This window comes from Humulus lupulus, chromosome 1 (assembly GCF_963169125.1).
Source record: "Humulus lupulus chromosome 1, drHumLupu1.1, whole genome shotgun sequence".
Classification (NCBI taxonomy): domain Eukaryota; kingdom Viridiplantae; phylum Streptophyta; class Magnoliopsida; order Rosales; family Cannabaceae; genus Humulus; species Humulus lupulus.
In genome coordinates this window covers 6,148,068-6,220,156 of record NC_084793.1, presented here as the reverse complement: position 1 = coordinate 6,220,156, position 72,089 = coordinate 6,148,068, and the positions used below count along the sequence as shown (strand labels likewise).

The window sequence follows — 72,089 nt, the reverse complement described above, 5'->3', positions numbered from 1 at the left end:
TAAACATATATACATTTTTTGACCATGTATTTTATCTCATTACCTGTTTAGACCCTGTGTTTTAACAAATTACTTTTTGGATCCTATGTTTTGTAAAATGATTAAAATAGAAACTTAAACTCAATTTTGATGAAGAAAAAATTGAATATAACAACACTGTTTTTAAGTAGAATGATTTTATTTTTGTTATGAATTGTTAGTTTAGTAAATTATTTATGATTTTAGTTGAGAAAACATTAACCAAAATCAGGTTTAGAGTTCTATTTTAATCATTTTACAAAATATAGAGTCCAAAAAATAATTTGTCAAAACACAGGGTCCAAACAGGTAATGTGAAAAAACACAGGTCCAAAAAGATATAAACCCTACAAATAATAATTAAAGTAACATGCCATAAATATAACCATTCCCATTAATAAGTGAAAATTTATTAAACATACACTTATTCATCCATTGAGGTACATTTCAATGGACTACTGTTAAAATATCTATATTCATATATATATTGTTCGAACTTTTGAACACTACAGAAATGTAGGGTAGTGTTGGCACCAAAATTGTCACCAAAAGTTTTGAATAGTGAAAGATTACTAACTACAAAGAAACAAAGGCTTTTGCTTGATGGAATAATAGGCACAATTTTTGTTTAAGATACATACAACCGAACCAGATTCTATATCTAAAGTACAAGTATATCAATGGGTTTGGGACGATGCAAGTGTTTTTGAACAAATAACCTGATTCTGTCTCTGGCTTTGTCTAACTCCTGCGTTTTGACATTTAGCCATGGACTTTCCTTTAAACATGGATGTCGAACATCAATGGTTACCTTCTCAAGCGACACCGCAATATCAACCAAACGCAGCCAAAGCTCGGCCATATGGATATTTCGATGGTCAGAGAAGCCATACAACTCCACCTCCTTAACACTTTCATGAGTAAACAACACTGCCTCCCTTAATTTCCTTATCTGGTCTTCGTTTGACAACAACTATCACATGTGTAACAAATTCATACCATAATTGTTAGCAAGATTCTTGCTCAGGCAATATCAGCACATACTAAAATATTATCATTATCTCTATTACCTGATCATTTCTGTCGTACAAGTCTTGATCAGTACACTTGAACATCATCTGTCACAAGACTATGATCAGTTGGCTTGACTAAAAGGACTATTTAGGACAGAACAGATACATATGTTATGATGTTAAGAACCATAAAGTATTATGTTATTATAACAAAACATAATGTTTAGTAATTCAAGCGTTTGCTTAAGCAACAAGTAAGAACATGCACTGACCTTCATTGAAAACCTATGCAAGAGAGGAGCAGCCTTTATCATCAAACAAGGCCAAAGAATACACTGATCACAGTAAGCCATTATCGACAGTTCCAATTGCTCGAGATTACTTAATGCAGGAACTTGAGTCTCAAAAGCTCTGGCCACACGATTGAAGTTATAGACCTAAATAACATTGAAGAAGACAACAGAGTGAGAGAGTGAGAGATATAGCAAAGTGAAAGTACCAAGTAGTTGTGAGTAACTATAATACTAACCGAAGAAGACATGTCCAACTTGAGTATCTTCAACATAGAAAAGTACCCAAAAAGCTCTTTAGATTGATTAGCTAATGAAATAGTATTATTCCCTCCAAAATAAACTTCAGATAGATGAGGAACTTTCTTGAATGGCATGTCAATCAATGGTCCATCATAACCAAATGAAACAAGCTTTGGTGTTGAGATGTTGATGAGTTTTATGAGAGGACACTCTAAAATCTTTAAGCTCTTCAAGTTGAGAACTGGGTCAGATTCAGAAACTTTCACTTTGACCAGAGAGTTGGAACCCTTGATGCATAAATTCACAAGATTGGGACTTTTGGCTAAGAAATACTCAACAACTTCGTCATTGACATTGACAAAACTCAGATTAAGATCAGTCAAGGAAGAGAAAGCTTCACTGTTCAGCTTTTGCCCCATTCTATTGGACAGAGTTGAAATGCTTAAACAATAAGGGTTTCTCAACATTCCTCCCCATCTACCTGGAAACCCTAAATTTAACTTTTTTACCTCCTTCACAGCTGCGAATCCCACCCAGTTGTTAATATCAATGGAGAAACTATTATCGAGATCGAAACAAATTTTCAATTCGTCTAGCTTCGAAGACATATGCCTCGCCATAACTCGATTCACCCAATTCGCGTACCTTGGTCTTTCAAAGCTTCGTTCTTTCCTTAGCCACCTCATGTCCTCCATTGTCGTGCTCGCATCGAATTCCATTGTTCCAGAAATTAGGGTCCATTGATTCTTCCATCGCCGAGAGAGGACGCTCGTTCTTGCTGCGTCTCGTAGTGACAAGCAATTTATAATCAGCACCAGAATATCATCCGGTAATTTACTGATTCGATCGTCGTGATCGTGGTAATCATCCATTGTTGCTCTTTTGCCCTAATTAGATGATCTCGTTTTAGAATTTTCTTTCTTAGTTTCTTGGGAAACAAACAATCAATACAGATGAAAAAAAAAATGTAAAATTAAACAAAAATGTTACCTTTAAGAGGCTACGTTTCTTGAGAGGAAGCATTACTTTTTCCCTACCATTAATTTTTTTTTTTAATGTAAAAACATGAGTGAAATCGAACAAGTAGAACTAGAACAAAACAGTACTATAAAAGTAAAGCATTTCATTTGTTTTTAATCTTGTTGTCGTGTTATTAGGATTATTATTTTCATGTTGTTTTTTTAATTAATAATTAATTGATTAATTATCTGTTTTTGTTTTTGACTTTTCTTTTAAGGGATTTTTTGTTGACTTTGACTGATAATATCACACACGCACACAAAAAAGCATTACTTTCTAATCTCAGAACATTCTTTGTAAGATTACGCATCTCTTTTAAAAATAATTAGATACAAATTTGTAGAATAATTATATAAATAAATAAATAATAAGATACAAGGCTTCATTGTCTCTTCTATGTAATAATTAATTGTGTAGGTAAATAATTTTTTTTATTTTTAACTGTGTTTTATTTTTTTTAATGTTAACCTTAATATAATATTTTTATATTTAACATAATATTCTTATATATTTAATGGTAGTTTGTAAATTATTAAACTTAAATAAAATAAAATAAATAATTAAAAAAAATTAAAATACTATATTTTTGAAATATTTTATAATGATAATTATTTTAAAATAATAAATAATTAAATAAATTAAAATATGATATTTTTGAGATATTTTACAATAATAATTATTTAAAAATAATAAATAATTAAAGAAATTAAAATATGATATTTTTGAAATATTTTATTATTTAAAAATAATAAAATCATATTTTTTATTACTTAAATAAAAATTAATTAAACTTAAACTCACTAGAATAATATCATATTAAACATGTAATATAATCTAGTGTGAATTAGCAACAAATTATTTTAAAAAAAAAACTAGCAAAAAACTCAAATTTAAAATCCTCTTATAATATTTAATATTACATTAAACATATAATATATAATCTATTCTTGTCACTCCCAAATTCAAAAACTAGAACAAACATAAACTTAAACAAAAATAAATAAATTATTTAATTAAAATATGTTATTTATATGTCATTAATATAAATTTAATAAAAATAATTAATAAATTCTATAAATAAAACTAAGCAAATGTGCATATTGCATATTGCTTGTATCTAGTAATTAAAATAAGGGTTTATACTTTTTTGGACCCTGTGTTTTATCAAATTATCTGTCTAGACCCTGTGTTTTGTCCAATTATCTGTTTGGACCCGATGTTTTGCAAATGACTTTTTAGACCATGTGTTTTGTAAAATTGTTCAAATAGAACCCTAAACTCGATTTTGGTCTAAGTTTTTTTTAACTAAAATTAAAAATAATTCATCAAACTAACAATTTAAAACATAAACAAAATCATTTTGTCTAATAACTGTGTTATTTTGTCTAATAACTGTGTTATTATATTCAATTTTTTATTCATCAAAATTGAGTTTAGAAATCTATTTGAATTATTTTACAAAATACAGGGTCAAAAAAAGTATAAACCTTAAAACAAACAAAATGAGTACACACAACCATTTTGACAATCTACAATTTCACAATTAAATACACCGTAAAATTTAACAAGTTAATTTTCTTTTTTTTGAAAGAAAATTGCTTAATGTTGGAGAGATTGTAATATTTCTCTTAAATTTTAATGTTTAAAAATTCATTTTAGTTAAAAAAATTAAAAATTAATGAAGCAATGTGATGATTCGTGAATAAGTGCCAAGATAGATCATGAAGTAATGTGATTTTTCATGAAGCAATTTGCTGCTTCATAAATAAGTATCAAAACATCTATAAATACTTCAGAAATTACACATTTCACATCTTGGGAGTAATTTGTTATACAAAAAGTAGAGGAGACTTTGAGAAGTGAAAGGAAATAAAACCTAAAAGGAAAGTGTTCATACAAGCATCTAACCCAAATTCTTTGTTTTCATTTTTTCTTGTCTCCCACACCAAATATTTATCTTGCAGTCTTTTAGGTTTCAATTTCATCATTGAAATTCTGTTTATTTTTAAGATTACCAACTGAATTTAATAAACAATTAATTAACAAAATTATTTAATCAGATAGGTATTCTGATGTATCAGGAAAAATTGTTGATGAATCAGAATATTCGAACATAAAATAAAACTAAAAGTAAGGACACAATAAGGTTTTTACGTGATTCGGAAAACCCAGCCCACGTGGCCACTCTCAAAGATAAAATCAATTTGTAAAGTCACAAGAATACAATAAGCAATTGACTTACACAAGATTAGACTCCATCTAAATCATTGTCGCAACCTTGAACTATTCCACTTTAATAATCTGATTTTGATAAACACCAAGAGCATGAAATCCCTTATAATCTTGATGAGTGCTTGCTTCCTCCGAAAGTGAGACTTATGGAAATCTTCTCCCAAAAATTGTATGTCACATTCACAAGCTTTATGACATGTTTAAGAATAAACAACACAAAGCCAAACAAACAAATAGATAGTTGAACAAATACTACTCTTTACATAAAAAAGAACTTTTCAATATATGAAATATTAGAATGGGGAAGAGTCAAGATTAGTTGCCGCTTAGGTCTGATATTTATAGAGTTTAAAAAACCCTAAGGCAAGTCAATCTCATTTTTTATCTCAATCAGATCAAATCAGAGAGTTTTCAAAAATAACTCTCAATTACATTCACTGCAGAGAAATTCAGATGTAATAGAAGATCATTCTGTATCATCATAAATGAACGAACTGGACTTAATTCTAAACCAAGTTCATTTCAAATTTGAACTTTCTTGGGCACAAATATATATCAAGACAATAAAATTAAATCAATTGAGACCAAGAAATCTGATAAGTATTCAATTATGTATTAAACATACTATTATAGACATATTTACCATATATAAATAGGGAAACTTGTGTATAGATAATTCGTTTAATATACAATTCATACTTTCCCAAATAAGCACAATACATCAATTATACCATATATATACTTTTGAAAATAAGCATATAATTGGAAAAATATATGGCTTAATAAGTTAGCAAATCTTAGGACTTTACAATCATATTCGTCGAAGTTGGAAATTTCACTTTGGTGAGACAATTTTCACTTGTTGGAAGGTAAAATTGTTCTTTTTACTCACTATTTTGAAGATTGCTTATATGTTGGATCCAAATCTTCCTCTATTTCCCAAACCAACCGACAAAGACAATGATGATCTCAGCGCAAAAAGGTAAAAAAAAGGCAAGAGGATAAGTTATGTGTCGTAGATACATTCTCAATAATCTATCTAATCGTATTTATGATCTCTACAACACCAAGGATTCTTCGATAGAGATTTGGAATGCTTTAGAGTAAAAATACAAAACGGAGAAAGAAAGTATGGATAAATTCCCTATTGTGAACTTTTTAGAGTTTGCCATGGTAGATGCAAAGTTTGTTCTTTATCAAATGCATGAATTGCAAGTTATTGTTACTTAACTTAAAGAATAAAAGTTGAGATCTCTAAAGCATTCCTAGTAGGGGTTGTCATTACAAAATTACCACAAAGTTGGAATGGCTATTGGAAGAAGCTCATGTTGGTATTAAATGTGTAAATCAGAGTGTGCGGCAATGGTAATGGAAATGTAAATTGGCATGATCACTGAAACGAACATGACAACGACTAATTCCTCTGATTGGTGTCTCGATTCCAATGCTGCAATCCATGTTTATAATGATAAGAACTTGTTCTTGTAATGCCCCAAATTTCCTAATAAGGTTTAGGACCTTGATTAGGAGGCCGGGATGACCATAATTGATTTATTATGCTATTAAATGATTATATGCATGTTTATGTGAATTATATTATTGTATAATGATAAATGCATGCATATGAGGCATTTTGGTAATTTGGCCCGTTGAGGGCGTGATTGTGTATTCTCATGCATGTGGGTGAATTATAAATAATACTACATTATATGTGAATTGGTTCGAGCCATTCGGCACAAGACGATCATGGAATGCAAGTTTTCGGTCTAGTCATAACGAGGTTAGTTTCGGGGCTCAGGGTGAGTCTCGGGGTAATTTGGTGATTAGAACGTTGCCGAAAATTAAAGGGTAAGGGATATGAATTATTGGTATTTGAGAATAATGAGAATAACGAGAATTGGAGGGTGTTAATTATAATTAACGAAATAGGCAGAAAATGACGATTTTACCCTTGGGAGTCTTTAGAAGCCTTTATTTGACCTAGGGGAAAAATAGTCTTTTCACCCCTAAGATACATATCAACTCATGGAATGTAGAATGTTAGAGAAAAAATAGAGCATCCTTATCATCCTCATCTCTTTCTCTCTCGTACCTATTCTTCTCTCATTCTTCCTTCCAATTTTTGAGAGCGAATTTGAGGATCCAAGCTAGGAGAGCAAGGCTTGAGGGCTTAGGACCTTATTTCACTGAAGAGGACTCAAATCCAACTTGAGGTAAGATTTCATCCATGAACTTAAGCTTTACCCTATTTTTCTTATGGTTTTCAGTCAAAGGAATTTGAGGTGTTAATTGTGAGAATTCATGGAAGTTTTGTGTAAGATGGCTTGGGTTTTGATGAGGGTGTGATGTAGATGAAGTTTAGGGATATAATTGGATGTTTGGGTGATGTTTGGGATTGGTTTGGAGGGTTTCAGGGAAAATCGCAAGGGGAGAAGACCAGAATTTTCTCTGGTCTGCTGATGGCGCCCCAACGCCATTCCTGGCGCCCCAACGCTAGGCAGGGCAGGTTTTGGGCTTCTTTGACTTTGGGGTAGCGCCCCAACGCTAGTGCATTTTCTAGCAAGCCTATTTTAGGGCTCGTGATGACTTTTAAGGCTCGGGGGTTGGTTCCTTTACCCCGTTTCGGTGGATTGAGAGTCCCGAGAGTGCGGGATGAGTCCCGGGAGTGAGGTTTTAGATTATAAACTTTTTCATGATTTATTTTATTGATGGGATTTCATATTTAGTTATGACTAGGTGACCGCTAAAGGATTAAAGGATTGATCGTTCTCAAGGGTCGTTCTTTTACTAATTCTTGCTCGAACCCAAGGTAAGAAAACTGCACCCTATGTATATGACATGCATGATTATTCTTGATGCATGTTGGATGTCTAAATGTGACATGCACGGTTATTCTTGATGCATGTTGGATGTTTAAATGTGACATGCATGGTTATTGTTGAGGCATGTCAAGTGATTAAATGTGATGCATGTGTTGCATGAGAAATATGTGATTAGGGCATGCTATGAATATTGAATATGAGATTGTTCAGAGCTTGAGTGTAACGCCCTGGATAGTCAAGACCGCTACACTGTGTACTTATAAAGGTGCAGGACTTGCTAATCAAGTCATTAATTTAGAAAACGTATCACAAAACATGTATGAGCTATGGTTAAAAAGGTTTTGGTCTCCAAAGTTTCATTTTATATAATTAAACAGTTTTATACATGGGATCCCAAAAAGTAACAAAGTTTAAAAAGTTGGTTTATAGAATTCCCAAAATACAGACAACCATCAGCCATACTAAGGCAAAATAGACATTTCTGGTTCTCGCGTCCCTGCCTAAACCCCAATCGTGGCGGCTGAGCAGCTGGTCATGTACATTCAGCATGCAGAGCTCACCAAGTCAGGATTGATCAAGCTTGCCCTTGCCTTTACCTGCACCACGTAGCACCTGTGAGCCAAGGCCCAGCAAGAAAACATAACGTGCAACACAAACAACAATAACAGAAAGTCAATTCTTTAAGCATGATCAACCATTAAATAATCCACATTAACCCTTCAACATATACTCAGAATCAAGGATGCAACTAATCACAGATAACATTCAGGTCTCATAATAATCAGGTCACACAATATAGTCAGGGCCGACAACTTAGGCCGCACCCTCTGTTTACCCCACTGACTCCGGCCCGCTTAAACCGAGCTCAGTGCATAATAAGCTGTCCTCGGTTACCAGTGGCCAAGCCGCACCCTGTGCGCTAGTGTAACCCTTGGCATTCTTAGGCCGTTGGTTCACTGTTTACATGGATTAATACCATCCTTTCAAGTATACATATTAGGGAACCCTTAGTCCCATTACAGATATACAACCAGGTGCAGTTTTCTTACCTTTAATTTCTACGTTCACTGATTACGAGCGACGTCCCTCGAGCACGATCTGTTCCCGAGCCCTAGCTTAATCACCTAGTCACAACCAATGTAATAGATTCCATTAATATTCAAACAAAGGTTTCCGGGTACAAAACTAGCTTCCGGGACATCGAATTCCACCAAGCACGGTGGCAAACTCGATCCCGAGCACCCTAGACTAGATTCCCGTGCTTAAAATCCCTAAATGTTCAAGAACTCCCCTAAGGGCTGCGGCCCTTGAAGCCTAGCCGTGGCCCGCCCCTAAAACAGAGCCAAGCCCCCTCCCAGAGAGCAGACACGCGCCGCGACCCTGCCCTTGGGCGCCGCGGCGCTTCCCTTTGGCCGAGCCTCCTTGGCTCCTTTGCATCCCAGGGCCGCAGTGCTCTAGAACAGAGTCGCGGCCCTTCCCTTCGTGCCCAGAAAAACCACCATTTCTAGCATCCTAACTCCATCCAAAACCATTCCAAAGCATCCTAATTCAAAACCCATTAATCACACGACTTTTAACATGATTCCAACAACATATCCCAACATAAATCTAGCCTAGAAACCTACTAAAACTCCATTTTGATTCTCTGAAACCCAACAACTCTAAACACCAAAACCAGTCATGGAAACACTATAATTCAGCCATTAAACCTTAAATTCGAGCTTACCTCAGCTGCAGAACCACTCCTCCAAGAGATTTCTGGGCTAACTTCCAAAGTTTTAGCTTCAATCTAATCTTCAAATCCAAAAACCCAAAACCTCTTAGAACACACTCAAAAACACAGAGTTTCAACCACAGAAAATGGGATTCAATGCTTACCTCAACCTTGATTAAGCTCCTTTGACAACCCTTGAGCTAATCCTCTAAATCTCAGCTTTAGTCTTCAGAATTCCAGCCTCAATTCAATGTTCTATTGTTGTTTGTTGTTTTTTTTCCCTTTTAGAGAGAAAGAGAGAAGGAAGGAGAGGGTCGGTCTATTTTATGTTCCACTATTTTCTAAAATTTTCTTAAGTCTATTCTTAAGCAATAAAGCTAATCCCAAAGCTCGGGGTACCGGAAACGTCCCCGAGGGCAAAATGGTAAAATTCCCCAATATTCCCGCCTAAGCTTCCTATCCTCACATATATCTCCATATATTTATTTCCATAACCCAATAGTCTAAATAACCACCCGATACCTAAAATACTCCTGACTTATCCAAGGTCAAATACTAAGTCCTATTTTTCCTTTCGGCAACACCAACATAGAATTTATCATCTCTAGATAAGTCCTATTTTTCCTTTCAGCAACACCAAAACTAAAGATCCAAGTCTAGTTCCAGTTGGCCTGGTGACGAGGGCGCGAGCCAAAAGCCTCAGTTTAGGAGCTTGATGAGTCTTATTGTATTTTGTCATCTTATATTTTTATTTAGTCTTTGTTTATTTTGTGAAAAAGTCAAACACTTGACTTGTGTGAGTCCAAGAGTCCTTTTTGTCTTTAATTTTCGGTTTTTATTAGGAAGACAAAGGGTTGTCTTTAAATTTCAGTTTTCATTAGGAAGACAAAGGGTTGTCTTTATTTTTCGGTTTCATTAGGAAGACAAAAGGCTTGTCTTTAATATTTCGGTTTTTAGGAAGACAAAGGGGCTTGTATTGATGTAATTTTCGGCTATATAAGGCCTTGAAAACATTTGGAAAAATCAGATTATGTTGAATGAAATTGTGAGTTTATTTCTTCTTGAGTTCTTGAAGAAACTTTTGAACTTATCAAGGAGATTCCTTGTGGCGTTCATCCTGACTTATCAAACGGATTCCATCCCCGTTTGTGGCGTCTTCCTCATACCAAGGTTCGTGCTTGGCTAAGCATTGGGTCGCGGTTCCATTCCAATCTCGTGTGTTCTTGGTGGCTGTTCCATATTTGGTGTCGGGTTTCATCACAATGATGGTGTGGTTCGTATCAGTTGGTATCAGAGATTAGGATCATCCGGTTTGGCCTATCCTTTTTTTTTTATTTCTTTCATTTGTGTTTCTATTCTATTCGTATTTCAATTTTAGGGTTTCTGAAATCAAAAAAAAAAAAATTCTATCTATTCGTGTTCTTGATTTTCTTAGTCTTCGTTCTTGTTTTCTTTCTAAAAATCCGAAACCATTATAGTTAATCTCTTTATTCCAGATTGTTTCTTTGTTCAAATCGTGTTCTTATTTCCTTGTTTACATTATTTCTTTGTGAAATCCCTTGAAAATCCGAAACTAGTTGATATTGCTAAGTCCGAATCTGTTTTTTCTTCAAGTTCGAATCTATTTGTTGTCAAATCCATTTGTTTTCCCTTGTTTCAATTGTTTTTGTGTTGTGAAATCCGAAAGTACTCTAGAGCCACAAATTAGTATTGTTGATTTCAATTCATTTGTTTTCCCTTGTTTCAAGTGTTTCTTGATGAAATCTGAAATTACTCTAGTGCCACGGATTGATTGTGTTATTTTCTTTACTAGTTGAGAAATATGAGATTGTTTTGGTGCCACGGGTTGTTTGGATCTCTAATATTGGTTCTTTGTTATTGGGCGTGTACCACAGATTCAGATTTTATTGGGAGTATTGGTTTTCACAGATTGGTTTTCATGCTATAGGGAGTGTTCTTGAATCACATAATAGTTTGTTCTTGAATCTGTTTTAGTAACTCTTTGGTATTCATTTTTTTTTCTTTTCCCTTTTCAGAAATTCGTATCTGGTTTCTCAAATTTGAGAGGTAAAAAAAAAAAAAAAAAAAAAGGAAAGGAAAAGGGAAGGGAAGGGCGAGTCCCTTTTGCCAAATTTTTTGTTCTATTCTTGTTCCCCATAGTCTAGAGTCCCTTTTGCCAAAACCCCACACAAGTGTTCCAAAAAATCACCAATTTTCGCCACTTTTTCATCAGTTTTCGTTTGATTTGTTTGGTAGAATTGGCTGCTTGAACCTCAATATCACCGTTTCATTAGTTTTCAAAGAGCTTAAAGAAGAATACGAGTGGAAAAAGGCAGAGGTATGAGCCTATTTGAGGGTAAAAGCCATCATTGAGTGCAAACACACTACAACAAAATAGGCATTTAATGGCTATATGGGGGAGACATTGTAGACATTTGATGTCTCCCCCCAGGGGAGACGTTGTTGCAGGGGCCATCTAAAGTGGCCCTATGACGTCTCCCATGGGGAGACTTTGTAGACTTTCAACGTCTCCCCATGGAAGACGTCATAGGGTGTACGTGTACAACATATGACGTCTCCCATGGGGAGACGTTGAAAGTCTACAAAGTCTCCCCATGGGAGACGTCATAGGTACCTACAACGTCTCCCATGGGGAGACTTTGTAGACTTTCAACGTCTCCCCGTGGGAGACGTCATATGTTTTTGTATTTTTTTTTTTAAAATTAAATAATTATTTTCAGTATATTAATTAATAGAATTAAATATATTAATTTTTTTTTTGAAATAGAATTAAATATATTAATTTAAAAATCTAAATTATATACAAATTTAAATTTTGAATTTTCATTAATAAAACCGAAATGTGTATATCTAATATGTTTTTGCTAGCTAAATATACAAAATTGTAATATTTGTTGTTAAACATACAAAATTAACAAATATTACACTAGCTAGCTAAACATATAATAAGAAAGAAAAAGTAAAACTAAATGACAAAAACCTAATATGTTGGACGATGACTTTGAATTATCGGTAGCATATGGTTCGCCCAGTGTTGTCGCATTTCATTAATCTGTGCTTGTGTATATGGCGTAGTGTTTAGCTACAAAAAATACAAATTAAAATATATTAGTTAATCAATTATTTGATTATATATAATTTAATAATAAATAAATTGTTAATTTTGTATAAATTTATATACATATCTCTTTCTTCAAGTAACGTCCAGGTCGTGAATGTTCAATGTAATCCTTGAACATTCTCATCACATAATATCCACATGCCACATTCTCTGGTTGGTGCGGACACTAATATTTAAATAAAATATCAAGCAATTAATATAAAAAATATCAGTAAAATTCAAGTATAATTAAAGTCATAGTTACTTACTTTCGGTTGCACAATTTCTATATTATTTGGAATCTCGGGAGGTTTTGGTAGACTGGTCAGAAAAAGGTTGAAAGCATTGACTATTATTGCCACAATTTCTTCACGGTTTTCCAGTTCTGAGTTCACCGGATCACAACAACAAACGTAATATGCATATGGGGCCAATATAATCAACATCCAATGATCACTGCACAAGAAAAACAATATTTGGTATAAGTCTCCAACGCAAATGTTATAAGGACTAAGTATTTGGCAGTAACAAATTTTTGAACTTACCCATGGTTCCAGGGGACAATCATAAGTTGCTCACTTGATCTTAATTGACGACAGCGCTTGAACAGACCTTGAACACGCTCTTCAAATGAACTTCCTTTAGTGGCTACAACATTAGGATTGACAAATAAAAACTTATTTTGGCGCCCTTGTTCTACCAAAAAATTGTATAACAACCTATTAAAAAAAGAGTAGTAGTCAAAAATATAATTTAGGAAATTTGTTGTTAAAATAAATCAAATAAGAAATGTTAAGTAAAAAAATTGTGAGATACCTCATGTAGCAAACGACAACTCCTTGTCCAATCTTTTCCATTCGAATAAATTGAAGTATGTCCTCTTTGCATATGTAAAGACTTGAAATATCCTGACCGAATACATCCTCATCTATGCCTGGATTGACACAGTCATCGTCATTCCAGCGAGATATAATATTGTATATATGTTCCAAAGGACTGGTGTCTTGTGTCAGAGGATCACTCAAACGTTGTATTCTTTCTCGGGGTCGTTGTGTTGAAGGAGCAATTGGTCGTTCTGATATGTTATTACTTCTAGAACAAGTCTGTAAAATAATATTAATAATTAGAAAATTTACAAACAAATTGAAATATATAATAACAAATATGATTATATAAACATGATACATCACCTGTTCATGTATATCATCAGATACGATGACCAATTCCTTAGGCCATGATATAGGATGCCCAATAGCCTGAATGACTATGTACATATGCTGATCAAGTTTTGCATAAGGAAGAGGTGTCGCCGGCTTAATAGCGTCAGTAATCACCACTTGGTAGTTGTTACCCAACTCTTTGTCAATGAGCTTGCCTGATGCAACAATATTGGATAGAGAACCAATGGCTAACTGACAACTAGGTACCTGCACATTACAATAAGTAGCATTATGTATATATGTGTGTATGCATGTACATACATAGTCATTTTCAACTATCAAATTGAAATTACCTCAGTCACAAATGGTACTGGTGGTTCAGGCTGATAGTAAGATGGTGCTGGTGGGTCGGGCACATAGCAAGATCGCCCTGGAGGGTCGGGCACATAGTAAGATGGTGCTTGTGGGTCGGGCACACAGTAAGATGGTCCCGGTGGGGTTGGAACTACTGGTGGGACTCCAATATTGGATCCTGAACCACTCTGTTGGGCCATGAAAGATCTCAACATTTCCTCTTGTTTACGAAAACGTTCTTCTAGACGCGCTTCTTGTTGACGATGTCGTTCTTCTTGTTGACGAAGTCTTTCCTCAAACTCATTTCTCATAGCGCTAGCCGAAACCGTGTCTTTCGATTTCCCTTTCATTTTGGTAGGTTTCGGAGTATCCCAAAATAATGCAGGGGACACACTGAAACCTTTAGCCCGAACACGCCCTCGTGGCTCGGGGGTGCCCAATGCCCTCGCCAACACATCATCAGGGCCTTGGGGTTCCCATTGACCCTCCTCAATGAGTTTTCGATAATGAGCCTGTATAATAAAAGTAATTTATATAAGTTAGTTATATTAAAATAAATAGATTATATAAGTTCAATATATATATAAAAACTTACAATGTTTTTTTGAACCTCAGCTGCCTCTCCAATAAGTTCTCCTTCTTTATTCTTCGGTCGACCCATCGTCCATAAATCAGCTCTATCAATATCAGATAATTGTTGCCCAGTTTGTTGTTGAAGCATCTCTTCCACACGCACGTAACCTCCTCTAGATAGGTTGTGGTTGTATTTGTTCATTCTTCGATATTCTTGCATTTGTAACCTCTTATCTTTCCACTCTGGTGTTAATCTTGAGTTGACAAATTCTAACCATTGCTCATCTGTAATGATCTCCTCAAATCCAAATGGTTTCCTAGGGGGAAACTCATCTGGTCTTTTCTCTAAAGCATTAAAGATGTGCTTCCTTGTCGTGTCAGTCTTCCATTGTCTGAACATCTTTGCTGCGTCTTTCATTGTCTGCTTTTTTTAGCTATATTCCAACTGAAAAGTTTTCTGCAAGTTTGAAATAATAATCATATTAAATCACACATTTTAAAATCTTTAAGTAAAATAGAAGTAATTAAATCATACCTTCATTAAATCCCATATATGAGTTTTGTTCTCCACTGGAACTTCGTTCCAGGAGTTACAGGTGATGGGCACAATAGTCCTCACCATAGAACCCAACGCTGAAGATCGATTACTTCTTGCAGTACCTATTACTTGACCATACTCATTGAACTTTACAGGTATAAGATTTCCTTCACTTCTATTCTTAATCAATTTATTCATCCATGTGCGTCCTCGCACATTTTTATCATCTGTAATCTCTGCCTCAGTATCAGGATTTTGTTGAGGATTTTCCTCCTCATCACTATCACCAAAAGGATCTGACATCTGTGAAACATAAAAATCAATATGATAAGTTATATATATAGAAAAAAATGACAAACAAAAACATATCATAAACAAACCAAAATCATTTTTGCAATAATGACAAACATAATTATATTATACCTCACATCAGGTTATCAATCCATAAACCTTCACCATTATCACGTAAACAAACACCATCATCATCAATTTCATCATTACATATTGGTGAAGTGAATATGATTGATTCTTCTTCAATAGGTATATCATGCAAATCACCATCTTTGGTATTCCATTCTTTTGTTGGCGTTGTAAGCACAATTGACCATTGGTTGTCTGAATGATCATTCACATAAAACACTTGTTTTGCTTGTGCAGCCATTATAAATCTGTCAGATTTGTGCCCCAGTCGATTTAGGTTTACCAATGTGAAACCAAAATCTTCATATATTATGCCACTGTCACTCTTCACCCAATCACAAAAGAAAACAAGTATGCGAGTTGTGATATAATCTAACTCCCAAATTTCTTTAATTACTCCATAGAAAGTCATATCACTTTGAACAGGATTTTTGTCTTTCGCATTGGATATTTGCATAGTTATAGCGACAAGACTAACACCACTATTTTGTGTGGTTCTATTGGTATCACGCTCCCTAGTATTGAATTGTGTACCATCGATTACATATGAAGAAAACTTGATGACTCTATGAGAAGGGCCTCGAGAGATCCACTTAACAATGTCTGACACATTATTTGATGTGTTTTTCAATTCATTGACAACCTATTAAAAATAAAACTAGTCAAACAACATACATTACTATATAATAAAAATAAAATCAAAAAATCAACATAATATACCTTATTTTCTATCCAACTATTAAATGTACGATAATGTTCGTCTTGTAACCATTTGGAGTTCCTTGACTTTGATGGAAATTTTGTCTTGATCCAGTTAAAATGTTCCCTTCAAAATTACATATGCTGTTAGTGAACTAATTGTGAAAGTTATCACATATTTACATTGCATATGCATTATATCTATGAAGATAAACTTACTCGATATAAGGCTGAATTTCATTAATATTTTGCAATACTAGACGATGTGCTTCATCTAGTTCATCCTGACTCACTGCGCAAACAACACTACCCCGACGACTCTGAATCTCAGCATTATTAACTTCATTTACCCCAATCCTCTGTACACCAGCCATGTATTCGGAACAAAATTCAACTGCCTCTTCAGCAATATAACATTCCACAATGCACCCTTCTGGGCGACTTCTATTTCTGACATACCCCTTAAGAATCTTCATATATCGTTCAAATGGATACATCCATCTTAAATAAACGGGACCACAATATCTCAATTCTCTAACCAAGTGAACTGTGAGATGAATCATTATATCAAAAAAGGAAGGTGGGAAGTATTTCTCCAGCTCACACAAGACCTCAGCAATTTCATCATGTAACTTAGGTAACTTAATAGGATCAATCACCTTACAACACAATGACTTGAAAAATAAACATAACCTTGTGATAATCTCTCGAACTTTTTGAGGTAAGACAGAACGAATTGCCACTGGTAGCAAGCGTTGCATTAGAATATGACAATCATGAGATTTCATACCACTCAGAGTACAACTTTTCATGTCTACCAATGACCTTATATTTGATGAATAGTCATCTGGAACTTTTACATTAAATAGACAGGAACAAACTTCCTTCCTTTCATCTTTAGTGAGGGTGTAAGCAGCAGGAGGCAAGTATGTTCGTCTCTTATCTATTTTCGAAGTTAATCCTTTACGTATACCCATTGCAGCCAAGTCTTGTCTAGCCTTAATTCCGTCCTTAGTTTTCCCAGGAATATTCAACAAAGTTCCAATCAAACTATCACATACATTTTTCTCTTTGTGCATAATATCTAAATTATGGCGTACAAGTAAGAATTGCCAATATTCAAGCTCGAAAAAAATAGATTTATTTTTATAACAACTTTTGGGCTCTTCCACAACCTTAGCCTTCCCACGACCCTTCCGCTTTGTAGGTGTACGAACTTTAGGCTTACCTAACTTAAACATGATTTTAGACATCTTCTCAAGTACTTCACTCCCATTTAAAGGTTGAGGAGCCTCCTCAAACTCTTGTTTGCCGTTGAATGCCTTTTTCCAAGTTCGATATTTATGCGTACTAATCAAGAACTTCCTATGACCCATATAACATACTTTTCGGGAGTGCTTTAAGTATTCAGAACATGTTTTTTCTTCACAAACGGGACAAGCCTTATATCCTTTCACACTAAACCCGGATAAATTTCCATAAGCAGGAAAGTCATTGATAGTCCACAACAATACAGCTCTAAGATTAAATTCTTCTTGCCTGTACGCATCATAAACCTTAACCCCTTCATCCCACAAAGTTTTCAAATCATCGATAAGAGGCGACAAATATACGTCGATGTCATTGCCAGGTTGTTTAGGTCCCAATATCAACAATGTCAACAAGGTAAATTTTCTCTTCATGCACAACCATGGGGGTAGATTGTAAATGACAAGCATAACAGGCCAACAACTATACTTACTACTAAGAGAAGTGTGTGGATTAATCCCGTCAATCGAAAGACCCAGACGAATATTACGAGATTCATTTCCAAAACAAGGCCACTTCAAATCAACCCTCTTCCAAGCTAGGGTGTCAGCTGGATGCCTTAATTTACCATCATTTATTCTCTCATTAGCATGCCACGATAAATCTTTAGCATGTTCAGCATTTCTAAACAACCGGATGAAACGAGGAATAGGAGGAAGGTACCACAAGACCTTGGCGGGTACTCCTTCCTTGACATCCTCACCATTTCTTTTCTTTTGCCATCGTGACTCACCACAAGTAGGACACATTTTTGCATCTGCAAAGTCATTCCGATATAACATGCAATCATTAGGACATGCATGAATTTTTTCATATTGCATGCCTAATGAGCATAATGTTTTCTTTGCTTCATAAAATGAAGTTGGCATTTCATTACACTCCGGCAACAAATCATTCAAAAAACAAAGTAGATCAGTCATTCCTTTATCACTCCAACCGTGTTTAGCTTTCAAATTGTACAACCTAAGGAGTGCGGATAACTTTGTAAATTTTTTACAACCGGGGTAAATCGGTTTCTCAGCATCACTAAGTAGTGTCTCAAACTTATCTGGGTCTACTCCGGATCCATAATGTGCGTCATCAATCATATCATCTAATGCATCGCAATTCTCCTCTACTATATTCCTCCTTACTTCATTGGGTCTACTTGGTGGAGTTGGCGCGACATGCATTCTCTCCCCATGCATATACCAAACCATGTAACTTTTGTCGATTCCATTGAAAAATAAGTGTTGTTTGATCTTACTAAGATCCATTTTCCTTACATTTCCACACTTAATACATGGGCAACGAGTAAATTTTAGGTCTTTCACATTCTCCGAACAAAATCTTAAGAATAAATCGACCCCGTTTTTATATTCCACGGATAACCTATTCGCTGACATCCATTTTCTATCCATATCTTCTCCTATGTCTATGAAAAATTAAACAATAAAAACTACATAAGCACATGGTCGAGTGTATGAAAAATTGGGCAGCATTTCTTCTATATTTGCAACCTAGCCATCAGTCAATCTTATCAAATCCAATCAAATAAGCACAACACGATTCAAATATAATATTAGAATACATAATTCTAGACAAAATCGGACAGCATTTCCCCTATAATATTGATTTAACCATCTGTTAACAACAAGTCAAACAATTCAAACAGCACACAATAAGTTTCTTCCTTATAGCTCCACAGCACACAAACAAATTTTCCAGAACCTACTTCACTAAAACACACAGTTCTCAACCTTCTGTTATCACCGCAACACACAATTTTAATCTCAGAACCTACTTCACTATGGATGAATATTTAAGATATTCAAACTCTTCTAACAAAAATTTAATAATACTAAAACGAGAGATAAGATAATGTACGTACCTCTTGCAATTAATAGTCCTAGCTAGAAAATTTACTTCACTTTGCAATGCACTTTGCTATTAAATTCACAACCAAAAAAATTGAATTAATTAATAAATAAGAAATTACTAAACAAATATCACTAAATAATTGGATTAACAATAACTTATTCTTGCAATTTTAGAAACTTAAAAACCTCAAATGTGTTATTGAAATAGAAATTTTGAGGCAAAAATCTCTCTAGTTAAAACCACAACCTACAAAATTAAATTAATTAATAAATAGAATATTACTAAATAAATAAAAAAACATAATATATATAATCAACCTACTTCAATGTTAATAAAATATTTAAAATATATTTATACAAATATATATAATTTTTTAATTAAATAATAATATAAATTAAAAAAATCATAAACATAAATATTTGAATTACTTATATCTATACATGCAATTTAGTATGTAAATTAAAATTAAATTATTTTCCTTATTTTAGATATATATATATATATTAATACTTAATCAACCTAAAAAATTAATTAAAAAATCTACAATTTTCGGATTAAATAGTAAAAAAAAATTAAAAAACAGTAAATAATGTGGTATAATATCAATATCACAATTCTTAATGTCAAATTTTCACTAAAATTATTTTTCAAACTTTAAATAAATATTTCTAATATCCTAAAATTACCCAAAACCGCACTATTCACAAATACCCTAAAATCCCATCATTAACCCACTATATTTAAAGAAAATAAATAAAAAACATTATTCTTACTATTATACAGTAATTAAATCTTAAAAACATACCTAAAAGTAATTTTTGTTGATGAAAATCAACCAAAAACGGAAGCCAAAATCGCCCAAAATCGCCTTGAAATCGCCTCTTTCCGCCTCTGGTTCGTGTGCTCGGGGAAGAAGAAGAGTGAGGAGGTTATATAAAAGGGAAGCCTCCAACGTCTCCCCTGGGAAGACGTGCACACTTCCAACGTCTCCCCTGGGAAGACGTGCCACATCGGACGTCTTCCCAGGGGAGACGTTGGAAGTGTGCACGTCTTCCCAGGGGAGACGTTAGAAGCCTAAAATTGTCAGATTTATATATATTTAATTATTTTATTTCGATTTTTAATTAATTATAAATAACGTCTCCCACTACTTTTAATGACTTACACACTTAGTCATAAGCAATAAATTTTGATGACTTGCACACTTAGACTTTAAATATCCCTGATTAATTTTAATGTCTTACAAATTGGTGTAAGTCATCATAGATAGTCATTAAAAGTGAAAATTGTTGTAGTGACACGAGTGTACTTGAGTGACCATTTTTCTTTGAGTGAAACACGTGAGAGAGTGCAGTGAGGTCCTTTCTATAATTGTCTAACCTTATTGTTTTGCAGATTCTCCATCATGTCACAAAATACAGAAAGAAATGCAGGCAATGACGCTGCACCACCTACAGTTCCAAATCTACAAATTGAAGCTTTAATGGGGGAGATGAGGAGGATGTTGAGGGAGGAGTGTGAGCAAATACATGAGCGGTTGGATAGGGTAGAAGAGGGGGCACAACGGAGACCAAGGAGGGGTAGGGTACACCAAAGGGAGGATGAGAATGAGGGGGATTTAGAAGGGGTAGTTTCTGATGATGAGTTTGATAGGATGTCGGCGGGTAACCATAGGAGGTATGGTGGGAATAGAGAAGATAGGAACCAGGTAGATAATTATTTGGGGAATATCAAAATGAGAATACCAGCATTTCAGGGGAAGAGTGATCCTGAAGCATACCTTGAGTGGGAGAAGAAAATGGAGCTAGTTTTTGATTGTCACAACTACTCCGACATGAAGAAGGTAAAACTTGCTGCCATTGAGTTTACTGATTATGCTATTGTTTGGTGGGATCAGTTGTGCATCAACAGGAGGCGGAGTGGAGATCGCCCTATTGACACATGGGAGGCCATGAAGAGGGTGATGAGGCGACGGTTTGTACCATCTCATTATTATCGAGATCTATACCTTAAGTTGCAGGGTCTTCGTCAAGGTTCCAAGAGTGTTGATGAGTATTACAAGGAGATGGAGATGGCTATGATTAGAGCCAATGTGGAAGAGGATCGAGAGGCAACAATGGCAAGGTTTTTGAATGGGTTGAACCGAGAGATTGCTAATCCAATTGAGCTACACCATTATGTGGAATTGGAAGATTTGGTGCATATGGCAATCAAAGTTGAGAGGCAGCTCAAGAGGGGTAGTACAAGTGCAACACCTTGGCGGTCGAACTATCCAAAGAAGGAAGAAGACCAACCTACTTCATCCTTTACACCAAAACCAGCCACGACCCCTCAAGGTAAAACAGCCCCTACTTCATCCCGTTCTAGTGAGATAAAGTGTTTCAAATGTCAGGGGCGAGGACACATAGCTAGCCAATGTCCAAACAAGAGAGTTATGGTGATTCGAGAAAGTGGCGAGCTCGATTCTGAAGATGAAGATCTTGCTGACATGCCACCATTGGAAGATGTTTCTATCGATGATGAGGAGTTTGGGGCAGAATCTGGTGAGATGCTTGCACTAGTCACACGACGAGCCTTAAATTTGCAAGCAAAAGAAGAGGAAGAAGAGGTGCAGCGAGAGAACATCTTTCACACTCGTTGTCATGTGAAAGGCAAGGTATGTAGTGTGATTATTGATGGAGGTAGTTGTACTAGCGTTGCTAGTTCTTCCATGGTTGAGAAGCTAGGGCTCTCAACGCTTAGACATCCTTGTCCATACAAGTTGCAGTGGTTGAATGATAGTGGTGAAGTGAGGGTTACAAAACAGGTGCTGGTATCATTTCGAATTGGCAAGTATGAGGATGAGGTATTGTGCGATGTGGTTCCCATGCAAGCTGGACACCTCCTTCTAGGAAGGCCTTGGATATTTGATCGGCGAGTCCAGCATGATGGCTTCACCAACAAGTACTCATTCACGTTCCGTCAACGAACAATCACTCTAGCTCCATTGACGCCAAAGCAAGTATATGAAGACCAAGTGAGGTTGCAAAAATTGAGTGATAAAAAAAAATTGAGTGAGCAAAAGAAGGAGAGTGAAAAGATGAATGAGAGTGAAAAAAAAGAGAGACAAAGAGAGAAAAGGGTCGAATCAAGTGAGAGAGAAAAGAAAGAGAAGAGTTCGATCAATGAGGGAAAATTAGACAGAAAACAGAATAATTTTTATGCAAAAAAAAGTGAGGTTAAGGAGGCTCTTTTAAACACTAACCAACTTGATGCTCACAAAGGTCGTCACAAGCAGGTTTTTGACCCCGGTGACAAAGACATTCCAAATTGCTACCTCGAGGAGATGGTCCCTTTCAAGTGTTAGAAAGGATCAATGACAATGCCTACAGACTCGATTTACCAGGTGAGTATACTGTTAGTGCTACTTTTAATGTTTCTGATTTGAGTTCTTTTGATGTAGGTGAAGATTTGAGGACAAATCCTTCTCAAGAGGGGGGGATGATGAGGACACCAAAACTAAAGATCCAAGTCTAGTTCCAGTTGGCCTGGTGACGAGGGCACGAGCCAAAAGCCTCAGTTTAGGAGCTTGATGAGTCTTATTGTATTTTGTCATCTTATATTTTTATTTAGTCTTTGTTTATTTTGTGAAAAAGTCAAACACTTGACTTGTGTGAGTCCAAGAGTCCTTTTTGTCTTTAATTTTCGGTTTTTATTAGGAAGACAAAGGGTTGTCTTTAAATTTCAGTTTTCATTAGGAAGACAAAGGGTTGTCTTTATTTTTCGGTTTCATTAGGAAGACAAAAAGCTTGTCTTTAATATTTCGGTTTTTAGGAAGACAAAGGGGCTTGTATTGATGTAATTTTCGGCTATATAAGGCCTTGAAAACATTTGGAAAAATCAGATTATGTTGAATGAAATTGTGAGTTTATTTTTTCTTGAGTTCTTGAAGAAACTTTTGAACTTATCAAGGAGATTCCTTGTGGCGTTCATCCTGACTTATCAAACGGATTCCATCCCCGTTTGTGGCGTCTTCCTCATACCAAGGTTCGTGCTTGGCTAAGCATTGGGTCGCGGTTCCATTCCAATCTCGTGTGTTCTTGGTGGCTATTCCATATTTGGTGTCGGGTTTCATCACAATGTTGGTGTGGTTCGTATCAATTGTGTTGTGGTATATAAGGTGCAGTGCACTCATGAATTATACCATTTTCTTCACAAAATGTATTGAATTCATTATAGAAGTACTCTCCTCCTCTATCACTTCTTAGCACCTTAATCTTTTTATTTAGTTGATTTTCAACTTCTAATTTGTACAATTTAAAAGCATCAAAAGTTTCATCTTTATGCTTTAAAAGAAACACATAGGTATATCTACTCAAATCATCTATAAAAGTAAAAAAATACATTTTACCATCTCTAGTTAAAACACCATTTAATTCACAAAGATCACTATGGATTAAATCTAGTAAATTAGATGATCTTTCTACACTAGGAAATGGTTTCTTAATCATTTTTGCCTTTACACATGTTTCACATTTACCATAGTTTTTAATATTGCATGCAATCATACTACATTTTACTACTCTTTTCATGGTAGAAAAACCTATATGTGATAGTCTAAGATGCCACAAAAATAAAGAATCATACTCAACAATATAGGCGGAATTAGCATTTTTATTGATAACATTGAAAGTTACATCATTGGTGCACAATTTAACTATACTCTCACAAGAGTACCCCTTTCCCAAAAATGCATTTGATTTGGTAAATATAAGTTTACCGGACTCAAAAATGGCTTTAATGCCGGGTTTGCCAAGCAAATCACCACTTACCAAGTTTCTACTCATTTCGGGAACATAAAGTACATCCACTAATGTAACTTTCTTGTCGGAGGTGAAGTAGACTTCAATAGTACCTTTGCCAAGTACCTTGGATTTGCCCTCATTGCCCATTTGTATCTCATGGTTGCCATTTGACTCTTCAAAGGTCTTGAACAATGATTTGTCATAGGTGACATGGACGGTGGCACATGTATCATACCACCACCCTTTCACCTTGCCTTGGACCGCATTCACCTCACTAAGGGTAGCAACTATGTTTTCCTCTTGAGTTGCGTTCACCTTAGGTCCTTGTTGGTCTTTTCTATGCCTACACTCTCTAGCATAGTGACCATTTTTCCCACACACAAAGCAAGGGCCTTTCTCGCCCTTAAACTTGTTTGGGTTGGTTTTTGGACCTGTTGACTGCGTTTTTAGCCAACGACGTGAGAACGTCAATAACGACAAGCCTTCAAGAGAAATAAAAACGACAACAGACGGTATAAACAAGAAAAGTAAATAACACAGGAGATTTTTATAGTGGTTCAGCCCCGATTGTCGGTAATAGCCTAATCCACTTAGAGTTGTGATTTATAGACCTATACTCAAGATCAGATGGACTGAGCCAACTGAGTTTCTTCAGTACAGATTGTGAAAAATACAAGAATTCTCTCTTATTTCAGCACTTTCTCTCTCTAGAATAGGCAGACCCAATTTTCTCTCTCTAGAAAGAAGAAGCAGAAGGAAGCCCCTCTCTCATCCCATAAACTCTCTATTTATAGGCCTGGAATCCTCAACTGATAGGGATATTTTATTAGATTTATTACATTTAAACATTCAAAATTCGAAATGTAACAAACCCCCAATTTGTGGGAAGAATGAGAGATTCCTGCGTATGTTGTTGGAGTTGTGTCTGACTTAGTCTCCTCTTGCTAGTTGGTCCACCTCCTACTCACTACCCATGCAAGTGCTGGTTGAACATGCATGGTGGTAGGACATGTTTTTGTGGGTTGAACGTGCATGGTGGTAGGACATGCACTTCTCTCCTCTAACATGGCACTCTCCTCTAGCATGCCATGTTCCTCCTTGAACCAATCTTCTTGGCTTCTCCTCGGACCAAGGTGGTCCGAGGCAACCTCCTTGGCACCTCACCTTGGACAACATTGAGGCAACCTCCTCCATAACATCTCACCTTGGACAAGGTCAAGGCATTCTCCTTTAGCATCTCCCAAACATATCCGATCGAACATTGTATAGGCTCTCCTTATCAAAATCTAAGTCTCCTTCCTCTTGCATGAGACTCCTCCTCCTTAGCCACTTACCTTGGACACGTTCGAGCCAACACTTGGGAAACCTTGGGAGGCTTGCCTCCCACACATCCTTGGGGTCTCCTAGGACCATTCCCCTTAACTCTCCTAGAATGCATTCCCCTTAGTCTTCTAGGATGCATCTTCCTATTTTTTGGGTATAACATTTGCCCCCCAAGTTTATTATACGATTTCCCTCGTATGATAAACTTTTCTTCTAGCAAAATATTCTTGAGATCATTCAAAAGCTTCTATCCGGTTGATAACTTTCCCGTAAACTCCCATGATAGAACTTGTCTTGAACTTGCCTTGTGATTTCTTCAAACTCTATTTTCTTGATGTAATGAAAACATAAGCTCCCTTTGTATATGTTGCAAAATCATCATGGTATAGAGATAGGTCGTTGAATATCCTCGATTTGGTTGCGCTAGGATCATCATAAGCTCCCTTTTTTTAGCAATTTGGTCTGATCGAACCATGGGTGAGCTTCTTGTCTTCTCCTCCAAGGCAATTTCTTGGCTTCTCAGACTAGGGTGGTTCGAGCCAATCTCCTTGAAGCTCACCTTGGATAGGTCCGAGCCACGCACTAGGCTCCTTCAACTATGTCCGATCGGAGCTTTCATGACATGGTCCGATCAAAACTTTCATGGCCTTTCCTCGAACCAAAGTCCAAGCCAGTGACTTGGCTTCTCCTCGGACATGGTCCGATCGAAGCTTGTGTGGCCTCTCCTTGGCCAAAATCTAAGTCCAATCTCTTGGCATGCATGGGACTTCTCCTCGAACTTGGTCTGAGCCAACTGTCTAAGAACGCATGCATGGTCTCCTCGGACATGGTCCGATCGGATACAGCCTGACCAAGGAAACGTCCAGCCTTGCCTCCACGCGAGCCCATCGTGAAGTCCCCCAGGATGTCCGATCGGACGTAGCACGCCCGAGGAGAGGATACGCGCCCACGGTCCGAGTATCCAGCGCCTGGTGCCTCCGAAGCTTCTAGCTAGCAGCAACGCTTTATGTCCGATCGGGCATGGGCGTCTAAGTGGGTTCAAAGTCTGCTGCCAAGTAAGTCGGGCACTTCAATGCAAAGATAGGTAAGTGTGGTTCGATCGGACTGCACAATTGCCTAAAGTTTTCAATGCCCGATCGGAAGTGATCACTCGCCTCGTTCAAAGAAATGCACGCCTCAAGCCTTAACCACAGCCCACCATCTCCGATCGGACACTTCTTGGCTCATCGGATGCATGGGCTGCTTGGACTAACACAGCCGCTCGGACGAGTGGACTAGGCTCCTCCAATTATGTCCGATCGGATGCATATACTCTTAGACACAAGGCAGGCATGCACTCTTGAGTTTATCTTTTTGGGCATGCATGGGACCTCTCCTTGGACTTGGTCCGAGCCAACCATTTTTGGAAGCTCACCAAGCTAAGGTCCAAGCCAATCTCTTGGCACCTATGCATGGTATCCTCGGACATAGTCCGATCGGAGATATTCAACATGGTCCGATCGGAGATATTCAACATGGCTTTCATGACCTTTCCTTGAACCAAGGTCCAAGCCAATGACTTGGCTTCTCCTCGGACATGGCCCGAGCCAAGCATTTGGCTCCTCCATCAAGGTCCGATCGGGTATTTTGTGGCCTCTCCTTGGCCAAGATCCATCTACTTGGACGCAGCTGGGCTCCTCGGACCAGACGCATCTCCTCGGACGAATGCCCCCCACTCCGATCGGATATAATGTAGCTTCCAACCACTCAAGCGTGTTTCTCCTCCTCAGATGCAGCACCTTAGGCACCAATATTTCTGGGCCTAGATCCTTGGACGTAGGCAAGATGCTCCTTGGATCAATATGCATCTGATCGGCCATCTCAAGGTATGCTTGGACACCACATTTTTTATGCATTTGCTTGGGTACTCTTAGGTACTTTTAGGAAAAACCATCAAAGCACCTTGTTCGACCCTCCCAAAATTATTTTGAGAGATTGATTTCTCTCAATCAATCTTGGTGAAAACTTGACTTCTCCTCTCAAAGACAACTTTTCACTATGTGGCATTTATTTTGCACGTATTTGTTTGATTCACTCCAGGGAAGTTGATCGATGATACATGCTTAGCCAACCAGGGAAGTTGTATTTGCTCTCCTGAGCAAGAAAACTTTGCACCTGAGGAGCTAAACTTATAACTGTTGGCATTTATACTTTACTTCTCTCTATTAACTTAAAACATTCTAAGTCTCCTCTAGACTTAAAAAGTTATAAGTTTTTTGTGAAGAGTAAAGTCACTCTGGTGTATGCCTTACATTTTCGCATGAGTACTTAGTTTTCTAACTTAGAAATTTTAGACATTTCATAAGTCCATGCTAAGTATACTTTCTCACACTCTTATTGCTCTAACATTTTATGAGCATGATGTTTATGGTCACACGAATATCTGCTCTTAACTTGAAATTTTAAAAATTCCAAGTTACTTAAGCTTTGCCAAGCAAGTTAGCTTAATGGCCTTTTTGGACTTCGAAAATTTACAAGTCAGCCTAAAAACAGATATATTAACTCGTGCTCTTATTGCCTGTGTTAAGTTATATACCAGTATACCCCATGTGCCCCCCGGGTGGTTGAGGGTTGAAAGATCCTTAGTCACTTGCTACCTGACTAAATCTGTTCGAGCAGTTAACTACTCGTGAAACACATAGAATATATGGAAAATACTCAAGCAGTTGAACACTGCTTGAACATATCGACCAGTTGAACACTGCTCGGATAACTAACACACATGCACATTTGTAGCAAGAATCGACCACGCTGCGCGTAGTCTCTTTTATTACTCGTAAATTAAAATGGACAAAACATGTCTAACAACGAGTCTTAAACAACCAAAATTGTTCAAAATAAAATGACTGGTTAGCAAATAACCAGTTCATACACCAAACTTAAACAACAAGTCCAAAAAACTCGAAATCAAGCTACCACTCTGAAAGCGGTATTTAAAAATAATATCTCCTTCGATGCTCTATGTGCACGCCACTCCAGTGATTCCTACTCCTAGCACTCCTCCTTAGCATACTCCTCGCCTTGCTTCGTTGCTCTCCTCAGCTAAGGGTGGACCTCCACATATAGTGTCTACGGTGAAGTCCACAGGTCCAGGCTGCAAGGGTGGAGATCTTTGTCGCTTGAATCCGGAGTTGCTTCTACCTCCTTCTCCTTGGGGTGTCTCTGCTCGGTACTTCTTTAACTTGCCCGACCGGAGAAGAAATTCTATCTCGTCCTTGAGGTGGTTGCATTCATTCGTGTCGTGACCATAATCTTCATGGAAGCGACAATACTTGTTCATGTCTCTCTTCCTCATCTCTCTCCTGATGGGTGGAGGCTTCTTGTAAGGAACCTCCTCTTGACTAGCAAGATATATCTCTGCTCTACTGGTTGAGAGAGTGGTGTAGTTGGTGAATTGAGGCTCATACTTGGTTGGCTTCTCACTTGAATCCACCTTTGCCTTCTTTTCTTCATGGTGGTCAGACCCATTACTTCTACGTTTCTTTCCACCATCACTAGGAGAGTCAGTTGGTCTGCTTGGGTTGTTTATGCCATTCTCCCCTTTCTCTATCGCATCATCCAAATTCATATATTTTTCCGCCCGGTCAAGAAATTGTTGAAGTGTTGAGATTGGATGGCGATGGATGCTGTCCCATAGAGGACTCCGATAAATTATCCCAGCAGATATGGCAACCATCTTCCCTTCGTCTCCTACAGCAGTTGCTCTATTGGCTTCTCTCATGAACCTCTGTATATAGCTCTTTAGAGACTCATCTTTTCTTTGTTTGATATCTTCCAAGTCGTTGGCATAAACTGGTGGAGTCCGGGCAGTGCTAAATTGTCTACAAAACTCCTTCCTGAATGACTCCCAAGAGGTAATGGAGTTTGGTTTAAACCTCCAATACCACTCCTGGGCAGTGTCCGTCAAGGTGGTGGGGAAGACTCTACACCGATAGTCATCACCCACCCCGAGCAGTTCCATCTGGTCCTCAAACTTTCCAACATGTCTTATCGGGTCTGCCTTTTCGGTATAAATTGGCAGTACCGGTGCTTTGTATTTTGCTGGTGGTTGGGCTGCTCTTATTCGAGCAGAGAACGGGCTGCCACTCCGGTAGTCTATTGGATCTATCTCGGAAGGTCGCTTCGACAAACCTTGCACTGCAGCTGCTAGCATGTCAAGCTGGGCTTGGATAGCTGGTGCAACTGATGAGGTTCCAAGGTTTTGACCGCCTGGTCAGGCATTACCATCTGGTACGCCACCGTCAAGTATTTCTACTTGACTGGTAGGACGGTCCAGATTTTGCCCTTCGACCGGGACGGTCCTCCTCTTGTTGGTGATAACGTCCCTTAGATCCTTCTGAGAAGCATGCTCTCCTACCCGATCAAACACCGTACTCTTCGATTTCCCAGCGGGCTTACTACGTGGGACTTCCTCTCTCCTGCTACGCCGCTGGTCGGGGTGCAATGGAGGCTTCTTGGCACGCTCTGGGCAGTGTTCTCCTCCTTGTGGGTTGTGGCCCTCCTTTTCCTTGGATTGGCTGGTGGGATGACTATCAGCCTCATCCCTACCATGCCCATCTTTGAACTGTGAGGTCCTCTTCTCTCTAGGAGCTTTATTTTGCTCATGCCCAGGTGGAGTCTTCTTGCTGCCCGATCGGTGACTTCTGGAGGGGGTTCTAGAGTGCTCCCCTTGGGTTGAGGTAGTGTGCGATCGGACTCCATCTCCCTCACCAGGTGGGTTATTACCACCCCTCCTTGGTCTATCATTGTTCTTACCACCAGCTTCTGTGGTTCTTGCTTCTGGGGTGGTTGCCCCTCGTGCTGCAGCTTGGGCATTGGCCTGGGCCAACTTGGTAGCTGCCTCCAAAGCAAGCGCTGCTTCACGATGTTTTCGGTTGACCTCCTCTTGTTGTTGTCTGAGCTCCTCACTTCTAGCCTCCATATCGCATTTTTGCAGCTCTCTGCCTGGCCATCTCTTCAGCAAACGCCTCTTGCCTAGCGTGGAATTGTGCCATCTCCTCCTGGAAGGCCCCCATGGTCTCTTGGAGCTCTTCAACTCCTGGAGTCACGTCCTCAAGCATGACTCTAGGCTCATTCTCATGATATTGTGGGCAAGGACCTTCTGATCTAGCAGGCTCCTTAGAGGAGCTTGTCCTCTTGGAAGCAGCAGTGGTGTTCTTAGGTGCCATCTTGCTTTAGGGACCGTCTGTTCTTCTCTTCAGGCTCTCAATGAAAGCACCAAAATGTTGACTGTGTTTTTAGCCAACGACGTGAGAACGTCAATAACGACAAGCCTTCAAGAGAAATAAAAACGACAACAGACGGTATAAACAAGAAAAGTAAATAACACAGGAGATTTTTATAGTGGCTCAGCCCCGATTGTCGGTAATAGCCTAATCCACTTAGAGTTGTGATTTATAGACCTATACTCAAGATCAGATGGACTGAGCCAACTGAGTTTCTTCAGTACAGATTGTGAAAAATACAAGAATTCTCTCTTATTTCAGCACTTTCTCTCTCTAGAATAGGCAGACCCAATTTTCTCTCTCTAGAAAGAAGAAGCAGAAGGAAGCCCCTCTCTCATCCCATAAACTCTCTATTTATAGGCCTGGGATCCTCAACTGATATCCCCTTATGATAGGGATATTTTATTACATTTAAACATTCAAAATTCGAAATGTAACAAACCCCCCATTTGTGGGAAGAATGAGAGATTCCCGCGTATGTTGTTGGAGTTGTGTCTGACTTAGTCTCCTCTAGCTAGTTGGTCCACCTCCTACTCACTACCCATGCAAGTGCTGGTTGAACATGCATGGTGGTAGGACATGTTTTTGTGGGTTGAACGTGCATGGTGGTAGGACATGCACTTCTCTCCTCTAACATGGCACTCTCCTCTAACATGCCATGTTCCTCCTTGAACCAATCTCCTTGGCTTCTCCTCGGACCAAGGTGGTCTGAGGCAACCTCCTTGGCACCTCACCTTGACAACATTGGGGCAACCTCCTTGGCACCTCACCTTGGACAACATTGAGGCAACCTCCTCCATAACATCTCACCTTGGACAAGGTCAAGGCATTCTCCTTTAGCATCTCCCAAACATATCCGATCGAACATTGTATAGGCTCTCCTTATAAAAATCTAAGTCTCCTTCCTCTTGCATGAGACTCCTCCTCCTTAGCCACTTACCTTGGACACGTTCGAGCCAACACTTGGGAAACCTTGGGAGGCTTGCCTCCCACACATCCTTGGGGTCTCCTAGGACCACATCCTCCTTGGGGTCTCCTAGGACCATTCCCCTTAACTCTCCTAGAATGCATTCCCCTTAGTCTCCTAGGATGCATCTTCCTATTTTTTGGGTATAACAGGACCCAAAAGTTTCTCGTTACCCTTTTTCCCTTTGTTTTTGGGATGTTTTGGTTGTGACACCGCATTTGCTTTGGAAGTCTCTCCATTAGACCCCTCCACGAGTTTATCTCTACATATCGATTCCTCTTCGATTCGAATATGTTTTTGGATCTCCTCCAAAGAATAATCCTCATTTTTATGAAGGATTCTTTTCCTATAGCTCTTCCAAGTTGGTGGTAATTTAGCAACTATAGCACCAACTTGAAAGGCCTCGGGAAGCTCAATCTTTAGTACTTTCAATTTGTTAACAATTATTTGCAATTCATGAATTTGAGGAAGAATAGGTTTATCACCAAAAAATTTGAAATCGAAGTATTGAGATATCAAAAAAAATTTGGTACCTTCCTCTTCCTCCTTAAACTTTTTCTCAAGTACATCCCATATCTCATTGGCCGATTTGGTCTCGGTGTAGAGGTCATAGAGCCTGTTGGATAGGGCATTGAGGATATGACCCCTACAAAGGAGATTGTCCTCCTCCCTATTCCTTCTCTTCTCCACCTCCTCGGGAGTGTCTTTGTCGGATGGCTCGGCTAGAGGAGCCAAGGAAGACTCAAGGATGTAGGCGATTTTGAGAGTGGTTAAAAGAAACCTCACCTTGTCTTGCCACCTCGTAAAATTGGATCCATCAAACCTATCCAATCTCACTAGGTCTTGGTTCATGATTTTGATGGTCTCCCCTTTTATTGAAACAAAAAGGGGTTAAGCTTTTGAATGTTAGGAAAAAATGTTTTACCTCAATGGAAATTGATAATAATATTACAACTCTATGCAATATATTACAAATAAATAATGATTGATTAAAAAGAGTTACAACTCTATAACTGAAAAATACAAATAAACTAAAGAACAAGAAGAATAGAAGAAGAATAGAATAATGAAAATACAACTCAAAGCAAAATATTACAAATAAAGTAAAAGTGTTTGAAATAAAGAAAAGAAGATTACAACTCAAAACAAGAAATACAAATAAACAAAAGAGAAGAATATGAAGATGAAGAGAAATAGAGTAGAAAGAAAGAACAAAGAAACAACTCTCACTCACACTACCAAAGTGAAGAGTGTTGGGGATCACCAACTTGAATAAGGTTTGAAACCTTTGTCCAAAAGCATATTTCCCCCTAACTCAAGCACTAAGGGATCTCTCACAGATTATAGGAAATGCTTTCTGGAATTATCAAGCCTCAAGGTGTTTCTAGCCAAGTGCTCTAATGGATATAAATGTTGTGTCTTACAAGTGAGTTATAGGCTCCTATTTATAGAGTTTAGAGACACCTTTTGAATTTCAAATTCCATCAACCCCCATGGCTGTTACCAATGTTTAATTGGATTAATATGGAATTAAAAAAAATGAGATTTGGGAGTTATTTGGGTTTTTTGAGCCGTTCAACAAAGATTGAAAAAACTGAAAAATTTGTCAGTTTTTGGCCTGTGGCCGCAGTCACTAGTCTCTGTCCCACAGGCCGCGGCCACCAACATTCAGTGGTCGCGGCCACCGACCAATTTCAGCACAAAAAATGTGCTGTTTTTACAAACGGTTCCAAACCCTCCCAAATGATTTTGTAACTCCCAAAACACATTATTGGGGTTAAAATCATATCTCTAACAGTCATATCACATATGGCTTTATGAAATTCATCTCAATATTGTGTAACAACAAATTTACACAATAAAGGGTAATATTTGGAAGTTACAAATTTGTAAGACCAAATATGTTACATTATTTGGATATATCCCATATATCTAAATATTGTAACTCTCTATTATATGTTACAATATGTGACACTCTTTGTCACATTTTGTTGACGCCGTTTTTCGTCAACAGTGAAATAAGAGCACGAAAACAATAATTGGTTATGGCCAAGAAGAATATGATAACACAAATGGGATTTTTTACGTGGTTCAGCAGTTAACTCAGCCCAGTCCACGAGTCTTTGTTATTAAAACTTAAGATGATTTCTGGAAATTCTTTAAGAATGAATTCTCCAGAGTTTCTCTCAAGATCACAAAAATTCTGTCCTCTACAATGGTGCATGACCTCTCTATTTATAGAGGAGGTTCTCAGAATACTCTCCCACACATTTCGGGAAGTTATTATGTATATGCAAATAAATTTAATGGCATTAAAAGCCTGTAATCCTATACACAAGGAAACGTCCCCTGAAGATCAGGGGCGTATAACTGAATAATAAATATCCCTTGATTATAGGGGATTTACAGCAATCAATGTAGACCGCGTCTCTCCAAAATGACTCACTAGGTTATTCAAAGTTATCAATCTACATTATCAATGGTGTTACCACCCAGGTCTCTTACTGGCCTTCGAGCTATGACATTTCCCGGAGGTCATGCGACTTCGAGCTCATACTTATATCAGGCTCGGAGCCCCTGATCCGAGGCCATCCGAGATCAGACGTGCTCTGGTGTCTGTCTTTCGAGCTTGTAATGGCTTCGAGGCTACCATCTTCGAAGTTGTCTCTGCTTCGCAGGCTCGGTGCCTAGGTTGCGGACACGTGTTCCAGACATTACGAGCCCATTTCTAACGAATCCAGCCTTCGAGATCACAAATCTTATGGCTCGAAATATGGGTGTAACACATTTATTTAATCTAAAACATTATATTGTAATATAATATAATATTACATTATATTATAAAATAATATAACATACACCAATTATACCATATATATACTTTCAAAAATAAGCATATAATTGGAAAAATATATGGCTTAATAAGTTAGCAAATCTTAGGACTTTACAATCATATTCGTGGAAGTTGGAAATTTCACTTTGGCGAGACAATTTTCACTTGTTGGAAGGGAAATTGTTCTTTTTACTCACTATTTTGAAGATTTCTTATATGTTGGATCCAAATCTTCCTCCATTTCCCAAACCAACCAACAAAGACAATGATGATCTAAACGCGGAATGGCAAAAAAAGGCAAGAGGATCAAGTTATGTGTCATAAATACATTCTCAATAATCTATCTAATCGTATGTATGATCTCTACAACGCCATGTATTCTCCGATAGAGATTTGGAATGCTTTAGAGTAAAAATACAAAACGGAGAAAGAAGGTATGGATAAATTCCTTATTGTGAACATTTTAGAGTTTGCCATGGTAGATGCAAAGTTTGTTCTTGAGCAAATGCATGAATTGCAAGTTATTGTTACTTAACTTAAAGAATTAAAAGTTGAGATCTCTAAAGCATTCCTAGTAGGGGTTGTCATTACAAAATTACCACAAAGTTGGAATGGCTATTGGAATAAGCTCATGTTGGTATTAAACGTGTAAATCAAAGTGTGCAGCAATGGTGATGGAAATGCAAATTGGCATGATCACCGAAACTAACATGGCAACGACTAATTCGTCTGATTGGTGGCTCGATTCCAATGCTACAATCAATGTTTATAATGATAAGAACTTGTTCTCTGTTTAACATCCAAAACGTGTATCCACTAAGCGGTGGTTGTAGTATAGATCGGACGGTCGATTCCATAAGGAGACAAAGAAATAAAGTTAATCAATAAATAAAGTTTAGAGATAAAAAATATGAGGAAAATAGAACAAGTGATATTTTTGTTGTTTTTGAGATTTAAAGATTAGAAATAAAGATAGACTAAAGTGTAATAACAATAGGTAACAAATAGGAATGATCAAGGGTCACCAATATGCATACTTATTTATTTGGATATTCGATTCACAAAAATTACTCAAATGGATAGTTCACATCCCAACTATTCATTTGGAAGATTTAATATTAAAGCATAAGTATATTTCACAAAAATGTATTCAAGTGATTATTATTCTTTACCATGGAAAGATGAGTTAAATTTGATGAGAAATCAAAAAATGACATTATACCATTGGCAATAATGCAATAAAAGATTGGACATAAAACCTAACACAAATATTACTTTTACTATTTATAAAATACATAAAAAGAGCATGACTAATTCTATATAGATTTAGTAAAAGTAAATATATATGAATGAGATGGAGAAAATGATAAAGATAGTATCTATATTATTTTTCACTAATTTGATAATACATAAAAATTGTTTGACAAAATCTATATACTATTAGTAAACATAAATATAAATAACAAGACGAGGAAATAGAGATGAAAGAAAATAAATCACTCAAATATATAAACTTTAAGTACATGATGAATAAAAAATATCAAACAAAGTCATAGCGCATATATGATCATCATAACCTTCCTAAGAATGTTAGCCTATTATACTAGACATTCTTATTAAATTCTAGAGAGAAAATATGAGAAATGAGACTAAAATTTGGTAGAGTTTTGCTACCTAAAAATTACATTCAAAATGTGAAATGAGAGTCCATATTTATAGAGAGAGAAAATGACTAAAAAGAAATTAAACAACAAAATGAGGTTTACAAAATAAATCTGAAATATTAATAATAAAATATGATTTTAAAAAATCAAATCTTATTATAAATATTAACTTAGTTATTTTGGTGCATGGTCAATATGTTATTTTTCTAAAACACCAAAAAAAGATGAGTTTTAAAGCTCAAAATGGGAAGTTCAAGGCCCAAAGTACTTAAAAGATTGGGCTCATGGGTCGTTGTGGCAAAGGAGACTTTGACCCATTCCCAACCAATGGGAGTGCGCCACGTGGACGCTACAAGGTTGAGGGAAATTTCTTGGTTGACCGGGCTGGAGAAGCTGGGATGGCTCGCGGGTCAAGTGCGGGTCGTCGGGTCTGGGCCGTGGGTCGCCAACCGGGTCGTGCGGAGCTTCAGGAGGCTAGGCTGGGGAGGATGCGGACAAGTGTCGCGCGGAGAAGACGCCAGGTGGCGCGCTGGGGGTGAAAGGAGACTGGCGAGCTTGGGTCTTTGGGCCGAATTTTGGGTTTCAAGAATGCCACTTTTTAATTAATTTTCATATTTATCTCTTTATTTCTTCTTTCTTTTTCTTTATGCCAAAATGCACTTTTATTCCTACAAAATAACAATAAATTAAATCATAATAAAATATTTTCATTTATAAAATAAATTATATTAATTCCATGAAAATATTAATTAAACTTAATTTATTTTGACCATTAAAATCAATAAATATGCATTTTTAGGCCCTAATCATTCTCATCTTACAAAGTGGAGAATGATAGATAATCAATCTTCATGAAGAATCATGACACTGCAAAGGTGATTGGAAAAGAAATTATGGATTTCAACTTTACTTTTGGAAAGAAAGTCACTTTAAACAATATTTTCCATGTATCCAAAATTAGAAAGAAACTTATATCCACTAGTCTTATGTGCAAGAATGGGTTGAAAATTGTATTCGTGGACAATAATTATATTGTATCAAAGAATGGGGTCTTTTTAGGAAAATGATATCATTGTGATAACATGTACAAACTTAGTATTGATAATTAAATTGTGAATTCTGCTCATATTGTTGATAATTGTGATGTTTGACGTGATCAATATGATAATTGTGATGTTTGACGAGATTTGATTAATTGTAAAGATGTTAAACACGATAAGAGTAAAATTCGCATACAAGCTAAGATAACAAAGAAACGTTGAATGAAATATTCAATTATTGTCTTTGATTCATTTCGATATTTGTGAGTATAATGGTATTTTAATAAGAAGAGAAAATAGATATTTATCATAAATATGTATACTTGGGATGGGTGCCCTATGTGTGGGCCTAGCCCGCCTCTAAGGCCAACTCCAACAGGAGTTGCCTTGCCTAATGCCTTGTCAGAGGTGGTCTAAGGTGGAAAATAAAAACTGATGTAGAGAGGTTAATTTGTGTTGAAATATGGCAAAGTTGCCTTCAATTTTTTTTTTTTCTTTTGTTTGATTGGTTAAATTTTGATGTGACAATTTAAGTCATATCTCTATTGGAGTTCGCCTAATAAGGGCTATTTTCCATCATGTGGAGCCCTTCTGTATCCATCACATCCATCGTAGCTGCCACCATCACCATCAAATGTACCTTTATCATTTCTCTCGTTACAATCGAGCCTATGAAAAAGTAATTGGAGAATATGGAATAGAGATGCTGGATGCATCTCATTTCAGTTTGTTTGGTATAACTTTTGCATATTTAATAAGGTTTGTTTGGTATAAATTTTGCAGGTAAAATATGGAATTTGTGTCTTATATTGGACATAATTCCTGTAATTGTACATTTTTTCACCCTGTAAACAGTATAAAAAATATCCCATAAATATGAAAACTTCCCATTTTACTTTTTATGCAATATATTCTACACATTTTTGCTTAAAAGCTAAAAAGTTAAAAACATAGCCATATTTGATACTCTTGAGTAGCTTTTCAAGTAGGAAATTTCTAAATTCACAATACTTTTTTTTTTACCTTAGTTATCAAACAATCAAATTGTCTGAATCAACCACCCTATTATTTGTACATTTGAATGTTAGTTTTATTTTTGGATAAAATATTCAAATATTCAATTTGGATAATTATTATATATATGCTGAAATCTGAATTAGACCTGTCAATAAAGACCTCAACTTTCACTAAATTTAGACCTAAAAAATGTTGCCTCATATACTTGAAAACTGACCATAACTTGTGATCTCGATAAGGAGCATCTTAGTTTGCAATGTATATATGAATGTGTGTGTGTAATCACGCAAATTTTGACAGAGAAATAAACAAGACAAAACTGAAGATCACAACACCAATAACCCTAATCATTTGAGCAGATGAGAAGGCAAAGGAAATAACAGCACAATGTCCACTTACGATGTTATTTTAGCTTGATTTACCACAAGAGGGAAAAGAAGGTAAGTTAAACACAGCACTACACACTCTCCCAAGTTATTCAACTTTATCATCATAAAGGGAGAAAAAGAAGAAGACAAAGGGGGAATATAGAGAAAAGGCAAAGACAGAGCTTGATGCCTCGAGAGACTTGCAAAATAGGCCTCTGGCGAAACACTTGATTAATCCAGTGAAAGCACACACCTGAGGCATCCTCCTTCATGCATCAGATGAAACGCCTCGTTAATCTCCCCGAGTGTCATATTGTGAGTAATGTACTCATCAACCTTGATTTCCTGCAATTAAAGGATGAAAGTAACCTTTTAATATGGAACTTGAGGCGAAGAAGAACCGGTGTCTTCACATTTGCCCAAGTGTTTACCTTTTTCAAGTACTTTTCAACAAGCCAAGGCACCTGTGAACGACTCTTGAAGCCCCCAAAGGCTGTTCCCTTCCAGACACGGCCAGTCACCAACTGAAAAGGTCGAGTTGATATCTCCTGCCCAGATGCTGCTACACCCACAATAACCGATGTTCCCCAACCCTGAAAGGTTAATTTTAAAGAAAAAAAACATAAAAAGTGAGAAGCGTTCCACTTCAGCATAATTCAAGCCACCATGTTCAGGTAGCACTCACCTTGTGGCAGCATTCCAAAGCAGCTCGCATCACTGAGACATTTCCAATGCATTCAAAGCTGTAATCAACACCTCCATCTGTGAGATCAACAAGGACCTGTTGAATTGGTTTATCGTGTTCCTTTGGATTCACAAATTCTGTAACTCCAAAATTCTTCGCTGCAAATAACAACTCAAACATCAAGTCATTTTCAATAATTCACTAGAGCAGATGGATATTATGTGGAAAGCTATGTGATCTAAGTAGCTACGACAACAATTTAGTAGATAATCAAAACTACAAGGATCATTGTGCAAAATGATGAATGCACTTTCAAGCAATTCATGTTCCAAAGTTTTTCCATATTTTTTTTTTCTCTCTACATCAAACTCATGAGCTATGGATGACCTCAAGCAATACCTGTGTCATACTTCTTGCTGTCGATATCTACGCCAATTACTCGTGAAGCACCAGCGGCTTTTGCACCCTCTGCAACCTGTCAAGTTGTGATCAAACTGAGTAAAACTAAAATGTAAGTATTCATCAGAAGAAAATGATCCAAAAGGCCAAACAAGAAAACTTACAGCGAGACCAACAGTCCCAAGACCAAAAATAGCAACAATGGAACCTGGCTCTACTTTTGCAGTGTTCCAAACAGCTCCAAGACCTAAAAGATGAGACATACATAACAATAAATTTGGGTAAGCACAATGATAGATGAATCAAATCTTCCATTCATACAAGAGCCAAAAATCAAATGTTTCCATAAAACATAGAAGGCATTGATCCGGTAAAATAACACAGGTTAGTAAAGTAAGGACAAGAAAGCCTAACCAGTAGGAACACCACATCCAAGAAGGCATACTTTATCTAAAGGAGCTTGTGGATTAATCTTTGCAACACTAACATCGTGAACAACGGTGTACTGACTAAATGTTGAGGTACCCATGAAGTGAAATATCGGTTTTCCATTTATAGAGAAACGGCTTTTGCGGTCATTCATCATGACTCCTGCTCCAGTGGCCATACGGACCTTGCCACATAGATTTGTCTTCCCTGATTTGCAGAACTTGCATTCCCGGCATTCTGCCTGGTAACAAGGGATGACATGGTCTCCAGGCTGAACTTCAGTTACACCTTCACCAACACTCTCCACAATCCTGCGTCAAAGTCACCCAAACTCTTTCCACTCATCAAACAAAATCAATGGAAAATTTCAATACCAACAATGAATACACATGGTTTACATACCCTGCAGCCTCATGACCAAGAATACATGGAAAGAGACCTTCAGGATCCTGAAAGGTAAATAAAGTGTAATCTGTGTTAAACCTTATGATTTAACATAACACAACATTTAAAAAAAGAATGTGGTAGCCCATCATCATGCACTTTTATGAAATTTTAAAATAGGATTATTGTCACACACACACACACACACACATATATATACATAGCAGTATATATATATATATAGCACCCCAAGGGAGTAATAGATAAGTTGAATATGAAGAAAATATAAACAATCAGTCAAATGGGTATCGTCATACTCAGTATACATTCCAAAATAGTTAAGAGTCATCACCGAACTAATGAGCTGTGTCACTATAATTAAAGATTAAATTTTTAATTATATAATATAAGCATTCATCACTATAATAATACTAAAAACAAGTATAAATCAATTTATATTACGCTACAAACAACATAAAATAAAATTGACGAATAAAAAAATATGAGAAAGCTACAGAAATGTGAAAAAATCCAAACCTTGCCGCCCCAAGTATAAGCATCGGTGTGGCAGAGAGCAGTGAAGAGAATCTTGATCCGGACCTCTCCGGCTTGCGGCGGAGCCACCTGAACGTCTTCGATCACCAAGGGCTTGTTGGGTTCCCAGGCCACCGCCGCTTCAAAAATTTCACCATAAAACCATTTCAGATTTCGACCAAAACACATAATCAAAAAAAAAAAAAAAACACAGAGAGTGGAGTGATATCTGTAGTAGTACCTTTGCAGGTGATTACTTGACCTTGAGTAGCCATGGATACGAGCTTGGGAGAACCACAAAAATGAGCAAAGAGGAAAAAAAAAATGAGTGAGTACTGGTCCGATTTGGGAGAGTTAGGCTTGGAGGTGGATAATCATATTCATAATATTAAGATAAAAAAGTAAAAAATTAAATAAAAATGAGGTGGATAAACGTGGGCTGTTGGATCCAAGATAACTCTGGAGTTGACTAAAAGTAAGTCGTATCAACGTGCCAGGATTTTCTTGAATTAAAGTATTGAGATAAAAACGCACGTGGTTGGTTTTGAGGAGAAGGCGACAGCTGGCACTTTTTATAGTAATTGTCAGGGACACCCATATGGTGGGCTCACTTATGGGCCCTATATTGTGAGTACATTCTCATTTTGGGCTGAATAGACAATGAGTCGGCCCAACTTGTATTGGAGTATATATTCATATTGGGCCTCATAGTAAAATGCCCAAATCGTAGAGACCCTCCTTACTCAGAGAGTCGTAGTAAAGAGTGATAAAAGCCTTGTTTGAGCCAATTTCTTGAACACATGGTTTGCATAAAGAAAGACGTGAAATTTTCCAATCAAATTATGTTATCTAAATCTCTTTAAATATCGTTTTGTTATCTTTTGAATTCTATTATTCAACTTTGTTATCATTTAAGACAACGAAATTAATCTCGTTAGTATTGACTCGCATTTTGGTCAAATACCCTATTAATTACGACGACGAGACTAATAGTGCTTAAACTTATGAGAATATGTAATGTAGTAATAAATAAGAGAGAGAAAATTTATAGTGATTCGGTGACTAAAAAGCTATGTCCACTTAAATTATTTTACTATTGTTAAACTCGTAACCACCAAGATTAAATGAACTTAAGTCACCAAAGTTTCTTGAGGTTTGTTGAGCTTTAAATATAGAACAGAAGATACTTTTGAATATAGTGTAGTCTCCAAACTATTTATGATTTATATTCTGGTATTTATAGTGAGGTTGAACATCACAACACTTAATCCTGATATGGTTTATTCCCAAAAAGTATGAGAATGTCATTGACATTTGTACCAACTATTTGTTACGAATTTATGACTTTATATTTTCTAAATCAACAATGAATAATTCAATATTAAAAACCCTAGATGCTAATCAAGAAACTTATTCAAAGTATGAATGCAAATCAATATTAAGTGATTAAATGATTATAACATGAATTTAGAAATATTTAATCATTAGTACTAACTATTTAAACACAATTAAAGGCTAGGATTTAGAGAAATACATTTGAATTGAGCAATTTGAATCTTCAAACTTGGGAACATCTAAAGACTATACACGAGGAGTATCACAGCCCAACATCTCTATTCCAAGTCTTGTTGCTTGAAGATTTACGAAGATGGAATGAGAAGTGGGATTGAACAAGTCTTTTAAAACAAGTCAAGGAATTATTGATGAGTTTCTTGGAGAAAACTTATGATCTTTGAGAGCTAGAGAGATGGGTTAGATAAAGAGTTGTAAAGTGTGATCAAGACTTTGCAACTCTAATAACCCTTATTTACAGTGTAGGCACCATCATTAAGTCTAACCAATGATATTAGAGCTTTTCACCACATCATTTGGAGCTTAAAACACGACTTTACGAACATGTTAGGCGATGTGTTGCCTACTAGCAGGTGATGTGTCACCTGCTCGGTTTCTCGAAATTGACCTTAAACGCCTCCAAATGCTCACAAACTTTTTAAACATACTTAGATACCTCATTTCATCACTTTAGACCTATAAAAGTCAATTATAGATGCCTACTATAAAATCTTATATTTTCACTTCAACTTAAGTGAAAACTGTTAAGTTTTTTCCAGCACGTTGTGTAAACAATTTAACCATTATATTTAACCAATCTCAGCACTATTTGCATACTATTGCACATTTTCCATTAAACAATTAAAAGTATGGCGACCGGGCTCATGCATATATGGCGATCAATTCATTCAATGTGTCCCAATTGGAGTAATTTAATCACATCAATTTCCACGTCACTGTGTCGAAAATAAGTATAAGAGTTGTATAGAAAAAATCTCCCCTCAAATTGATAATCTCTTTCTATTTCAATATGAATAAGATACAATCTATTCCAATAAAAAAAAATACACCTCTCTTACAATGCTATAGTTGTAGATTTTCAAAGTTTTCTGAGCTAAAATTACAAATAGTTCACCAAATTAACAATTTAAAAAAAAAAACACATAATTATTTTGTCGAACAAATGTGTTGTTATATTCAATTTTGTCTTCATCAAAATTGAATTTAGGAGTCTATTTGAACAATTTTGCAAAATATATAGTCTAAAAAAATTTATCAAAATACAAAGTCCAAATAAATAATGAAATAAAACAATAAGTTCAAAAAACTATAAACCCTAAATATAGTTAGTTGAAAAAAATTATATTATGTGCAAATATCACTAACTTTTTGTCTCTTATGATTAAAAAATAAAAGGGATATCTTAGATCACTAAAGTTGAAAAGTAAATATACAAACCCCTAAATTAAAGGCAACTCATAAATCATTACTTTTACTAATGGTAGTGCTCGACAAAATCAACATGACCAAAAACATCGATTTTCCTTTATATTTTTAGAAGTCTCTAGAGCCATGATTCTATCATGAATAGTTACAATCCATTCAAGAAAAAGAGATTTTGACCAATGAAATCATATTTGTGCATGCATGCATGCATTGAATCACACCTTTTTCATTCAATTTAATTTAAGTAATTATTACATTTTTTCAATCTTTTTCTTTTTCTTAATGCTTTTGATGCGGGGAAGTTAACATATCATAATATTACACTAGCCACATTACAAAAAATCATTATAAACATTAATTAATTACATTTAAATAAAATGCCATCATGTATATGCATAAGAACCACAGTCTTATTATTATTATTTTTTTTATCATGTATGTTGTAGTTATTTAAAGAATCCTGTAATTTAAAAAAAAAATAATAATTTACAGTGTCAAAAATAAGATTCAAACATGTTGTTTTTCACGCGCATAAAAAAATAGTCATGCATGACACTATCTGTTTGAACCTTATTTCCAGTATTATAAATTATTCAATTTTTTTTTTTAATTTTGGAGGATGCTTTAAATAACTGGTGCAAGTAAATATCAATTCTTATATATTTTAGTTAAACTAAACTTAATATAAAATATGTGAAACTTAATAGTAATAACAATATATAAAATGTGTATATCTCTTCTATATAATAAGTATGTAGATAACGAAAATTCTTATTTTTAACGGTTTATTATTTTTTTAAGGTTAATTTTAACAGAATATTCTTATATTTAACTATAGTTTCTAAACGCTTAAACTTAAATAAAATAAATGATTAAAAAATTAAAATAGAATATTTTTGAGATATTTTACAATGATAATTATTTAAAAATAATAATAATTAAACAAATTAAAATATGATATTTTTGAGATATTTTACCATGATAATTATTTTAAAATAATAAATAATTAAACAAATTAAAATATAATATTTTTGAGATATTTTACAATGATAATTATTTAAAAATAATAAAATCATACTTTTATAACTTAAATAAAATTTAATTAAACTTAAACTTAATTTAATAATGTCATATTAAACATATAATATAATATATTATGAATTAGCAACAAATTGCTTTTTTTAACAAACTAGCTATAAACTTAAATTTAAAATCCATATATAATATTTAATATTACATTAAACATATCATATATAATCTCTTGTTGTCACTCCCAAATACAAAAACTAGAACAAACATAAACATAAACAAAAATAAAGAAATTATTTAATTAAAATATGATATTTATTTTAAAATTTATATGACATTAATATAAATTTAATAAAAATAGTTAATAAATTTTATAAATAAAACTAAACAAACGTGCAATATGCATGTTTTTTGTATCTAGTATATTTATATATATATATCGATGGGGACTTATATATGTACATATTATTAATTTTAGTAAATATAAAATGTGTAACACATGCATGTTCGTAACACTAAGTTAAACTAATATCTTAGCTGTACGTATGTATATGTTTCGTTAGGTGACTAACTTTATTGTATACTATTATACTATATTCACACATTTTTAATACCGTCCTACAATATTAAAATTGAAGAGATATTATTAATAATAAACATAATATTAGGAACACTTATATATATATAGTAAAAAATTATATATAATGACATTATTATTATTATTTTCAAGTGGGGATTACTACTTGAATAATCTTTTTGTTTTATAAGTTGAAATTAATAGTGCATATACCATTTCTGTGTGTTGTTTTTGTTGTAATTCATGATTATTCATAGCCTAATTTTTTTTTTTTTATGAATTTGCCTCTGTTTATATGTATGTGTGTACTATATGTATATTATAATGTATACTAAAGGTTGAAGAAAATAAAATAAAATCCTAATATATATCTACTCTATATATATAATAAAAATATTATAACTTTATTTAATTAGAGCTCAAATTGACTACTTCTAATCATTCTCTATAGTTGAATTATTCTCTTATATTTTTGCTTATAAAATGAAATCATCCAGCTTTCACAACTAATAATAATTAAAGAGATATATTTTGGGATTAAATTGACTTTGTTGATCAAGGCAAGAAGAAATAATTGGTTTAAACGTGCTTAATTAGTATGTATTTAATCAAATTGAAAATAATGTTTATGTGAAGATAAATATTTTCAACAGTTTACTATTTCTCTTTTGAATATTTATATATATATATTGGACAGTTATTAGGTGCACCCCCAAAAAGGACTCCTTCTCCAGTTTTTGGCTCGAAAATTATGTTCGGTCAATTTTTTTTTATGACCGTATATATTGTAGTTATTTAGAGTATTTTGCAAATTTTTAGGAAATTACGAATAATTTATAGTGCCGAAAACAATATTCAAATAAGCTACTTTCCACGCACATAAAAAAACAGTCACGAGTGCAATAAATTATTTGAACTTTATTTTTCGGCACTGTAAATTATTCATAATTTAATAAAAATTTGAAAGATACTATAAATAACTACAATATACACTACCGTAAAAAAATTGAGCCAAAAATACTTCACGAAACAAAAACTAAATAAAAAGTGTTCTGGTGTGTTTTTTTTTTAGGGGTGCACCCAAAATTTTCCACATACATTTATATATACATAGAGTAGTATATTCTTAAATTGTGGCCAACTTATAATAATAATTGAGCTGACAGCTTTAATTATATACTCGTGAAAATTAATAGATAGGAAAATAATTTATATTTAAAAAACACATAATATACACATCATAATAAACATAATAAATACTTTTTTTTTTTTTTTTGAGTAAATAGCGGCTAAAATACTCAATATTTTCAAAAAGTTGTATTTTTATATTCAATCTTTTTTTTTGCTGTAAATATACTTAATGTCTTCAAAATATTACAGTTTTATACTTGGTAAATATACTCAATGTTTTTAAAATGTTGCACTTTTATACTTATTTTTTTATTATTTTGATAAATAATAAAAAAGTGAAGGAAAAATATAGGATTTTAATTATTTTTTAAATTTTAAATTATTTTCTCTTTATTATTCTTTCTCAAAATAACTATTTTAAATTAAACATTAATAAATATTTTATTAAAATTAATAAAAATGATTTAAAATAATTAAAAATTTATATATTTTCATCAATTGAAAATATAAGTTTTTTTTATAAAAAAACTAAAGAAAAAATATAAGTTTAATTATTTTGATTAATTTTACTAATCTTAATTTTTTTTATTATTTTGAAATTGAAAATAATTAAAACTTTAAATTTAACTAAAATCCTATATTTTTCCTTCACTTTCTTATTATTCCTCAAAATAATTTAAAAAATAGGTATAGAAGTACAACATTTTAAAAGTATTAGGTATATTTACCGCAAAAAAAAAAGTTTAAGTATAAGAATGTAACATTTTGAAGACATTGAGTATATTTACCGTAAACAAAAATTAAGTATAAAAATGTAACATTTTAAAAATATTAAGTTTTTAAGCCGCCATTTACTATTTTTTTTTTATAAAAGTAAACAATCTTACTAACCACAAAACCACATGCTTCTATTATTGCTTTACATGAACTTTAATTATTTTAAACAAAGAAATCTAAAGGATAAAAGTTTCTAAATTATAATAATACTAAAAACAAATAAAGCAAAAATTAATGGACGATGCATATTATTCTAATTATATATAACCTAAAATTCTTGGCCGGATAGGCTAAGTAATTGGAAAAAGCATATTATTAAACTAATTAATTAATAGTGCCTCTTCTTAGAGCTTGTTGTAAATAGTTTTTACTTCTACTTCTAGATAATTGTGCATGTTCGGTAACTATTAAAAAAATTATTTTTTATTTTTTTTAATAAAAATTTGAAAAAAAAATAAGAAAACATGTTCGGTAAAGATGAATTAAACAATTTATGAAAACACATTCTGTTTTTTCAGATTTTTATTAAAAAAAATAAAAAATAGTTTTTTTAATTCCTATTTGGATAATCTATTTTTAAAATACCTTTTAAATTAAAAAAAAAATATATGTTTTAATGTAATTAATTTTTGTGTGTGGTTAGAATAAGGATATACAATAGGGAAACTATTATAAAAAATAAATAAAACTGGAAATTTCATTCAAACTTAAAACAACTTGTGTTTTCTTATAAGAATTTCCAATCACAAAAAATACTTTCACTCTCCAAAATAACATTTAAGCTCTAAAAATACTTTCAAAGCATGCAAAACAAACACTTGATCAACCAACCGATTAATTAAGAGAAATTTACAAACAAAAAAAACACTTGATTTTGCTTAAAAAATTATTTTTTTACGCTCTAACAAAGTTTTTTTTTTATTTTAGGAAATTTTTTTACATTTTTTACGATTTCACCTTTTTTTTTTGTTATTTGTGTTGTTTTAGTAAAATTTAGGTGTTTTTTTGATTGATGTTTAGTTGTTCACAAGTATTGATCTTTGTATTGTTTTCAGATTACTTTTTTAGTTTATTTTGAGTTGATGTAGTGAATTGTTGTTAAGTTAATTTTTAGTTATTTTTGTAATTATGAAACTTTAAAATGATATTTTTTAAAAATTTGAGTCAGCAAAATTAAAAGAATTTTTTTTTAAAATAGTAAAAAAAAACATAGAATATATATTTAAGAAAAAAAACCCAATTAATTAATTAGAAAAATGAGTATCTAGCTATAACTAACAACTCATATTAGAACAAAGTTGTACGTAGTTGGAATATTGTTTTTTGTGTAGGTTCTCTCTCCACACGTGTCGTACAAAACATTGTGTTGTCGTTTTAAGACTATGGACAATTCAATGAACAAGTAAACAATTAATGATAAGAACATGTGAACATAGAAAATATATATATAGAGAGAGTACAACAACATTTCTAAATTGAATTTATATCCTTTTAGACTACGTATTTAATCTCATTATTGTTTGTACATATTCCTTTTTTTTTTGTACGTAGTGTTTAGTTTGACAACGAAAAAATTGAATATAATAATACAGTTTTACATAATTATTTTATTTTTGTTTTGAATTGTTAGTTTGTTGAATTATTTGTAATTTTAGTTCAGAAAAATTTAACCAAATTGAGTTTAGGGTTATATTTGAACAATTTTACAAAATATAAGATCCGAACATGCAGATCCGACCCTAGGCATAGGCAGGCTAGGCCTGTGCCTAGGGCCCCCACATAATAAGGCTCAATTATTTTGAAAAATACTATTTTTTTACATGTACAAATACTCCAAAAATTTTGAAAAATATTATTTTATATATAAATTTTTAAAATTGATAAATTTTGTATAGGGTCCACTATCACTGAGGCCTGACACTACAAACAAGTAATTGTACCAATGGGACAACGAGCAAAATATCCCCCAAATCAACCATTATTTAGATAAATGTCCTAGTTTTAAAAAAAAATCAACTAACGGTCCAATACAACAAATTAATATAGCGAAATTCCATATTTACCTTTACCCTCTTTAGCCTTAGGTAAACCATAGTATTCACTTGGGTCTTGGTGCAAAATAATAATTTAGGTAATCAACAATATAAAATGGTTATTTTTCTACAATTTTAAAAATGAAGATATTAGCTTCGTCATGCCATTACTTTTGTCTTCTGTGTCATTATTTTGAGTCATTTATTATAATTTCTCTTGTACCAATTTATGATCGTGCAAAAGTCCATGGTTGAGTAGGAATGGAAGGTGTTACGAAAAATATACAAATAATAATTTTTTTTTTATTTGAGATACTGATAAATAAATGTGTACACGTATTAGAAAAAAAGAACAACAAGATTTTTTAAAAAATAAAAAATAATGGAATGGATCCAAACATCAAAATTGTCCGACAGTGCCATGTCGGCATCTTCAAGATTATGATTCCCCAGTCAAACATGGATACGAATATGCAATCACATTTCACCACGTGTCAACTGTCAGGTGGCATACATGGTCAACCCTAGCCTTTGACCGAAGCAATTATCAGATCAGATCAAATCTCTCTCTACATGTGAAATTGAATCCTCTTTGGACACAATTAAACCCATATTGGTTTCATTATTTTATTTTTATTTTAGCACCACCCCCAAAATATATATATATGAGTATATTAATTATAAATATAACACGTTACTAAATATTAAATTTAGAAATTAAATACAATAAATATATGTTTTGTTATAAAGTGCCAACATGAATATAGTGATATATATACAGTACTATCTAGTAATGAAAAGAGATAACTCTTATTATATTTACCCATTCCTTTTTCTAAAAAAAAATATTAATTGCTTTTACTAAATTTGGGGTGTCATTTTAACCCTTACTAGACATTTAGAGAAATTATAATCTTAACTTTTGTATATAATATAGATTGTAGTTATAACAGACATCTTATTAGTTTTCAAGAAATTATGAATAATTTTTTGTACTTAAATCAAAGTTAAAACAATATGTTTACACGCTTATAAAAAAAAATAAGCACATCTGCAACTGGCTAATAAACTCTAATACCATGTTTGGTAGGGAGGAGAGATGACTGGATGGAGAGGGGTGAAGGGAGCAGAGGTTTAATTTTTTTGTTTGGCAAGAGGGAGAAAGGAAGGGAGATGAGAGATGTCAAAAATGGAGGGATAAAAAAAAAGACAAAAAATAATATATAAAATGTCGTATATAACCTTTTAAAAAATAATAAATATTTATATTAAATAGATAAAATGCTAATTTTTTAATAATTAATTTATTCTCCATCCTTCTAACTTCATTTCTAATACCAAACAACATAAAAGAGAACAACTATCCTCTCCATCCATTCTTCTTACCAAACATAGCCTAATTTTTCGGTACTATAAATTATTCAAAAAAAAATTTAAACTGGTAAGAAGCCTGTCGTACTTACAATATGCATTATATAAAAAAAAATTGAGTTATAATTTTTTCACGTACAAAAAACCAGAAGAAAAAAAAAAACTCTACCTATAAGAGTTAAAAGTGTCTCTATTCTAAAATTTCCCAATATATTAATACAAAAAGATGTGGTAAGTATAATGTTAATGAGTAACACATAATAATCACAATTAAAGTATTATAATAGGTGAGTGTGACATATGGTGAAATATAATAAGTCAAAAGAGTAATAATGATGAAATTAAAGACAAACCTTCCCATCCAAACACTCGTCTCTATATATATATGTGTATCTCTTATCCTTCTTCTTCTTCCATTTACAAGATTCCCTTTACTTCTAAAACATCTATACATATATATGTATATATGTAGCTAAAATAACATATATAATAATCAATATATATATATACATATATAGATATTAATTGTTTTATCATGGCTAACTCAAACTCATCCTCCTTAAGAATCATAGTTGAGAATAACCCTTCTGAAGCCAAGCTTTCCGAGTTGAATATCAAGTGTTGGCCCAAGTAAGCCTCTCTACTCTTCTCTTCTCTCTCTCATACAGTTTATATACACATATATATATACAAGTATATGTATATATTGAGATTTTTTTTTGTGTTTTTATGAAGATGGGGTTGTTCGCCTGGAAAATATCAGTTGAAATTTGATGCAGAAGAGACATGTTATTTGGTAAGAGGGAAAGTGAAAGCATATCCAAAAGGGTCAGAGTCATCATCATCATCATCATCATCAGAACTGGTTGAGTTTGGAGCAGGGGACCTTGTCACCATACCTAAAGGAATGAGTTGCACTTGGGATGTTTCGGTTGCTGTGGATAAATACTACAAATTCGAGTCTTCATCTTCTTCTTCTTCGTCTTCTTTTTCTTCTTCTACTTCTCTATAGTACATATACGAGTAATTAGTGAAAATGACTTATTTTTTGAAGTCGTTTTGCACATCTAATTTTAATAATTTTTTGCAAAAGGATCTCGATTTAAAATTTCGATCCAATGTTATCTGTAGTGTCGGAGATTATTCTGTAAAAATATATCAAAATTAGATTAAAGTGCAAAATCACTTTAGAAAAGTATGATTGCAAGTTGATAGGGTTATAACTAGGGTTTACTATATTGCTTCATGAGTTCAACTTTAAAAAATCTGTTTTTTTTTTTCATCATTTATTTATAAAGAATTTTGGGTTATTTCTATTTTATTTGAATATATTATTATTATTTATTTTTTTGTGTGGATATAGTGATTATATGGGGTAGCATAGTCAAAGAAAGAGAAAAACCCTTTAGTCAATTTATGTCCCATTCAAACTAACCTTCCCCAACGTCTTTAAGCGATGGTTATTAATGTTTCTTTTGACTGGTCAAACTATTTTTTTCTAAAAAAAAAATAATTTGGGAAAATTATATTACCCTCTTTTGTAGGTAACATTTAAATATACACCGCTTTTGCTTTGGTCTTCACAAGAAACCCATATTTTTCATAAATTATAAAAAAGAAAAAAGAAAAAAAAAATGAATGTGAGATCTCGTTCCATATTTCCAGGAGTAAAGCTTTGGAGATCCCAAAATAAGATAAAAATAAAATAAAAATCTTAGGAAATTATCTGAACCGTTGATTGAAAAATGCACGGTTTGGATCAATTGGGAACCTCTTCTCACACATGCATGAATCAGGATAATGTTTCTTTGAACATTAGGGTTTGTGGTTTGGTATCCAAAAAGTTAAAATAATCAAAAATAAATAAACCCACAAGTACTATTTTATCTGTATTATTTTTTTTAATTTTATAATAAAAAATTATGTTGGGAAAATAAATACATATATTCTGCTCAGCAAGACACATGTAATATGATATAGCTTTTTTTAATAAGATATTATAATATTTATATATATATATATATTATGGTTGGATTACATTGTGTATATAGATATATAAATATACTAGGTAGAAGTAATGTTTAATTAGTTTTAAAATTATAAATATTGTCTATAATTTTAATAAAAATTAGTTCACAATTTTTTTATAAAAAAATATATAATAGAATGAATTATAGTTTTATAATATATATAAATATTTATATCAATATTCTCTACATATATGACTTTTAAACATAACATTGACATCTGTTTTATATAAAAAGTATGTAGATAACGGAAATTATTGGTTTTAATGGTTTTTTATTTTTTTTTTGTTAACTTTAACAGAATATTCTTATATTTAACCGTAGATTATAAACATGACTTAAACTTAAATAAAATAAATAATTAAACAAATTAAAATAGAATATTTTTTAGATATTTTACAATAATAATTATTTAAAAATAATAAAGTCATATATTTAATAACTTAAATAAAATTTAATTAAACTTAAACTTAATATTATATAAAATATATAATATATTATATTTTGTTGTCACTGCCGAATTAAAAAACTAGAACAAACATAAACTTAAACAAGAATAAATAAATTAAAATATAATATTTGTAAGATATTTTATGATAATTTAAATAATTAAATCATATTTATTTAAAAATAATAAAGACATACATATCATTTTTTTATCTTATAAATTTGTATGATAGTTTGTATTTTATCAAGTGATTTGAGTTTTTTTTTTCATCAAATTCACCAAAGGACATTGTGAGATACATTAAAATCTAAAAATAGTTGATGCAGGTATACTACTGTCTACACTATGATTTTTTTCTATTCTTATTTTATTTTAATTATTAATTTCTTTTTAAATATTATTGTATTTTATATATATGTCATGTAGTCATGTAAATGTATATATCTATGTCAACGTTATGTTTAGATGTCATATATGTAGAGATTATTTATATATATAATTTATTCTATTATATATATATATATATTTTAAAAAAACAGTGAACCACTTTTTATTAAAATTATAGACAATGTTTATAACTTTAAAACTAAGTAAACATGCATTTGCACATTACTTCTACCTAGTATATATATATTTACATGACATATATATAAATTACAATAATATTTAAAAATAAATTAATAATACAAATAAACTAAGAATAGAAAAATTCATAGTGTAGACAGAACACGGATCAACTATTTTTAGTTTTTAATGTATCTCACAATGTTCTTTGGTGAATTTGATAAAGAAAAATAGCTCAAATCACTTGATAAAAAACAAACTATCACACAAATTTATAAGATAAAAAATGATATGTATGTCATTATTATTTTTAAATAAATATGATTTAATTATTTAAATTATCATAAAATATCTTAAAAATATCATATTTTAATTAATTAATTATTTTTAAGTTTATGTTTGTTCTAGTTTTTTAATTTGGCAGTAACAACAAAATATTATATATTATATATTTAATATAATATTAATATTATACGTGTATTTTAAATTTATTTTCTAGTTGATAGTAAATTATATTATATTATATATTTAATATGATATTATTATAATACGTGAAATTTAAGTTTAATTAAATTTTATTTAAGTTATAAAACCTATGGATTTATTATTTTTAAATAACTATCATTGTAAAATATCTTATTTTTAATTTGTTTAATTTTATCTAAATTTAAATCATGTTTACAATGTATCGTTAAATATAATATTCGGTTAAATATAAGAATATTTCGTTATATAGTTAAAGGAAAAAAAAATAAAAAATCGTTAAAATCAATAATTTTCGTTATCTACACACTTTTTATACAGAAGAGATAAGAGATATAATATATAGGGAACGACTACAATGCATCTTTTTTTTTTTTTTGCAACACTGGTGCATCATTTTTCTATTTCGGTACCTGGATAGATATAATCCCAATTTTTTTTATACGATGATGTACATTGTAGGTATTTAGAATATCCTGCAAATTTTCAAGAAATTCTGAATAGTTTACGAAACCGAAAACAGAGTTCAAACTGTCAAATTTTACATGCGTACACAAAAAAATAGGCACGCGTGCAACAGACAGTTTAGACTCTGTTTCGGTACCATAATTTATTATGAATTTCTTGAAAATTTGTAGGATGTTCTAGATAGCTATAATGTACATCATTATATAAATTTTTTTGGAATTATAAATATTCAGGTGCCGAAATAGAAAAATAATGCACCAATATTAAAAAAAATGGGATGCATTGTAGTCGCTCCCATAATATATATATATATATGCATAGTTTTCTATTTATTATTATACTAAAATGTTATTGTTTGAAAAAAGTGATCAAGTGCAGTGTTTGGTTGAAGTTAGCTGTAATAAAATGTCTTTGTTAGCGGTGATGGCGGAAATAAATTATAAAGTACATAACTATCTATGTGTTCTACTCAAAAAATTCTCAAAACTTCTCATTTATTAAATTATTACTTTTCTTAGTCAGAAAAGAAAAGTAAACAATGAAAAGGTATTCATGTTTTTTTTTTTTTTTTGACAATGGAAAGGTATTCATGTTTTTGTTTCGTATTTGGTGGTTTTCGGTGGATTAATATCACATTTTAAAATATGTAAACAATTCAATTCACCTTTGATTAGTGCTCAAAAATATCATTTTATCATGTTTAAAGTTTAAATTAAATTAAGATTTGATTAGTATTTTCTTGAATTTATTGTGATAATTATTTATTAGTTTTAATATTTTATCACTTAAACATATAATAATTTATTTCATCAACAAAATCAATAAAACAATTAAATAATAAAATAAAGTATAACATTTACTGTTCAATTTGTTTCTTTTTTTTATTTATTTTGCATATCAAGATAAGTTTTAGAATGAATTATATTTAAGTTTTTCTTTTAATTTTTCAAAATAATTTAATTGGGATAATTTTATATACTATACTTCTATTTACTTTTAAAGCAAATATTTAAATATATATTTAAAATATCAATTGCATATATTAATATAAGGTTGGTTACTTTCATCATAGAAAGTACATTTTAAGAGCACTAGTGTAGATTTTAAATTTTCAATTAAATGTGCACAAATGCAAATATTTACATTTTTACAAATTTGATTAGATTAGATTAGATTGTTAATATTGATTTGGATTAGATAGAATTTAAACACCCCTAAGCATACTCAATTTGATCATCTAAAAAATTTACTCTTAAAATTTAAATATATAGAAATGTCTAGTATTTTTTAAAAAATTAACAAACTAACTAAGGATATAGATCATATCACACGTGATTTAAAATTTATACGAAATTAATAAATTTAAATATTGTGTTTAAAATTAAAACATGTTTGGATTTACTAAATATTCACCATAAGTTTGTCTTGACACAACAAAATTATGATCATATTAATAAATCAACTAATTTAAAAAATCATATCGACAAACTATATCATTAATATCATAAATCATATTTATAAATGGATCAACAAACATAGTCATATACTAAATCATTACCCAATTTAATTCTCAATTTTTCATCTTCATCTATACATAATAATGTAACAACTATATAAACATTTGTTATTGGCTTAGGTGGATGGAAACGAGGCGGATAATTGGCAGGGGTGCTCCCCGTTCCCATCTCCCCTAACCAGTGACCAAGCCATAAATTATTTTCAATGAGGGCTTGATAATTGACTTTTTTTAAAAAAAAAAAAATAGTTGGTATTTAATGATTATTTTCTGTTTTTTAATGAATAATAAATAAATGTTTTAGATAACAAATGCACGTAAGTGCTAGCTTAATTGATGAGTGAGCCTTATTTTTCTTCGAAGACATGGGTCTGAACCCTAGACTTTTTTTCCCTCTAAATCAATATAATATTTTAAAAAATAAGGATGTAGGGATGGAAAATTACCATTACACACCAAGTGCATTTACTGTTAGACTAAACTAAAAACTATATTTATTGAACTCCAATGTAGGCTAGAGCCTACACACATCACCATGTGCTCTGTCTTTGCCGCTAACCGTTTTAATCCCTGTTACCGTCCCATCTCTGCATATTTCCCGTCGGGGTCAGGGTAAGGAATCCCCGTTAGGGTAGAGAATCCCCATGAGTACCTATTAATAAAAAAAAAGCTGAATACCTAAAAAAAATAATATATACTATATTAATAATAGCTCAATGTGTTAAATATTGTCCAAAATAAAATTAAAAATATTTGAAAATTTAATAATATGTTACAAAATCACATAAAGAAACATGTAAAATAAATAAAAAATTAAACGGAATCCCGTTGGGACAATGAGTGTTATCCTTATCTTAACACCACTTAACATTCGGGGATAGAAAATGACCCATCTCCCCACCACATTACTTGTTTATGCAGGGAATGGGGCGGGCCCTGTGTGGAGAAAATTCTCATCTCCGTGGTAATTTTTCCTAAATAATCTATTTTTTTAATAACAAAAAGCCTGAAATTATTTGTACTTACAAGATGTTCCCCAATAAAAAAATATTAACAAAGAAATCCAGAACGGTGATTATGGGGTAGAGGGAACTCAAACTTTTGATGAATTGAAGGGGTTTTAAATTTGAAATTATTTTTAATAGGAATTAATTCACAAAAAAAATACAGTTTATTGGATGTAGAGTTTATTTAAATGTATAAAAATAAAACATTAATTTAATATATTCATTCTAAATTTTAGTTGAATGTATCAATGTCTCAAAAAAAAAAAATTAAATTCCTTGTGTATATTTTGTTATACGAAAAAAAAAATCCAAAATTCAATGTATATATCAATTTAACATTGTCAATTTATTATTCTAAATTAAATTCACAAAATAAATAAATATATATTCTATTTAAGAAATTGTCTGGATGCCTCTTTTATATTTTGCTATCGTTCGACTCTGGTTAGCAGAAAAACAAATTAGATTATCAAATATTTTGGTTAGCAGTATACAAATATGTACAAGACTAATAAGAGCAAAATAAGTATTTATCTAGACTTTGAATGTAGTTTCGTTTCTAGCCCGGTCCCTTAGCATATTACAAGTAATTTAAGAATAGTGAAATGACCTATTTTTAAAAATTATTTTGTACTCTAGCCTAATTTTGATAATTTTTTGCATAATGAATCCTAACATTCTATACAGCTGTTCGAAAAATTCAGACTAATTGATCGAAATTTTAGTTAAAGACTATTTTACAAAAAAATTATCAAAACTATATGAAAAATAACTAAAAAAAAAGACTATTTTCACAAATTAATCATTATTTTAGATTAGGTTTATACTTTTTTAGACCCTGTGTTTTGTCTCATTACCTGTTTGGACTCTGTGTTTTGACAAATTATTTTTTAGACCCTGTGTTTCGTAAAATAATTCAAATAGACCCCTAAACCTGATTTTGATGAATAAAAAATTGGGTATAACAACACAATTCTTAAGCAGAATGACTGTATTTTTATTTTGAGTTGTTCTTTGAATAACATTTCAAAAAACTTTGATCAAAATTGAATTTAGGAGTCTCTATAAACTATATTAGAAAAGACAGGATCCAAAAAATAATTTCTCAAAACACAGGATCTAAACAAATAATAAGACAAAACGCAAAATCTAAAAAGGTATAATCCCTTTTAAATTAGACCGATACATGCAACCATCTTATTATTCTTTTTTCTTATGTCTTTTATTAGCATTGTCTTTGTTCTTGAATTTTGACGATTCTCTCCATGTACAAGAGAAAGGGAAGTTTAATTTGTTTGCTTTTGCTCTTGGCTGCTTTTAGAGTAAGAAAAAACATTGAACAAGTCAAAAGATCAATGCCCCATCTTTACAAAATTGATTGGCAATCGTATTTGGATTCACGTTGGAATGTTCAACGAATCATAAAAGTCACGACCTATAAAGATTATTACTAGACTAGATTTACCTTTGATTAAAGAAACATTTAAATTTTTTATAACGAAACATAAATTAGTTTCCATTACAAGTTAAAAGCTAATAAAAACAAAAACAGCAAACTAGTGTTACAGCTACAAGAGAAGATAATAATAATAATAATGTACAAAGTGTTACATCAATTTTGCAGATTGGGTCCAATCAGTGTAGTTCCTGTGGAGAATATATAACACTATTAGTATTAACATCATATAATTGAGTGACCACCTTTGAATTCTTATGACAAAACGCTATATATATATATATATATAAAAATATAGGACAATTCTCCTATATAGCTTCACTTTAAACCCTACCGGTGAGACTCTTTAATGTTCTTGACCCTTTTGGCACAATTTTTTTTTTTTATGAACGTGTATATTGTAGTTGTTTAAAGTATCTTGCAAATTTTCAGAAATTTTCGATTAGTTTATAGTACCAAAAACTAAGTTCAAACATGTTGCACGTGTAATTAATTTTTTTTATACACATAGAAAGCAACATGTTTGATTTTAATTTTCGGTACTGTAAATTATTCGAAAATTTTCGAAAATTTGAAGAATACTCTAAACAACTACAATATACACGGTCATAAAAAAAAATCGTGTCAAAAACTATTCACGGGTCGAGAACACTGAAAAGCCCCACTGGTAGGGCTTAGAAGTGAAGCCACTGTGTGAGAATTGTTATTTATATATAACAAGCGTGTATAAAAGCAAACATACCATTTGGCTCCGGTTATACATCTCATGTTAAGTCAGATCAATATTGAAATTTGATTTTGAACCTAAAACCACCAACCAAGGAACAAAACACAGGTAAGAAATATAAGATATTATCAAAAGGCAACAGCAAATTTTATATTCTTCTTCGCCGCAGTCTAATTTTGATAGTTGGATCAGAATTTTAGTCGGTATCATCAACGCCACAAGGAAAGAAAATAATTATTGGTAAGGTTTGGAATTAAGAGGACATATATGAAGAAAGGGTGTGTGTTTGTATGTATGTATGTATGTACCTTTTAGTCATTATATACTACAATAGCCCCATCTTTCTCAGGGGACTAATTTGGTCTGGTGCAATGTTGTTCGCCATACGGACCGTTGTACTGGAGGACCCTAAGCTTCCCTTCCTGCATTTTACAGAAGAAAAAAATGGTTAGGAATTTAGTCAGTTTCTTCATAAAATTTTCAGCTGAATTGTGAAAAAGATTATGATGGAACTAGTGAGTCAAAATACCTTGGTTCCATATACTAGACCTCCTCCAGCAAAGGGATGAAAGCAAGCAACATTAACCTCGTCCTCTGCACTAGGAAGCACTCTCACTAGTTCCATGTCTGCAACTCTGTAAACCTAAAAGATAGAAAAGTAACAGAAAGAATGACAGTTAACATGCCAATTAAGAGTTATCATATAAAAATATAACATGGTTAATAATGAGAACACCAATCAACTAAGAACATCTCACTCCTGTATCAAGCAGTCTATTTCTTTTCTAATGGACTTGTTTACAAACTTCACTTTTGAATGGGATGAACTAATCTTGCAGATGGTTTGGTCATTTTGGCGATTTCAGCTCTATTTTTGTTTGTTTCTCTAGGGTAAGTCTGTGAATCTATGCTTTTTATTTTCCTCTCAAATCTCAAGTATTATTTACCAATAAAGAGCCTCCGGTCTAGCATAGTATTGGTAGTATGGAGACAGAGTGAAATAAGAATTTAAACAAAATAAGAAAATGAAAAAAAGAAAAGAGGGACTATGAACAGTAATATGATAGAACACAAGCAATGAATACTAATGTTTACCTCCAGAACAGTATATATAGGTAATGTTGTTTCCCCATCAATGACTATACTTTTAAGAAGAGAACCATGACGTCGGCCATAGGCAAGTAGTATGTGTTCAGAAGTTGGTGAGAACTGCAACGTCAAATATACAGGTTCAACAAAACATAAGAAAACGAATCTATGCATCTTCAGCATTCTACAATCATGACAGTAAAAACAAAGATTATGTATTTTTGCATTTAAATCAATTATAAGAAACAAAAGAACACATTCAAAATTGATATCAGAACAGACACCAAACTGAGGTAAGAAAGCATTCATCAATGAATAAGCTGTAAACAATGATGTGAAACAAAATGCCAGTAAATACATGTATGTAATTAGAACCGATTCAAAGTTCTATTTACACGTCAAAATAACCTGAATTGAAGTCAAACAATGAGCAGCCCTGATTGCCCGCGATACAAGCACAGAACCAAAACTGTACAAGTTAAATAATCAAGCATATTAGTAAAACATTCACAAGAATATTCATAGGCATAAAATGGGAAGAAAGGCGTTGAAGCTTTACGTTTTCTCCTCGAGCGAATATATCCGAAGTTCATACATAACTTGGTGAGCTGAGATTGGGTGACGAGTTGGAGAAGTTGCAGCCCCCGAATCTTGCTGAACTACAGTTTGCAATCCAGGATCAGCTTCCATGTGAGGAAGCATGCATGCAACACAGGCAGCTAAAAATCTCCCACAAGGAGAAAAATGAGCACCCATTTCACTGCAAAATCATATGCAGCCAAGAAAAGTTACAATATAAACACACAGAAAAGGTAAAGAGGTAAGCACAAACACAAATTCCACTTTACAAAGCCCCGTTTAATACACAGAACCATTTAAAATGCATAATGAAGAAAGTAAATGCCTAAATGATTACAGCAATTTTGGACTTACCTGCAGAGAACTGCATGGGGTATGCTTAAGCGGCACTTTTCAGAACTTAGTGTGGAATAAGGATTTAATATATCATGCTCCCAAACTCTTAGCTTTACAGTGCATGGTAACTCTGCAGCTGCTGCAGCAGCTAATGATGTAGCAAGTTCTGACTGGACTCTATTAATAATGGGTTCGGCATCACCACCCTCGCGAAGGGTAACTGGGGAAGGACCATTACCTGGTTCAGGTGCAGAGAAGCGTACATTTGAAAAACGATTTTGCATGGTAGATCTTCCTGAAACCCCAGATAGGCTGCTGCTGCCTGGCATTGCCAAAGAAGCCACCATTGTTTCCACATTATGAGTTGCCAGATGAGATGTTGAAGTAGAACCCGTCAATTGTGCTGAATTACGATTACCACCATTAGGAGAAATTATTGAGGGAAGGCCAGCTTGGCTTTGGCCCATAAGCCATCCTTGCAGAAAAGGTAGTTCCCAATGAGCATAGTCTCCACTAGGCAAAATTGGATGAAGTTGTGCAGGCTCAGTGAATCCTAGATTATTTTGGTTATGTTCAGACTGTCTACCACCACTAACAGTTACTGTATCTAGGTTAGTAAAGCTTCCACGACGGCTTCTCCCAAGTGAAAGTGTCTCATCACTCTCCATGACATCTGATGTTTGATTGTTAGGAAAAGAACTATCTGTAATATCTCCAACCCCAAAGTGAGAGCCAGGAGGAACAAAGGGAAAAGTCTCCATAGGAGACACTACACTGTCGTACTGTTCTGCTGTATTTGCATCTGTTTGAAACTGATTTAAAGCAGAAGACTCCCCCCGCATGCTATTTGAACTAATATTCTGGATATTTTGCTGTAGTTCTCCTCTGGAGTCATCCATAACAAGTGATGGCATTGATAAGAAAGGTAAGGACATCGGTGCTAATTCAGCAGCAAAACTGAGACGGTCACTAGAATGAAAATTTGCCACAAAAACAGCAGGGGGAGGATATCGTAAGTAACCCAGAGATGTTGCTCTTGTCATTTGTGAATCTGAAGAGTCAAGATCATTGACCTGCATATCAGTCCAATAATGTAACCTACATGATCCTTTGAGTAAACCACTATATAAAAACACACTTCAGAAAATTCACCTCAGCTGTTAAAAGAAATGGAGCAGCATGTGGGTGAAAATGAACAGCTCGAAGGGAACGCCGTGTCTTCAGTACAATATTTGGGGGAAGCCTCTTGTCATAGTTCCATATGTACAACTGAAACAATGTTTCACAAGTCAAAACTATAACATCTAGAAAACCATAATTGCAATATATATGATTTACTGTGTGAAATGGAAACTGCATTTATGCTAAAAAGAAAAGTTTGGAGGAAATAATCAACACCTTGTGACCGGACGCAACAGCAAGAAGATCCCCTTTGGCATGGAAAGCAATGGATGCAATAGGTCGATCTGTAAGAAAAAGAAGCCCACAAACATAATCAGTATGAAAAGTGAAGTAGTGACAATCTTTGTTTTTACCACAGAAAATGACATCAAGGCTAAAACTTACAGAAGTTGCAAGATCCTATGCACTCTGACGTGTTTGCATCCCATAAGCGAACTTCGTGATCCAAACTCCCACTGGCAAGAATTTCTGGACACAATGGGTGGAACCTAACCTGTAAAAATCCTATTAGCATTTCAAAATGACCGAGAAACCCTGAACAATTATTTCGTGAATACAAGTAAAAACATTAGCAAATACAGTATCAAAAAAAACTTCCAGCATGAGAAAAAGTGTTTGAGATTCTACCAACTTGCACAACTTTTAAAATGTTGAAACCTAACAACATAAATTACAGGTACCATTTCAGTCATTTGTAAAGTGCACTTACATCAAACTATTTTTGCATAGAGAACTAATATCAAAACTAAGAAGCACAAATATTCTACTTTTCCCACCCTGCCCACATCCATTTGAACGTAGGTGGCCTGAACTTGAATGCAAATACTTAAAACTAGGCATTCACTATTGCTATTGTAGGTTGATTTCCTAGCCAAGATTGCTATATCCAATGCATAAATGGAACGAGTTGCACTAAGCTTTTCAGCAAACTTTCCCCGTGACAACACTAACAGCCAACAACAACAACAATAATAATAAAGCATAAAAATTGACAATTATAGTCATATTGCACAAATAAAACTTACCACCCATGGCGTCCTTCTATGACCACTTAGAACTTTTAAGCAGCTACCAGTTTGGCAATCAACTATCTTTACAGTGTGGTCACCACTGCAAGCATGAAGCAAGTTAAATCAGACACAATTTGAATTGCACTCAGAAGCTAAAACTGAAATTGTGCAATAGAAATTTACTGTGTGGAAGCTAGAGATCCTCCATCTGGACTAAATGCTGCTGCAATAGTTGACCTCGGTGGAGGCACTAAAGGGCAATATTTGGCCGATAAATGCCGAAGTGATTCCGCTTCAACCCTAAAATCAATATGTTACACTTGAGATTTTTCAATACATAAAACAAACATAAAAATCACTCTCAAATGAAATGCCTCAATAAATAAAATAAAGGAAGGTATTGAATATATATTTATATGAAACTGGAACTTTGAATACCATGAGAGGAGACCACGCTTAGAATCTCTTGCTGTTTCGCTATGCGACCCAGAGGATGAGCCCACTTTCCTTCTGGAAGCTTCTCCCCAATTCCTTCTAGGAATATGCTTTGTTCTTGGAGAAATTTCTCTCCGTGCTATCAAGTTAAAAACATTTCTTCCGCTGACACATGATGGAAACTTTAATAATCAGAACTAAGCTTTTAGTGATATAAGCAACCAAACACGAAGCTTCAACCTCAGTTTCTATCTATGCACTCGATACCATGCCAAACAAAATACAGAAACCTAATGAACACAAAACTTACCAAAACATAGTAGCTCTGCTAATTGAAATAGACATTAAAAAAAAAAGGTATCTAACTCGAATTCAGCACAACCACATATAATCGAAGATAACCAAGCACATCATAAGATCTAGCTTTCTATTTGTTTTACAAAATGACCCAAAACCATTTTCAGTTCATAAGCAATTTCTAACTACAAATTAAGCTAAAACAATGAAGATTGATCAAGTAAAAATCCACAGAAATGAATCGAATTCACAATTGTCTGTGAATAAACTCTCAAAGACACTTTTCAAGCCATCGCTATGGAATTACAAAACCTAAAAAAATCCCAGATCAAATTTCGACAACCCCAGAAAAATAAACGAAGATTTAGAAATCAAACAAAGAAGTCAATAATTTCTTACCCATGGCGGGAATTGTGGGAGGGCGAGGACGAAACTTGGTCCCGATCCAGAAGTCGCGAGGGTCCCGCCATTTTCGAGCGAGGCTCCATCGGGAATTGAGAGGGGTAGCAAACAGCGATGAATCTAAGAGAAGGAAAGAGATGAAAACATCTATGATAATTGGCTAGGGCTCATAGTTGTGGATCGAGGAAGAAGAGAAAAAGGGAGGATTCTCTGATTGCGCGTGTAGTTCACACACTCTCTCTCTTCATCTTCGTCGTCATTTCATGGCATCATAGCAGAAGGAGTCGAGTCCTTTGTCCTTTCCTTCCTTGTGTGTCGTTCTCGTTGATCTCGTGGATTGTACGGCCACCAAAGCTAGATGGAAATGGATTATGGAAGAAGACTACTACAAAAGCCTTAAAATATAATTAATTTATTCAAGGCTTTCTTGGCCTTTCTTTTCTTTGAACCAAAATTCACTCATATAAGTTACAAATGGGTTGCAAATGCGGGTCTATGTGGGGGTGATTTTTTGCCAATTTATTGGGACCGCACTACTTATGCATTTTGAGTCATTTTTCAAACCACAACTCGGACCTCATAGACTTCAATCTAGATCTGTAAATGTGGGTCGGATTGGTCCAACCCTTATTTTCGTGCTTCCGAATAATTTGGATTAGGTCGGACTTGTATTCAAATTCGTGTCAGGTCGAACCGACTTATATTTGAAAGAGTAAGTCCAGCACAGCTCATGTCGTGCCATGTTTCGTGCCATGTTTCGTGCCGTATCGAGTCGGCTCACTTTCCTTATTACCAAAAAATATGGGGATGAGAATTGAACCCCCACCTCCTCTTTAATAATCTATGGACTCAGCGTCAATCCAAATACATTTCTTTATTTAAATAATAATTTGAGATATTTTTATATATTTTTCAGTAATATTTTACACAAAATTATATCAATGATAATTATTATAATTTGAATACTTACTAATAGATGCTAAAAATTTTAACTCACAAATTTTAAAATAAATTAATATAATTATAAAATTATAAACACTGAGAAAAATAATAGACTTTTATTATCATTTTAGTTTACATATAATTAACAAATAAAAATTTATTATCATTATTAATGTCAAAATATCATGTTTTTTATCGTGTTGTGCTTTCTGACTAGTTTGTTTGTGCTTTCATGTCGTCCCTTTGGGCTTGTTGTGTCGTGTCGTGCCAATTTTCAATTCTTGTCGTGTCTGGCCTAAGCTCATATTTTTTCGTGTCGTTTCGTACTAAAAAACTCGGCCCGTATTTACAACTCTACCTCAAGCATAGGGATGTAAATGGGGCAGAGTCGGGGATGGCTCCCCTGTCCTCGTCCCGTCTCAGAGTCGAGGCCCCATCGAGTACCCATTTGATAAAAATATTTAATTTTTTTTCTAAAATTGATAAAATAAAATAATCAATCATTTTTAATATAAAATAATTAAAAAAACAATAAATTATACTATTAGGAAATATATATTTTTATATAAAATTATATACTTTTAATAATATTTATATTAAAAAAATAAATTACAATGTAAACAGGGCGGGTTTGGGACAGGGTCATCTCCAAATAATTTAACAATTAAATATTATAATTAAGAAATATTCATAATAAAGCTCATAACTAAAAAATGTTTAACAAAACAATAAATATACAACTAACTAATAAACTTTTAGCAAAACAATAAAAATACAACAAACTAATAACAAATAAAAAAATGTAATATAGAAGTAAAGTTTTTGATTAAGAATGAATATTTTGAGGTTGAAGTAGAATACATGTTAACATCCTATGAAACATAATAATTTTTCTAGATATTGTGTATTTTGTATTATATAAATGTATATGCATCAAGTTAAAATGTGGTAAAATTGAAAAGAAATATATAAAAAATATATATATATAACGATGCGGTGCGATTTGAACCGCATTTATAAAATTCAAAATCGCAAACCGCACCACACAGTTTGGCAAAAATGCAAACGTACCGCGAAGGGTTCCAAACTGTAAATTGTAGTGCGGTGTGAGCGGTTTGATGAACAACCCTAGTTGCAAACCAGGCCCAATACCCAGCCCAGCCTGACCCGACCCGACCCGACCCTAACCCACGCCCTTCCATACTCGAAACCCGCCTAATATGCGAAACTTGTTCGACCTGAGTAAAAAATGGATCAATTATTTATAAAAAAAAATACGAAAAATTATAATCTATGTTACTCGTCTAACTTTAAACAACATCATAAAAATAAATCAAATTGTAAGGCCCAATAACAAATTGACAAATGGCCTATGATGCTACTCGTCTTAACCATAACCTTCCATTACCTTCATTTTTCACTCTCACTCGCTTAATCTTCTTGTCGTTGTTCATGGCCTCTCTCTAAGATCCCCATCTTATCTTCCTTGTCTTCACTCTTTGTTTATTGAAGGCCTCAACATCGTCGCTGAATTTAACACCAAAAACCCATTGTAGTGTTGATTTCGTATCTCATGATGTGTGTTTTTTCAATTTTGGGTCTAGCTTTATTTTGTTTTTTCCATCCTCATCGTCTAGTTTCTAATTTGGAGTTTGGCATTCTTGAATATGAATGGGAATAAGAACTTGGAAGTTTACATATTTTAATTTTGTGATGTTATCTTTGTGTTCTGATTTATAACTTTGATTATGGACAAAAGTATGTTGGCATAGTTTTTTGTCATTAAGAAATAAAAGAAGATTTGAAAGCTAATAACTAAATAAACAAGGTGATTTTTATGTGATTCGGTCGTTAATAAGACCTAATACATGAGTCAATGTTATTAACTTTGGAGTTACAGTTTGTTAGTGTTTTGACTGCTCAAGTTGAGTTGTGTCTTTACAATGGGATCTAAGCTCTATTTGTAGGCGACTGTGGATGTTTAGAGCTTTTTAATGAGAGCTAACTACATTGTTTTTCCTTAATTGCATGCTAAGAGCATGGTTTGTAGGAATGAAAGCAAGAGAAGCACATTAAGTGTGCAAAATGCACCAGGTTTCTCGTGCTCAACAAGTAAATCGACATATTCGCATTCCCAAGTTGTAATGCTCTACTACCCAGGGACCGTTACGGTGTGCATTTTAAACAGTGATAAACTCGCTAATCGTGTCATTTGGCCATAATCGTGTAACTAAGTATGATTAACAATTTAGGATTAAATTTTTTGGTTAAGATACAACGTTTCACTAAAACGTTTACTGTATACATTGGGATCCCAAAAATATAATTTAAAGGTGAATTACAACAAAATATTTACAATCAGCCGACCTAAGCGGCAAAATAGGGTTTAACCCTAGTTCCTCTTTAAACCCTCGACCGTGGTGGTCGAGCAGCCGCATATGTACACATCGTCACCTAAGCTCTCCAACTCAAGGATGGTCCAGCTTTCTTTTGCCTTTACCTGCACCACATAGCACCCATGAGCCGAAGCTCAGCAAGAAAACTCAATATGCTCATGAACAGTAATAACATGTTACAAAATCATAACTAGCATGCCTAGCAATAATAGCCATATTCATACATGCAAATAAGTCCAAATAATGATGGTTGTGGGCCCTGCCCTCCTCTATGGATGACTATCAAGTCGATTCTATACAGATGAGTGATTAACACTTTGAGATTCTGATAAACATGATGGGGCTTGTAGCCCTATTCAGATGAGTGATTAACACTTTGAGGTTCTGATAACCATGCTAGGGCGTATAGCCCTAATCAGATGAGTGATTAACACTTGAGATTATGATGATCATGTTGGGGCTTATAGCCATAATCAGATGAGTGACTAACACTTTGAGGTTCTGATAACCATGTTGGGGCTTATAGCCCTAATCAGATGAGTGATTAACACTTTGAGGTTCTGATAACCATGTTGGGCGTGTAGCCCATAGCCATGTGACGATGCAATCACCTGGGCCTTCTGGCCCTGGCTCTAAGTAACTAGTCATTAGACTAGACAAGCGCTTTTAATTTTCATCGAACTTGAGGTCGATCACGCATTAATGTTCATGATGATTCATTCAATGCTTATGTCGATTAGATCTAATCTTTTTCGGCTTGCGTTAAACACGCTAAAACCGTTCTTGACTCTTAAGCCAATACCATACGACCAATGCTCAGTACTACTGCCGAACTTGACTAATAAGTCACAGTGTAATGCCCTGGTTACTCCAAGACCGTTACTGTGAACTTTGAACCATGCTTAACTCGCTAATCGAGTTATTTGGTTATAAACGTGCATCTAGGTGTCATTAATAGGTTAAGGTGAAAAACAATCACAAGGAAATGATATGTTTTATTTAAAACATAAAATTGTTCATGGGCCCATAAAAACATTTACAAGCTATTTACAATCCAAAATGGTCATTATAGTTTAAAATTTACAACCCGTCGACCTAAGCGGCAAAATTAGGGTTAACCCCTAGTCCCTCTGAGAAACTCCTTGGCCGTGGTGGTCAAGCAGCCGCATATGTACACATCACCACCTAAGCTCTCCACTCAAGGCTGGGTGAGCTTTTATTTCCCTTTACATGCACCACATAGCACCCATGAGCCAAATCCCAGAAAGAAAACTCATTACTGCATATAAATATTATCATGATTATTATGATAATCATACAGAGCTTGTAACTTTGAACAGATGAGTGAATATCACTTTGTGGTTACGTTAACCATGAAGGAGCGTAAACCTCTAATCAGATGAGTGGTTTAACACTTGAGGTTCTGGTAAACCATGATGAGTGACTGACGAGCAAGTCACTACGGGGCTCATTACCCATAACCATGTGACTAAACAGTCATTGGGGCTCTCTGGCCCTAGCTCTAATCAAATGAGTGACTGATGGGTAGTCACTACGGGCTTGGCACCCACATCCATATGACTAAACAGCCACTGGGGCTCTCTGGTCCTAGCTCTAAGTGACTAGTCTTAGGCTAGACAAGCACTTATAATTTTCATCGAACTTGAGGTCGGTCCGGCATTAATGCTCATTTGAGTCATTCAATGCAGATGTCGATTAGATCTAATCTTTATCGGCTTGCGTTAAACGCGTTAAGACCATTCTGGACTTGTTAGTCAATATCATGTGACCAGTGCTCAGTACTACTGCCGAACTTGACTAATTAGTCACAGTTTCACAATTAATACTGACACCATTGCCAATTCTGACTATTTAGTCAGTACCATGCACAAGTGAGCAAGATTTGTTAAGCATTGATATGCAATCAATCTCCAAATTTAAACATTCAACATGCCTCAAGAATAACCATGCATGTCGCATATGGGGTGCAATTTTCTTACCTTTGGTTCAAGCGAGAGATAGTAACAGAACGACTCTTGAGAACGATCGACATTTTGATTCCTTAGCGGTTACCTAGTCATAACCAATTATAACATCCATTACTGAAAATGAACAATGCAAGGGTCTTGACCTAAACCTCACTCCCAGGACCCCGAATTCTACCCAAACGGTGAATAGATTCAATCCCCCAGTGGGCGCTGTAGCGCTACACTCAGCCAGAAAACACCCTGAAACTTTCCCCCTTCGACTCCACCATTTCCAACCTGAACCAAAAGCTTCCAAACCTCATTTTAAGTCCCAAATGAACCCAAAAACCAACCACACATGTCCTAGGCATCACAACCCCAAGAACCCTAGCCAAAAACTCCCACCAATTCCCTTCAACCAACCTAGAAATCCAAGCTAAAAACCAAAACAAAAAACAGAGCAAAACTAGAGTTTTAATGGCTAGAACCTTACCTCAAGCTCAGTTTAGGATCATCTTCAATGGTGGAACACAATCCTAAGCTCTCAAGATCCACTTCCCTAGCTTGAATCCTAAAGAACAGCTCAAAAATTCAAAAGAAAAATGAGAAAAAAGGTACACGAGGAATGTTTTGATACTCTGTTTTGGCCTAAGTTCCACAGCCTTCAATGGCTTATATCAATCTTAAGGTGAAATGACCTTTTTGCCTCTAGGTCAAATACAGGTTTCTAAAGACTCCCAAGGGTAAAACTGTCATTTTCCACCTATCTCGTTAATCATAATTAACACCATCCAATTCCCGCTATTCTCGACATTCTCAAATACCAATAATTCATATCTCGTTATCCTTTAATTCCTGGTAACGCTCTAATCACCAAATTACCCCGAGACTCACCCCGAACCCCGAACTTAATCCCGTTATGACCAAACCGCTAATTTACACTCAAAGATCGTCTCATGTCGAATGGCTCGAACAAATCCACATTATGATGTGGCCTCAACAATAGTTCATCAACATGCATGAAAATACACAATTACGCCTTCAATGAGCCAAATTACCAAAACGCCCCTATGATGAAATGTGGACCCGCATGCATGCATTTAACATCATATTATAATATAATTCACATAAACATGCACATAATAATTTAATGGCATAATAAATCAATTATGGCCCTCCCGGCCTACCAATCCAACCATTAAACCGCATTAGGTATTTTAGGGCATTACACAAAGCTTCATAGTTAATACTGACACCATTGCCGATTCTGACTAATGAGTCAGTGCCATTCACAAGTAAGCAATGCAACCAGGCATATATCATATGTCAAATATCCAAATGTAGGGCATTCAGCATGCTTACTTAACAATCACTAGCATAATTGTGATCATGCACATTTATAGAGACTCAAGCTCTGATCAATCTCGTATTCAATATTCATGTCATGCCCTAATCATATGTATCTCATGCATCACATATTGGGTGCAATTTTTTTACCTTTGGTCCAAGCACAGGTTATCAATAAACGAGCCACAAGCACGGTCTTGATTCCAAGCCTCTAGTGATAACCTAGTCACAACCATAATATAAAACCTCATCAAAATGAGTAAATAAATACTTCCAGACCCAAACCTAGCCTCCCGTTATGACCAAACCGCTAATTTACACTCAAAGATCGTCTCATGTCGAATGGCTCGAACAAATCCACATTATGATGTGGCCTCAACAATAGTTCATCAACATGCATGAAAATACACAATTACGCCTTCAATGAGCCAAATTACCAAAACGCCCCTATGATGAAATGTGGACCCGCATGCATGCATTTAACATCATATTATAATATAATTCACATAAACATGCACATAATAATTTAATGGCATAATAAATCAATTATGGCCCTCCCGGCCTACCAATCCAACCATTAAACCGCATTAGGTATTTTAGGGCATTACACAAAGCTTCATAGTTAATACTGATACCATT

At 33.9% G+C, this 72,089-nt stretch overlaps 4 protein-coding genes across 4 annotated transcripts; 1 reads left to right on the top strand and 3 right to left on the bottom strand.

The window, feature by feature from the left end:
- Positions 1 to 378: 378 nt before the first annotated feature.
- Positions 379 to 2,677, bottom strand: LOC133783923 (putative F-box protein At3g29830). Its single transcript, XM_062223511.1, has 5 exons — positions 2,555 to 2,677; positions 1,561 to 2,451; positions 1,304 to 1,468; positions 1,089 to 1,136; positions 379 to 991 (listed from the first exon to the last, which is right to left on the bottom strand). Exons 1-5 carry the CDS (start codon positions 2,585 to 2,587, stop codon positions 680 to 682), a joined length of 1,449 nt encoding a protein of 482 aa, XP_062079495.1. The 5' UTR covers positions 2,588 to 2,677; the 3' UTR covers positions 379 to 679.
- Positions 2,678 to 38,597: 35,920 nt separating this feature from the next.
- Positions 38,598 to 41,475, bottom strand: LOC133783910 (alcohol dehydrogenase class-3). Its single transcript, XM_062223508.1, has 9 exons — positions 41,318 to 41,475; positions 41,080 to 41,216; positions 40,561 to 40,607; positions 40,144 to 40,469; positions 39,894 to 39,976; positions 39,730 to 39,805; positions 39,331 to 39,488; positions 39,077 to 39,238; positions 38,598 to 38,990 (listed from the first exon to the last, which is right to left on the bottom strand). Exons 1-9 carry the CDS (start codon positions 41,349 to 41,351, stop codon positions 38,877 to 38,879), a joined length of 1,137 nt encoding a protein of 378 aa, XP_062079492.1. The 5' UTR covers positions 41,352 to 41,475; the 3' UTR covers positions 38,598 to 38,876.
- Positions 41,476 to 51,184: 9,709 nt separating this feature from the next.
- Positions 51,185 to 52,088, top strand: LOC133783900 (uncharacterized). Its single transcript, XM_062223502.1, has 2 exons — positions 51,185 to 51,402; positions 51,508 to 52,088. The coding sequence occupies exons 1-2, from the start codon at positions 51,308 to 51,310 to the stop codon at positions 51,782 to 51,784; spliced, it is 372 nt and encodes a 123-aa protein (XP_062079486.1). The 5' UTR covers positions 51,185 to 51,307; the 3' UTR covers positions 51,785 to 52,088.
- A 6,663-nt stretch (positions 52,089 to 58,751) lies between these two features.
- LOC133783888 (uncharacterized) lies at positions 58,752 to 65,205 on the bottom strand. Its single transcript, XM_062223493.1, has 15 exons — positions 64,796 to 65,205; positions 64,103 to 64,264; positions 63,848 to 63,964; positions 63,680 to 63,764; positions 63,039 to 63,147; positions 62,871 to 62,938; positions 62,625 to 62,741; positions 61,491 to 62,545; positions 61,117 to 61,317; positions 60,966 to 61,026; positions 60,564 to 60,677; positions 59,998 to 60,111; positions 59,777 to 59,890; positions 59,484 to 59,545; positions 58,752 to 58,932 (listed from the first exon to the last, which is right to left on the bottom strand). The coding sequence occupies exons 1-13, from the start codon at positions 64,882 to 64,884 to the stop codon at positions 59,822 to 59,824; spliced, it is 2,361 nt and encodes a 786-aa protein (XP_062079477.1). The 5' UTR covers positions 64,885 to 65,205; the 3' UTR covers positions 58,752 to 58,932; positions 59,484 to 59,545; positions 59,777 to 59,821.
- Positions 65,206 to 72,089: the final 6,884 nt, after the last annotated feature.

Excerpts from the sequence above, each read along its gene's own strand:
- LOC133783888 (XM_062223493.1), bottom strand. The coding sequence starts at position 64,884 with ATGGAGCCTCGCTCGAAAATGGCGGGACCCTCGCGACTTCTGGATCGG. Across the intron at positions 63,765-63,847 it reads GGATCTCTAGCTTCCACACA|TGGTGACCACACTGTAAAGA; the intron begins GTAAATTTCTAT and ends TCATGCTTGCAG. Across the intron at positions 59,891-59,997 it reads GTCTAGTATATGGAACCAAG|GAAGGGAAGCTTAGGGTCCT; the intron begins GTATTTTGACTC and ends TGTAAAATGCAG.
- LOC133783900 (XM_062223502.1), top strand. The coding sequence starts at position 51,308 with ATGGCTAACTCAAACTCATCCTCCTTAAGAATCATAGTTGAGAATAAC. Across the intron at positions 51,403-51,507 it reads AATATCAAGTGTTGGCCCAA|ATGGGGTTGTTCGCCTGGAA; the intron begins GTAAGCCTCTCT and ends GTTTTTATGAAG.
- LOC133783923 (XM_062223511.1), bottom strand. The coding sequence starts at position 2,587 with ATGCTTCCTCTCAAGAAACGTAGCCTCTTAAAG. Across the intron at positions 2,452-2,554 it reads AGAAACGTAGCCTCTTAAAG|GGCAAAAGAGCAACAATGGA; the intron begins GTAACATTTTTG and ends TCATCTAATTAG. Across the intron at positions 992-1,088 it reads TGTACGACAGAAATGATCAG|TTGTTGTCAAACGAAGACCA; the intron begins GTAATAGAGATA and ends CACATGTGATAG.
- LOC133783910 (XM_062223508.1), bottom strand. The coding sequence starts at position 41,351 with ATGGCTACTCAAGGTCAAGTAATCACCTGCAAAG. Across the intron at positions 39,806-39,893 it reads TTGGGACTGTTGGTCTCGCT|GTTGCAGAGGGTGCAAAAGC; the intron begins GTAAGTTTTCTT and ends ACAACTTGACAG. Across the intron at positions 39,489-39,729 it reads CAGCAAGAAGTATGACACAG|CGAAGAATTTTGGAGTTACA; the intron begins GTATTGCTTGAG and ends TGTTATTTGCAG.